The sequence below is a fragment of the Cajanus cajan genome, chromosome 1, assembly GCF_000230855.2.
Source record: "Cajanus cajan strain Asha chromosome 1, NIPB_CcT2T_4, whole genome shotgun sequence".
Classification (NCBI taxonomy): domain Eukaryota; kingdom Viridiplantae; phylum Streptophyta; class Magnoliopsida; order Fabales; family Fabaceae; genus Cajanus; species Cajanus cajan.
Window position 1 is genome coordinate 83269213 of NC_138517.1, and position 72089 is coordinate 83341301.

The following is a 72089-nucleotide window of genomic DNA, read 5'->3' on the forward strand; positions in this document are numbered from 1 at the left end:
CAGGCACGTGGAGCCTGTTTGAGGCCATACAGTGATTTGTGTAATTTGCAGACATGATGAGGAAGGTGTGGATGAACAAAACCAGAGGGTTGAGACATATATAGGTCCTCCAAAATGGTGTCGTGTAAGAAGGCATTATTAACGTCCATCTGCTGTAAAGCCCAGCCACGAGATAAGGCGATGCACAACACTAATTTAATGGTTTGAGGCTTTACCACTGGACTGAAGGTGTCAGTGTAATTAAGGCCAGGGCGTTGATGGAACCCTTTTGCAACCAGGCGATCTTTGTAACGGGCAACAGAGCCATCAGTTTTTTGTTTGATGCGAAAGACCCATTTATTGCCAATCACATTGAAATGAGACTCACGAGGAACCAATGACCATGTTCCATTAGCAATTAGAGCATTGAATTCCTCAGACATGGCAGATTTCCACTCCTGGTGTTTAAGAGCCTGAGTATAACATGAAGGCTCAATCGGGTCTGGAAGAGGAAACTTGGTGGCAAGATGAACCTGTTTGGGTTTGAATATACCATTTTTGGGACGAGTGATCATCGGATGAGATGAAATTGGAACGGGATCAGGGACCACCGGTGAAGGTTCTGCTGCAACAGACGGAATTGATGAATCCGTGTACAAGTCATGGGAGGGGGTAGCAGATGCGGTGGTGGTGGAGGAATCCGGGAGTGGTGAGGTTGGAGTAGAGGGTGCAGGAGCGGTGGAGGAATTCGGTGTGGTGGGATTCACGGGCTCAGGGGAGTTATGGGTGAGAGAAAGTGGTAAGATTGGGCTTGGATAAGGAGGAGTGGAGGAAGAGTAAGACGAGGATTGGACAGGGTTAGGGAAAATATTTTCTACAAATTGCACATGGAGAGAAGTGTAAAATTTTTTAGTGGAGGAGTTATAACAAATATAAGCACTTTGGGTTGGGCTATAGCCTAAAAAGATGCATGGTTGAGACTTAGGGAGAAGTTTGCTATTGGTGTAAGGGACAAGCCATGGAAAGCAAAGACAACCAAAGGTTCGGAGTTTACTGTAATTAGGCAAGCAATTAAAAAGAGTTTGAAGTGGGGTTTTCATATGGAGGCTAAGGGTGGGCATGCGGTTTATAAGATAGGCCGCGGTTTGGAAGGCATGACACCAGAATGAGAGGGGTAGGGAGGCATGATGGAGAAGACATTTGGTTGTTTCAGTTAAATGGCGGTGCTTGCATTCAGCAAGACCATTATGTTCTGGGGTGTGGGGAGGGGTAGTCAGATGAGATATACCATTGGCTTGAAGAAAGTGGCGTAACTTAAGAAATTCACCACCATTGTCTGAGTAGAGAGTTTTAATTTTGGTATTTAATTTATTTTCAACGAGTGACTTAAAAATGGGAAATATAGTAGAGACATCGGATTTGTGTTTCATAGGATAAAGCCACACGTATTTAGAAAATAAATCAATAAAAATTACATAATATGAAAATCCATTTATTGATGACTCAGACGCAGGACCCCAGACATCAGAGTAAATTATTTCAAGAGGAACAGAACTAGATAAACTAGACCTATGAAAGGGTAACTTATGACTCTTATTTTGGAGACAGTCTAAGCACAGTGATGAAGAAGACGGAGAGTGTTGTAGTTTGTTGGCCTTGAGAGTGTGATGAAGTGTGCGGGAGGCTAGATGACCTAGACGATGGTGCCAGAGTTGGATGGAAGGTTGGGAGTAAGCGTGATGACTTTGTGGTGGTGGGAGGGATGGCCTTAACTTGTACACGTTTCCTTCATTCCGTCCGCGTAGCAGAATCGCACCTGTTTGAAGATCCTTGACCTCAAAGTGCCAAGGGAAAAATGCAATGGACACATCATTAGTTTGACATAATTGGGAAACAGAGATGAGATTATGGGAAACAGTGGGTACATGCAAGACGTTTGTGAGTTGAAGAGATTGGGAAGGAGTGGAAATATTGGTAGAACCAAGATGTTTAATCGGGAGACCCTTACCATTTGCTACCATTAGTTGATCATGGCCCGTGTAGTCATTTGTGATTGAGAGTTGGGCGAGATCATTAGTGACGTGGTGAGATGCACCGGAGTCTAAAAGCCAGCCAGGATCAGTTTGTTTAGTGGTAGTGACGACATTTGCTGTTGAGTGTCCAGGAAAACCATGCAACCGATAGCAGGTCTTGGCCGTATGACCACGGCGATCGCAGTACTGACAAATAGGGACCGAGGCGGAGAACGAGCGATGGGAAGTGGGAGGAGATGTAGTGCGGCGGGTAGAAGAGGAGGAGTTGGTGTGGGGAGGAGCTTTGGTCCCGGAGGAGGAGTCACGAGCATACCGTTTGCCACGGTGAGGATTAGAAGAGGAACGGTGAGCATGATTTGCAGTAACAGGAAGTGCTTGATGATGACGCTCTTCACGATGGAGAAAGGTTTCGAAGTCCACGAGCTTCTCATACAACTCGTCGAAGGACAACGGTGTGTCACGGGCACGCATTGAAGCGTTAAACTCACAGAAGGATGGGCCGAGACCATTCAAAGTAGCAATCACTAAGTCAAGATCATCCACGGGGTGATCAATTAATGCAAGTTCATCCGCAATGAACCTGATGGAGCGGAGATAGTCACTCACAGCGGAGGTTCCTTTCGAGATAGAAGCCAACCTCTCTTTTAGAGACATAACACGAGTGCGTGAACGATTTGCATAAGCTTTAGTAAGCCTTGCCCACGCATCAGCAGAGGATTTTGCAGAGGACATGATAACTTGAGCCTCGGGGCCACAAGAGCCCAAGAGAGCGAGAAAGACATAATGGTCCTAACGGACCCAGTGAGAGTATGCCGGGTTGGCGGTGACAGTGTCGCCGGTGCCAATGGTGGCATGAGGGCAGGGAGTCGCACCTGTGATGTAGCCAATAGTGTCATTAGCAAAAAAGAGGTGATGCACTTGTTTGAACCAAGTCGGATAGTTCGAGGTCGTGAGTTTGATGGGGAGGGTAGAAGCTGTGGGGAATTCAACAAGAGATGGGGAAGTAGTGGTGAGGGCCATTGGAATTTGGGAGGATCGGATGCAGTTTAAGCAATAGGCAAGTCTGATACCATATAAGAAAAGGGAAAATTGTATAGTATTATTTTAACGTGATACTTTTCTATTCATGCTGTGAGCTTTTATATACATTTGTATCAACGATACATTTGAATTGATAATAACTGAAGCCTAAATAAAAGGAAGAGATAACAACAGATATGATAACAACTTTGTTGGATCGAGCGCTTACCACTAGGCCAAAAGCTATAGCTGATAGTCAGGGCGCAACTCTTTTTACTTAAGAGCGCAGCAGCCCAAGCGCCATGATTCGATAGTGACTTGGCCCACCTAGCCTCCGCCACGGGACAATTGATGCAACTCGCAACAATCTCCCCCTCAGCAATTGCCCCACTGGGTATCGAACTCATGACCTTGGCTCTGATACCAATTGTTGGATCGAGCGTTACCACTAGGCCAAAAGTTATAGCTGATAGTCAGGGCGCAACTCTTTTTACTTAAGAGCGCAGCAGTCCAAGCGCCATGATTCGACAGTGTCTTGGCCCACCTAGCCTCCGCCACGGGACAATTGATGCAACCCACAACAAACTTCAACAAGGATAACAACACATGGATAGGAATGCTGAACGGCAATTGACTTGGTCTTCAAGAGGGTTAACACGTGAGTACTCCTACATATACGATGTTGTTGATCTTTATATATATTGACTAAATGTGATGTATATAAATGATGTATGGTGAGGCTTGGATGCTGAAAATACGATATGACATTAAGGCATGTTGGTTAACTTAAGATTTTTGGAGAGAAAATTATTTTTGGAAAATTGAAGATCCCACATTCGGGAATCTTGGAGTGGTGCTCGAGTAGGTAACATTAGAAAATCCTCATTGAATAGGTGTGTCTCTTAGAGTGAGTTTTGAGGTATGTTGATGTCTCTTCTAGGTTCTAAGTTAGTAATTGAGTAAGATATGAGCTTGAAAGCTATAATTCTTAACTAAGTATCTGAAAAGACTCGGTGCATGATCTCTTGAAGATGACTAATGGGCTAACTTTACATGTGACTTGATAATATATGTCACGATACGCCTATACTCTTTTATTTCCCTTGAGTTTTGAGTTAGCTCCAATATTAGAGAATGAAGGGGGATGAAAATTACATGGCTGATCATTAAAATAATATCAAATTCCCTTAATGGCGTTTCGTTTCTTTGTTTAACAAAAGTTACACATTTTTTTAAGATAAAACCACACTTTCTGACTGAATTTTTCCAACGCAATTTTTTTTTCCAGTTACCAAATTAAATTTCGTTGGTTTTCAATGCACGTCCTAACCAAATACTATGATTTTTGTCGGCCATTTTGAGAAATTAAACAAGAATATTTGAATTTGAAGAATATCTGTTTTGATGCGCAGAGAATGATGAAGAATATCAATTTGTTTATTTGATCAACCTATTTAAAATACATGTGCTCAAATACATGTGCTCTGTTGTATATATACAGCACTTGAGAAAAGGAAAGCTACCAAACTCTTATCGAAAAGATACTGATGCTAACTAACTAACAAAAAGTAATTGATAATAATTGAAAATATATCATAAGAGAAAAATAAAAAAATTCTAACTCTAATATATCTGTTTTGATTTTGACCAGCCATTGATTGAACATGGTTGAAGCACAACAACTTTTATTTTTCTTCTTGTCTTTGTGAAAAATCCACCATCAACTACGTAATTTAAGATTACAATCCCTTTTCTGAGATTTTGTTTTGCTTTTTTTAATTTGCATAACTGGATCTGACTTCATTCATGGTGGCTTCATAATAATCACGTCAATTGTATTTTATCCCTTTAATTTAATTTTATTTTAATTAGCTAGTTTTATTTTAATGTCGTGATATGACTACATACTCCTTTGTATTTGTTGTTTATCCTTCATTGTTGTCGTCGTCGTGTGTGTTTTAAGAATCGGATTAAAGCAGTTGGTCAAACCAAAATACTAGTGAATTGGTCACTTGACCGTTCAAATAAACCCACAAAAAGTCCTAACAAAAAATTGGTGGAAAACCAGTAAAATATCGGTTCACTTTGAGTCAAGAATTTTTTAATACATTATTGCTTTAATTTTTCTTAAAAAAAAATTAAATCAACTTATAGTATTTGTCTTTTTTTTAAAAAAAATTCTAATTATAAATTTGCTATTAATTAATAATAAATATTGATGTGTTTTGTTAAAACTTAAACTTAACTAATACTAGCTATATAAATGTAGTTCATGATAGTATATAATTAATAAATCTTTTATTTAGTCTACTACATTAAACTTTTTTTTGACACTTATAAGTGTTTTATTTTGATGAATTGGTTGAGATTTATTTTAGTAGACTATTTTGGTATTAATTCTAAATTCTAATTATTTTTTTTTATAATTTTTGTCTACTTTAACATACTATTTTTTGTAGGCCATATCTTAAGCTTTCAAACTTGAAATTTAGTGTTCTTGGTGACTCTGGAAAGATAAGAGTTCTATAACTTCTATGTTGGGAGTTTCACCCAATTTAGATGTCTTAGAGTCCAAAAATGTGTTGCAAGTTTATGCCTATGCATCTTATTTTGAGTTTGTTTTAGGAACTTATTGTACAAAAAGTTTAACCTTGTTAATAGTTGACTAGATGATTAGGTCTTGTAAATATTATCATTAGGCTCACTAATTTAGTCTTTAAATAGATATTTTGACATTATGTACACTTTTAATCCTTTTTTCAAATTTCAAAGATGTTTCGTTTGTATACAAGTTTCTCTAATTATTTCTATCTCTCGGATTTCTCTCTCTACATTTTCTAAATGAATGAGTTGCAACAACTCGATGAAGATGTTTGGCTAGCTCATTCAATTGATTCAATATTTCATGAATTAATTGCGATAAAATTTGAGTTCTTAATCTATTTTTACTGTACAAATTCTTTTTTGTCTTTTTTCTCATTCTAGATCTATTTTTCATTTTTATGATTATAAATTTTATTTTAAATATTAATATTTGAGATTGAAGTTTATTTTTGGATCTAAATATAGATTTAGATCTATATCTAAAATAGCCTAAATCAATTGTTATCATTCTTGAATTTCTTGAAAATTGTGAGATCGTGATTGCGTTTTGCGTTTTTATGAAATTCAATGAATCTAGATTTATGTCTATGTTTTAATTACGTTTATGTTGATTTAAGGTTGATTGAATTCATATTGTATGATGAACCGTGACAATTTCATAGCAAGAATTGAAATCTTAAATCGATACATATTATTATTGGAATTTTCAATTAATTCTCTGTTTTACATTCTTAATATTCAATTATTGATTCACTATCCAAAAACCTCCCTTCCTAAAAATTGCGTAATAAATTTGGATTTAATCAACTTGTGTCTTTGATAAGAATAACTTAAGTTGTTTCTTATATTAAAAATCTTAAGAGAAATCTACTAATATTTTTATTTGGTAATGTTATCAAAATGACATTATTGTTGGGGACACAAGTCATTGTGTCTTGATTTTAACATGCCTATTAATTATTTTTTAAATCACTTTTGTATGTACTAACATGGATTTTAACAATTTTTGTTAAGTTTTGTGATTTGTGTACTATTTACTCACAACAGATACTTTTGAGAATTTTCGCTTTAGGCTGAAATTTTTTCTTCAAAATTGAAATGTCATTTTGAGGAAACTTACACCTTGATGGAGGAGGCCCATGGGCCAAGGTCCCAACTACTAGGGCTATGGCCAAGAGGATACATGAAGAATGGGCCCATGCTCAAGAGAAGCCCATATAGTACTCTTCAGTTGGGCTTTGACTCAAGCCCAAGTAGTTTAGGTTGTAGAATAGGTTTGGGCCTTTGGGCCTTGTATTTCGGCCATCTAGATTAGGAGTTTTTCATTTCATGGCAATGTGAATTTAGGGTTAATCTAGGTTAGTATGTGCATGTTCATTTGCATGTAATTAGTATGGCATTTATTATGCATTTCGGCCATGTGCACACATGCACATGGTGTGTCCGAATGATACTCAAATGGATACCAAATTACATCCAAATGAGAGTGCACATGGGTGGTGACCGGTTGGCACCAAAATTTGAATTTAAACATTCAAATTTTGGCACCTATATCATGGTTTAACTTAACCTTGAGTCAAGCCAAACGTGCTCATCACACTATTCACCCTATATATTCACTTTGGCCGGCCATTGTACACACTTTTGGATCATATATGAGAATTTCTCCTTTGTGCAAAATTCTCCCTTCGAAAGTCTCCTTAGAATCCTTTTCTCTACCCTACTTGAGCTCCTCTCTTTATAGAGTTAGGATTCCTCACCTTCTAACCGGAATTGGTAGGTAAACCTAGGCTACTCTTGCTTCTTCTCCTTGCTTCAAGTCCTTGCCTCCATTCCAAGGATCCGAGAAGAAGTTCTTGTGAAGCATCCATGAAGTTTTCTCCAATGAAGACTTCATCACACCCCTTAGGTGTAATTTAGACATAAATTTGTCAAATCCCATTGTTCATACCACTTTTTCAATTTATTTCATTATTTTTTTAAAAAAATCATCAAAAAATTCAAAAAATGGGAAGTTTGATATGAAATGATGTTTTGGTAGTCTTGTATTTTTTTTAAAGTCATTTGGTATTGATCAACTAGAGTTAAAATGTCCATGTGTATCTACCTTGAGGAGTGACATTCCTGATATTGACTGTACTGGTACTGATTCATCTATGTGTAAGGTTACTGACCTTGTATCTGAACATGAATTTGAAATTTCTTACATTAAAACTAAGCTTTCCATTATTGACTTTGGTTGTACTTGTGATGATTTTATTATGTGTGTTTTATGTGCAGAGACTAGTATTGTTATTGCAGGTACAACAAATGTTGTAGTATTAGATACTCTATAATCATATGTAATTACAACAATAGATGTTCGATCAATAGTAGAGCCTCCATTACCATTCATTTTGAAACCTTTATCCTTAGAGGTTAACCTTGAATCTTTATTTGATATATGTTTAGAGAGTTTGCATAGGGTGTTAGATAGGTGCATTAAACCTAAGCTTCTATTAAATTTTGAAAATGTACATTTTATGGTTGTAGAAGGTATATTTTTAAAATACTTAGTATCTACTATATACATGGAGGTTGTTAGGGATGATATTCATATTTTTGTTTCTCTACTTTACCTCGTATCTATGCAAGAAAAGTGTTATTGTGTTGGACGTACAGGTTTCTACAAGAAGAAGATTATACTAGATTTTTTATAAATTAATCTTATCATTGTTCAAACATCTAAAGTAGAGGATGTTCCTTTAGTTAAATCATGAGAAATAGTGCAAATTATCCCTTTTAAATTTATTTTGCACTTGTCTTTTTTGTAGCATTAAATGCTTTCTATGAAACATTTTATGCTTGCATTGAATTGATAATATGCAAATTTTAAGTGTGGAGGGAGATGCGAAAGATTTCTCCTTGGTCAAACCACTAAGAGAGATTTGCCCTCTTTTGATTCTAATGTACATTATCTTTATTGTTGAATTTATTCTTATATTGAGGACAATGTAAATTTTAAGTATGGGAAAAATTTGTTGTTTTTAATAAAAAAAATTATATTTTTGTATTTTGTATGTTTCTATTTTTGTATTTTATATATGTATCTATTTTTTTTGTTTTTGTTTACTATTTACTATTTATGTTCTATTTCTGTATTATGTATTTTTTATTTTTTATTTTTATTGTTTTTGCGTTAAAAAAAATATTTCATACTTTTCTTTTAATTTATGAATGTATGAATTGCAAAAGTTGCATCATTTTTTGTTGAGGTTGCATAACTTAATACGAGTCATTTTTACATTTTTAGTATAATGAGTTAACTTAAAAAATAATTAAAGATGATTCATTAGTGATAGAATAATTGCCTAGTGAGATTTTAAGCCTTATTTGATGGATGGATTTCATCATATCATGTAATTTGCTTCTTTTTTTGTATGATTGCACTTATGATGTTAGTTACCCTAGGTTTTGCTTTGACTTTTTTTTATGTCTCTTGTCATGTGTTATTCATATGATTTTGGACATTTTTATTTATAAGCTACTAGCCAAAATGTCCTAGCTTACATTTTTTCCCTTGTTACCTATTTGAGCCTATATAACTTCTTTGATTTTGAAACTCATTACAAGCTATAAAGTGAAAATTTATGAACATCCTAGGGATTAAACGAATTTTGAACTTGTTTTAATAATAGGTTCTAAATAAGTGTGAGGTGTAGTCCCAAGGATTTTTTGTTGTTGAATTGTTTGACATTAACTTGAGGAAAAAATAGAGAGAAACAAAAAAAAAAAAGAATAAATAAATTAATTAAAAAGAAAAAGAAATGCAATAAAAAAAAGAGAAGAAAAAAAATGTAGTTGAAATAAAGTGGAAGCAAAAGGAAAGAAAAAGGATCATTCTAGGATAACTTTCATGCTTATTAAATTCATTCTCCACTACTCTTTTCTTTTTTATTTATAGCTTAAGATCCTTCTCATATCACTTCTTTATTTTGACCACATTATAAACTAAATAGAGTCTTTTAATCTTTAATTACATATATTTCAAGTTGTTGAAATTAAAGACTTGTCAAAATACTATAACTATTATTAATTTAAAAGGACTTTTCACATATAATAATGATCAAACATAAATTTTTTTACTAAATAAATTATTCTTTCGACATATGAATGCATGATATCTAACCTTTCCAATAATTCGTCTAAATTTATCAGCAGCCAATTTAATTTGAGTCTGTTAAACTGATTTAAAATAATATAATATAATACTAGTGTAATATTTATATTATATTGTATTATGTAAAGAATATTTTGAAGTTTGAACTTGAAAAAGTGAAGACCCGCCAATTTTCAGTTTTTTTGAACACGATGACAGAAAAGTCTGCAGACATATCGGTCCATATTGCTCATAATCTAAATGGCACATATTGGACATAGGGTAACAGTTGGGAGCACAGTAAATTCAAACAGCAAGTTTCTGAGCACCGAGTGCTTCTGGATAAAGATTACCTTTCAATCTTCAAAGTAAACATTTGACAGTAGTGATACCCATGGGATTGCTTGGCATATGACAAAAAATATATGTCAAGGCGAATATCATTGGCAAGTTATATAACAATTAATGCAAAAAATACAATTTTACAAGGAACGTTTCTACTCCTTACATTTGTTATCCTAAATTATTTCACAGACTTAATTTTTTTTTGGAAATAAATGAAAAAGAATAGAGAATTTATAAAATTAACTTAATAATTAATCTTCTTTATTATAAATAATATAATTACTTTTTACTTAATAATATTAAGAATATAAATAAAAAAGAGATGGTTAATACTATATTAAAAACTCAATCTTAACCCTAAACTTATTATGGTACGTGGAGATAGAGGATAATATAAAAGTTTTGAATACACTCTCAAATAATTTAACATATCTAATTCCAACATATATTTTGCAAAAGTAAATGTGTTAGAATTATCCCATCTCCCTAAGAATGTCTGTCATGCTTATTCTTCAGCTCAAAACTACGCCGGCCGGGGGCAACAATAAAATTTAGGTTAAATTATTTGGTCTCTTTATTTAATTTTTTATTCCAATTTAGTTTCACTATTATCAAGTGAGTTAATTTAATTAGTTTCAGTTTTATTTAATTATTATTGATGTTTGATTTCTCATTCAGAAGAGGTATCGACGAACGACGATGCTTATACCTAACGCCCGATTCCTCGGCGGCACGAAGCAAAGAATCGTAATACTCGGAAGCTGCGAGTCATCGCCGAAATCACAACGACAATTATATCAAACTTTGTTAGTATAGTTATAATGTTTGTTGAACTTAGGCTATTGAAAGCATCAACTAAGTATCACTAAGAATGTTTGTTTTATTTTGGCATAACTGCATTCTTCATAATTTTTTTCATTTGAATTATGGGTAATTTTAATTTTTAATTCTTAATTAAGTTTTATTACTTAAGTTTCTATTTTTAAAATAAAAAATTTTGATTTTATTATTTTTCATGCTTAAAATTTTCAAACTTTCATTTTTAATTTTTTTTCTCTCACAAATGGAAATGATTAATTTGTTTTTATACTCCTACATGTCATTATTTTAAGTATAAATGAACTCAAATCCTTTAAGTAAGTCTTGATTTTAAATTTTGTAGATGAAAAAATAAAGTATTAAGAAGGGAAACTCCACTAAAGAAAATTATTCAAATTTCTTATTAATTTGAAATTAGTTATTGACTAAGTTAATAAATACTTTATATCAATAATATTGTGGAAAAAACTTATTTTAATACATTATTCTACTCAAAACTCACCAATCAAATGTATCAAGTATCAAGAAAAAAATCTGCTCTTCAAATCCTAACATTTTATCCTATCCAATCTTTTAATTTTTTTTTTATCAAATTTTAAATAAATTTCTTACTCCTAAAATATTTTAAAATTTTTTGTTATCTTAAATTGGCATAAACCCTTAAATATTTAAATACTAAATAACTCAGAAAAAAGAGTGATATGATATCCTTTTCCCCCTACATAATCGCATACTCATACCCACCCCATTATATTCTAGGCTAGCATGCTCCATGCACAAATTCTTCTAAACCCAATTTTTTTGAATTTCCTTATTAACATATTAAAAAAAACCAAAATTTAATTATTTACATTATTTAACATAATAAACAAGAATGATTACAATAATTGTAATGGAACTTTACTTCATTCGGTCTCTACAAAATCATTATCATCTTGCCAATTGAGAGATTTTTTTCTTTACTAAACACATTAAATCAACTGGACACAAATCATGTAAACAATTTCAAAGTAATCATATTGTATAAAGCTTCTCCGACAAGATAAAGGATATTATCTTTAATGATATGCCAATATTATTTAAAGAAAATCACATGGTTTAGGAACTTTAAAAGGCTTCATAAAGTTCAACACTTTTGAAACTTCCTCCTTAGTAATTGGGCTAAGAAGACTATTTGTCGCATCAACACAGAGAGAGGGGAGAAGATGGTTTCATCCTAAAGCACCTATTGATTCATGAACCAAAAGCCCGTCAGGAATATGGAGACCATCAATCTTTTTTTGACAATGCCTACTTTTGAAAATGAAAGTATTATGTATTTTATCCTAGGCTTGACCCAACACTCTTTAGTTATTTTTATACAGATGCATTGTATTCTTCCCGACCCAATATTAAATTATATTCTCTCCTCAAATCTTGATGAAGATTGAGAAGGAACATAGAGTCAACCATATCAAGTGTGTGCTTAATACCTTTGATGTATCCATTTTGTTTTTCCTGATTAAGATTCTCCCAAAAAATATCCAAATTAAATTTAGGGGAGTCATTTCAAACTTGTTCAAAATTAAATTTAGGGGAGCCATTACAAACTTGTTCAAGAGCTATCGTAACATTGTGAGGAGTTCTATGCCAAGCCTGAGACAAAATATTCTCTTAATTAATCAAGATGAATAATCTAATTAGTTTCAAATTAGAAAGGTTTGCCTCCCTTTAATAAAGGTCTTCCACATATTAACAATAGAGTTAATCACTTATACACTGTCAATGTAAAGTTTTTTTACACTGTCAACCAATTATATCTTTTAGTTGTGCTATATCACTATAAATACATTTACTTTTAACGGTGACATGACACAACTAAAAGATATAATTGATTGTCAGTGTAAAAAAATTTTACACTGACAGTGTATAAGTGATTAATTCTTAACAATATATCACTATGATCAAAGTAAAGACTACAAAAAACTCCACATACGAATTAGAAAAAACATTCTTATGATAGCATCTATGATACATAGATTGACCCAAGCATGTGACCAATAAAATTGTTAATTTATTTAAAAATGATCAGTTTTGTATTTTTAAAAGTTTTGTTATTAAAAGATATATAAATATAATTATTTTTTTTCAAGACTCATTTTTAAAATACTTTTATTTTTTTAATCAAAATATATTATTATGAATTTTTTTAAAAAATTCACTTTAAAATTTATTTTAGACTTGATAATATATTGCATCAATTTTGTACTCATACTTGATCTAGCATTGAGAAAAATACCCCCAATTCTGTTTAGAGGGATGAAGTATATCAATCAAGTCGACCATCATCCTCCGAAGAACATTAACGGATGCTTGCCAGCTACTAATATGGTTCCACAAATTACTGCAGACAAAAGAGATCAAACTATCAGATTCCCATACACAACCAATTATGGGGACTATCAGAGTTATTTCTTGGGATTGCTGATCAAATTTAAATCACGCTATTTGTGTTTCAAATCCCAAATACCATTACCACCTAAGTGACCTTGAACTTTTATAATTGCCACATAATGATAGCCCAAATTATGCCAAAGGCCAACAATATTAAAGAAGTGACATAATTTCCGAGATAAAAAGATGCAGACAGGACTGCTTACAAAATCTCCAAAGGTGCCTCTTGCACACCTTATTTGTTATATCTCAAACATTTCATGATAAAATAACAATGTTTTTTTTAATAAACAATTTATGAGAAAATAAGGTGGAAGGGGAAAGAAAAAGCACGTGACCATTGAGATGTTGAGTGTTCAACCTAAACTAAAAATTGAAATTAGCAACCTGGCTTCCACTGATGGTGAATAGCATTAGTTTCCTGGGCCTTCAATTGATCACCAGTCTCTACACGACCCAAATCAGATGGGTCCATGATCACCTTGTGGCTAGGAGTTGTAGTGGCCACTCCACTTCCATTGGCATATTGTTTGCATTCCTCACCAAAGTAATCTCCCTAGTGTTTAGGCATGACAACGGGGCGGGGCGGGGGCGAGTTTTACGTTCCCCGCCCCCGCCCCCGTAAATTTAAACCGCTTCCGCCTCCGTCCCCGATATCTGTCGGGGGGCGGGGTAAAATCTAAGTCTTCATCTCCGTCTCCGACGGAGTTCGGGTTTCCCCGCCCTGCCCCCACTCCCGCCCCTGCTCCTATTTTTTTTTTTTTTTTTTTTTAAATAAATATGAATAATTTAAAAAAAATAAAAGAAAAGAAAAATATATAAAATTTTACATATAAATATTTCTAATTTTGATTTATATATATATAAATAATTTTTTAATTATATTATTAAGCGGGGCGGAGGCGGGGTAGGTATTAACATCCTCGTCCCCGTCCCCGCCCCGATTTTATCAATCGGGAAAAACCCGAACCCGCACCCGAACCCGATAAACACAAATTTTCCCCATCCAAATCAGGGCAGGTTCGAGTGGGTACCCACGGAGACAGGTTAAATTGCCATACCTACCAGTGTTATGTCCAACATAATTAATGTTGATTTTTGTAACGTTCTCCTTTGTTATTGTTTTTGTGGTGTGGGACCACCTTAGTTTTTTATTTGCATTTTCAATCAACTTGTTGATTGGTGTAGTTTACTTCTACTATTCAATACTTGGTGAACATTTTTTTACTTGGTTCACACTTTTTGATTCTGAGGAAAAAAGAAATTCTTCCAAATTTACATTAGCACCATCAGATTCTATAGTCTTAGAATCTGGAGCATTAAAATGCCAAATATTAAAATTTATTTGCATGCACCGCCTAGTCCTTTTGGTTGTCCATTTTCTGCTTAATTGCACTACGATTTGGTCACTGTGTCACGCAACAACCATCTAATCTATGTAAATCTTTTTGACATTATGAGGCAAAATCTTCGGTAATAACTCTAACAGTTCTTATAATTTTAATAGAATAATTTAAGTTTGAGAAAATTTAAATACTTTAGGATGAATTTTTTTATTTAGATATACAATTAAAAAAAATTAAAATTTAAACATTTGTAAAAATAATTTAAAATTGTAGAATTTTAAACTCTCCTAAAAATGTAAGAATATGAAAATTTTCTTTCTCTTTCGTCTCTTATATCCATTTTCTCTCTTACAAAGTCAACATAAAAAATATTAATAGTTTTTTTAATCATTAAATATTTTAAAAAATAATTAATTATTAAATATGAATTTTTAAAATTATCAAATATTTAAAAATTAGGTAATATTTAGTTATATAAAATTTAATCTTAAAATTGTTCTCTTTCTTTCTTTCTATATATAGTAGTCACATCATGAAGAAATGATATGGAATCTCTCTCTCTTTATATATATATATATATATATATATATATATATATATATATAGTTTAAAATCAATTTTATCAATGGTAGAATTCAAATTACCTTATACAAATTAAGAATTTAAAATTTTAAAAATTTGAATTGGTTTATCTAAATAAAATATCTAAAGAATAATAAAAATTAAAATTAAAATAATTCAAATTTTAAGAATTTTAAATTCATTAAATTTTTAAAATTTTTAATCCAAATACACTATCAGAGTTCTGTCTATAATAATCGCATCATGAGAAAATGATATAGAATCTCTCATAAAATTAGCTTATACCTAATATTTTTAAAATCAAACCAATTATTGAATCAGTCAAGACATTAATTCGAGGTTTAATGATTTAATTATGATTTAAAGATATTAATAAAATAGTATTTAAATAATACATAAAAATAATATTATATAATCATAGTATAATAATTTTATAAAATTAAAATAAAAATAAAACATCATCTTATACATTTTTATTTTTTTAAAGTGCATGTAAAAGTTTAAATATAATATTTAATTTTAAATTTTAATGAAATATTACAAAATATATTAAAAGTTTTATATTTAGGATAGAAAATTTTTAAATTAATATAATATAATATAAAATATAAAATATCATGATATAAAAATTATAAATTAATATAAATGACTAAATTATATTTTTATAAGAAAATTATTTAAAAAAACAACATTTTTTTTTTTATTTTATAATTTTTATTAAATATATTTATTTATTATTATAAAAATATTTTCAAAAAAATTAAAATAAAAAATATTTTTTTAATAAAATATCAGTTCGATCCAATTTTTTAGATCAATTTTGAGTTAAATAATCAAATTTTGATCGATTCTTTACACCCTAGTTTTGTGGTTCTTCCAAATTAGTACATAGATTAACCAATTACCAATTCGATCAATCAAGTCGGTAAATCCAATCAAATTCTGACAATATAACTTATAACAATTCCCATCAACTTGGACTTTTTCAACTACTAACAGTATGCTTGGGTATGCGTTTTTGTAAACGTAACCATATTTTTTCACTTTCCAATTCAAGAATTGAGAAGCCACAAAATTGTTGCTTTGAGTTGAACTCACGTTTACACGATTTAAACGTCAAATCAAACACACTCTAACTTGTTAAGATTAATTTCAACACAAACTCATGTGAATTTCCCTTAAATGTTTTCACAGTTTTGGCATCCACTTAACTTCAAAAGAAAGATAAATTGAGGTTTATAGAGTGCCAAAAGCTAAGTAATGATAAAAAAAAAATTTAATTCATGATGGTTCCCCTTTTTTTCTATCCTATTTTTGAGTTAAATTTAACCATAAAATATATTTTGTCAATATCCATCTATTCAAATCCCAATTGAATCTTCCACAATCTTGTAATGCAATTCTTCAATGTGGCGAGTTTCCTAACTTTTCAAAAGTTAGGCAATAAGAAAATTTTGCCATGTAGTACATAAATATTAAAACAAAAAGGATTTACCCTTCCTTTCAAAAAGAAGGAATTTCAAACCTCAAAATCAACATAAATAAGATTTTGTGCAAAAGGATAACTTTTTGATCATAGATGCAAAACAATTTGTTAGCCAAGAACATTTTCTTAGAATGATATCAATATACTTAGTTTCTTAGAACTTCACATCATTTATTAATGATGTAGTCACTATACACATTTTAAATTAAAACTTTGTTATCATCATTATAATTTTTATTGATTAAAAAAATTCAACAACTTTTTCAAGCATGACAATAATTTAAAACTCTTAATTTTCATAACCCAACAAAATAGACAAAATATTATTACACCATATTTTATACAAACAATATTATTAAACTTGATTAAAATTAAATTTTTAGAGATATAATTGTTTATGAGGTTATTTTCTACAACTACTTTCAATATCTTTCTTGGTATATCTCTCCCCTTCAAACACAATTATTTTTATAATTATAGTTAATTTTAAGTTACCATATAAATTCATTCAAATTTTTAATTTGCACATTATGTGTGATTTTTCTTCATCTTCAAATATGCTATACATTACAATAACATTAACTATGTTAGAATTTAAGATTTGGTGTATATTATCTAAAGTCAACCTATAGTTTGAAAATAAGAATTTAATGTAATGAGTAACATTTTAACATGTACATTATATTTATATTAATTTTACATGAAATATATAAATTATATTATAATTAAAATTTGTATTATATAAATATTTTCAATATATAAATTATACCTTATATTTATAATAAATATTTCATACTATGATATAAAAATAAATATAGCCATTAATATCTTTTTTTAATAAATTATAATTTAATTTTAAAAAATTAAAAATAATAAATTAAGATATAAGACATAAAAAAAACCTCTAAAAATATCCTTATTAGAAAAAGAATTCTTAAAAATGTTATAGTTTTTTTTATACCTAAAAATGTTATAGTTAAAAAATAAAATTGTTCAAAGGACTTTGGTTTCATATAATCATTATAATTGTTATATAGAGATTATAACATAATCTATGCAATTAATTTCTAGATGAACTTAATGGGAAGAATTTAATGATTTTAATTAGGAACAATTTTGGTAACTGAAAGGATTTGAAGTTCGAAAGCATCAAAATCGGAGCCCTAAAACGAGAGTGCAACAGCACGTTCCGACCCGAATCGAAACAAAACCTGATACCATGTAATAATAGCGAAACCGATCGAGATCCAGAGGAGAGAATCGGAACCTGGCGCGCGATGGCGGTGATGACGAGGAAACGACGGCGCATGATGGCGGAGGCGGCGGCGGCGGTGACGGCGCTCCTGCCGGAGGACCTGATGATCGAAATCCTGGCTAGGGTTAGGGTTAGCAACCCGCTGCAATTGAGGTGCGTGTGCAAGCGGTGGAAATCCCTAGTGGTGGATCCCCAATTCGTGAAGAAGCACCTCCACAAATCGTTCTCGGACATAACGGATCTCGCTTCCAAGGCCATGGATGACATGAACGCCTTTCAATTGCAGCTTAATTACGCCCCCGCCTTGGCGGAACTCCAAGAAGAGGAGGAAGAAGAAGAAGAAGAAGATGAAGAAGAAGAAGAAGAGGAAGAAGAAGAAGAAGAAGAAGAGGCAGGTTCATTGGTGAACGAGTTGGCTCAGTTGGATACGATGTTGGTGATGGTTCGGTCGCTGAAAGGGTGCTTGGAAACGATTAAGGTGGACGTGCAAGCCATCAGGGAGAGAGTCAAGTGTCTCCAGAGTTTTCTTCAAATTTACCTCAAGACACTTTCTTCCTCTTCTAACTGATTCGCTTTTTCCTTCTTTTTCCTTTTCTTTAATTTTGCAACTGTTGATTTATAAATAATCTCACATGGTTGCTTCTTTTTTTTTTTTTTTTTTGAAAAAAAAATATTTCAAGTCACGATGAAGTTGTGTTGGAGTAAGATATTGGGGGGTTTTCATGCCATTGTTCGTGTTCAGAGTTGGAATCAGTTTTTTTTTTTTTTTTTTAATTTAGTTGAATGCAAACAACGTAACAAGTTTGCGTCGTAACCCGATAGCTTTGTCTTCTTCTAGGTGGAACGAACAACTCTGACGCAGCCATTTTTATTATTTCTTGCTCTAGGTTTATGTGAAATTGTAAACTATTATGTTTCTGTCCCAATTCTGAAGGTAGTGAGCTCTATATATGCTAGATATATATATTTTTACAAATGTTATTTAATGATTTGAATGGCTGGTGTGATAAATCATGCCCAAGAGTTTCTCATTGTTGCTACGTGCATGGTGGAATTTTAATCTTCCATGTCACATGTCAAAATATTTCCTTAGGTTCTTTTGTTTTTTGTTATGACCCATTTTTATTATCCGGTGAGAGCTTAGACAGCGACAAGCATTCATCTTTATGCACATACTCAACTTCTACTTGGTGTAGAATACGGAGTATATTTTGATTTTAAAAATGTTGATTATATACTAAATAATGTAAGATAAACAGTTAATAATATATAAATTGTAATGTGAATTGTTACAGGAGTGGTGCGTTTCTTTTGATTTTGACCAATAAAAAACATATCGGCTCTGGTAAGTTTGCCCTCATCTGTTAACACTTAAAAAAAAAACCATAAATTTTACACCTTTATCTTTAAAGATGGAATTGTCCCTTCTCCATTGTCCATAAAGTTTTTAACATTTAATAAAATGGGACGCTTTTTTTATGATTTAGTCCTAAGGTATATCACAGGCAAAGATTTGTATAATAGTTAATTATGAATTAGCTTAATGTAAAGTGAGGAATATATATAATTTTTATGGATAAAAAAAATGAGAAATGTATAAAGTAAGAGAGAAAACTATATGCATCTTTGAAGTAGTTAACACAAGTTCTTTATTAAGAAAAAGCATATTTGATTATTTATATAGATAAATTTATCTTTATTTTTCATGTTTATATAAAATTTATTTTAAGTTAGAGTTGTCTAACTGTGCCAATTCAATCCCCTTAATTGGATCACTACGGTATAATGTTTTAAATAGGTTGACTTAACTTAGCTTATTTTTTGGTAGATCAAAAAAAAGTTCCAGCTCAAATCAATTTATCACATGTTGGTGGATTGATTCATTATATTTTTTTAAAAGAAAATAAAAACAAAAAAATTAATTAAGTGTTTTATATTTTTAATAAATAAAATAAAGATTTACAATTTTTCTATTAAAAAACCAAGTCAATCATTTATTTCAAATGCAAATACAAATGTAAATACCAATCAAAATTTTAAATGACAACTACGTAAAATATATATAATTTTATTTTTAAAATTTTTTTTAATTGTAGTGAGTAACAAGCCAACTTGACTCACCTTGGTTCATAACTATTTGACTCATAAGTTAAGTTAGTCAAGTTAGAATTTAACGAAAATTAAAACTCAAATTTATTTTCTAATTCATCCCAAACCAAACTTTTGATAAATCAGGTTGACTCACCAGGTTGGAATTTATTTTGACACCTGTACTCTAAAAAGTTTCAAATTTTCACATTGTGGATCCACATTTTGTTGGTTCTAACATTGAACCAAATACACAATAAATTAGTTATGTTTTGTGTGTTTATTTTTACATGGATTTTTAGTTAAATAGTGGGTGTTTTGGTTGCACATTTACAAAGGATAAACACACATACTTGATGTAAAAATTGGAAGTTGTTTGAAGTACATTTAATCATAAATGTGAGTATTTGATGCCAATTTTGCATGATGCAACGAGATTTCAAAACACACATGGTACAAGTAAAAAAAAAAATAAATAAAAGGAGGACATGAGTTTGATTTTCACTACTGATGTGAAAACCTTATTGGTGGATAATTTGTAAGAATCTCTTTTAGTGTAACATTCTAAGTATACCAGAATAAAAATTTAGAGGTTGTACAAATGTGAGACTGTGTCGATGATGATTTAAAAGAATTAATTAATATTACATATGCAAACAAGATACACCTATTTTTTGATAGTTTATCACTTAAAAACTTTACAGTTAAGTGTGTTTGACTTGGAATGATTTAAGGATGGGTAACCTTTTGAGAAATTTCTTATAATATATGTAAGTAAAGACAAAACTCATTGAAAAGTCTTGTATCAACCTGTGGGGACAATCGTTGATCTAGAAGGCAACCAAGAATCTCAGAAAGGGCTTCCTCTAAAAGATTCTATCTGGTGAAAAATTCTAACCAATAAAGAATTGTATGAAATGTCACCATGTGAAGTATTATGGAGTGCAGTCGCTAAGTTGTCAAATTTGAAATATATTACACTAAGCATTTAGAGCATTGAGTGTGCCCTAATCTTGATTAGCCTCTAAGATGTAACTCACCTAAACTTTCAAACACTAAAACAAATACAAATCAGAACACACCAAATGTAAAAGTACTTTAACTAAGATTGATTATAATTATATTTGCATTTTTCAATTGTATAAATTTGTTCACTTTAGAAGAGTCAAACCTAAATATAATGTCACATGCATATGTGAGTCAACTAGTGTAAAGTTATCTTATGTTAGATATTCGGATGAAAAGTTTTGTCTTTTTTAATAGTCATATCTTACTCACTATACTTAAAAGGATAAAATATATTCATAGTTATAAATTTCAAATACATGTATAACAATTTAAAATTAGTTATAATAATATCATGAGTAAATTACACTCGTACCTCTTGTATTTTTTTTTAGATTGTAGTCAATACGCCCCCTCTACTTGGATTTATAGTGAGACCCCTTAAAAGTTGAAAAATGTTACAATCGCACCCCTTGAGTCCTCTTTCCTTTAGTGAAATCCCTTAAAAGTTGAAAAGATGTTATACTTGCACTTTTGGGCTCTTCTTCCTTCACGGAGTCTTCCTCAAGCTCCACCACCACCTCATCCTCCTTCTTTTCCTCTCCCTCTAGCACCTTGCTCATATACACCAATTTCCCCCTAAGCCTTGACCATGTTTGCCCACAGCCTAAAAAGCTCAAGAAAAAAACCTCCTTTGATAATACCCTCACCGTTGCATCGTGATGCTATAACCATTACTTACAATTGTTACTTGCAAACAACAACATAATAAGGTGTCATGGCTTACTAGCATGAACATCTACTTAGAAGTTTGGGAGTATCCATGTTAATTATTATATCTCTCACATAAACTAGTTCAACTTCTCCTTGTTATTTCTATATGTTGTAATGGTTGTAGTGTTGTAGTGTAAAGGTGGGGAGCACTCTTGGAGGAGGTTTTTTTTCTTGGTCTTGGGCTGAGAGTAAACATAATTGAGACTTTGGGGGGAGTTGGTGTATATGAACAAGGTGCTAAAGGGGGAGGAAAAGGAGGAGGAGGAGATGGTGGTGGAATTCGATGAAGAATCCATGGAGGAAGCAGAATCCAAGGGCATGATAATAACATCTTTTTAACTTTTAAGAGGTCTCGTTGAAGGAAGAGGAACCTAGAGGTACGAATGTAATATCTTTTTAACTTTTAAAGAATCTCACTATAGGTCCAAATAACATAAAGATATTGACTATATCTATAAAAAAAAAACACAAAATATACAAGTATAATTTACTTTAATATCAATTGTTGATATTTTAAATAATGGTTATTAGTTTTATTTATACATTAAAACACACTCTTGCTTTTAAAAAAGGCAAGTCGACTAAAATATAACATTGTTGTAGGTTTCTATCCACTTTTCTTTTTATATGTGGAGGGTAAAAGCAATTCATTAAAAAAATTGTGTATAGATATGATTAGTTTTTTTTTATTCATGGAAATCGGACACGGTAGAGATTACACTCAGTTTATTATTCACCTGAGCTAGATCCTATGATTGACTTTTTATTTTTCAATTTCAAGAGAAACCACCAAACGTTGTTAACGTATGGCTTGTTTATTTTATATTTGCATAATCACGATCACCGAATTTTGATTTCCGAACAAATTTTTTTTCATCAAACTTTTAAGGTTTGAAACTTTTCACCAGCTAATGCACAAATTTATTCCCATTCATGTTTCGATAAATTTCCTATAATTAGAAAAGAAATAGAAAGAGAGAAGAAATAAATATAAAATAAAATAAGTGATGAATAGAGATAAAGAAAAAAATATATAAAAATACATTGCAATAATGAAATGACTCGTATACCATTAAACAGACGGTCATGTGGGGCTTGATATAGTCTTTATTTAGAATTAGAATGTAGGTAAGAAAAACGGCCAGGCCACGAAGTCCGAGACCATGTAATACTGGCAATCGTGAAACGAGGTTAACACCGATGCCAAATGAAAATTTTAAACCATATCTTAGCTTAGATGAACGTTGTAGATACAAAATTTTCCATTCTAATACGTGCTATATTTCAAACAAAACTGTCAATTGAAAATGCTGCACAACTTTATGAACATGAAAGTTAACTAATGTACAAGTCATCCTAAAAGGAAAAGGTGCCCTCAAAATAGAGAAAATATGTTCATATTTCAGTGTCAATTATGAGCTCAGCTGCAGCACCCATTGTACCTACCCCACCAACACCCAACAAAGCAAGAGCAAGTTCCTCCTCGTTCAACTGCCTCAACCCATTGCTCAGTCTCTTCAACACGTGCACATCTACTTCCAGCACCCAGTTAGGTGTGCAACCTACCATCAAGCTCACAAAACCTGACACATAGGCACGCCAAGTAGCTGAATCACAGCCTAGAGATATCTTACCATCAAGTGCACTTGCCAGAAACTCCATGTGGATACCCAAAACCTTAGGTCGTCGCTTTGAAGCTGATGATGATGAATCAACTCCCCAAGCAAAAGCACCACAAAGAACTGCGAAGTAAGCAAGTGCATATCCACCAAGCATTGCAACCATTCCACCTGACTTCTCTTCCTGGTCTAATCTGTGAACAGATATGAACCAGGATGGCAAAGTTTCTTTTATTAATAATTGAACCAGCATCAACCCTCCTGATATCCATACTAAAGAGGCCCCAAGGGCTGCAGCAAGCTTCACCCGAGTCATTGATGCAGCCAGTGAAACCTGTCCATATTTTATACCATCTTTGGTTGCTTTCAACTTTTCTAATCGCTCCCTTGGCAGCCCATTACGTACTATTTCCCTCACAGAGTGCATCAAGATGGAAACAATTTCTTCTGTCAAGAAAACAATATCCCTGATTGAACGATAAGCGCGTAAATAGAGAATTCCTGGAGCAACTGGGCAAATCCCTCCACATAAATGGGACTTAAATCCATGTCCTAGGAGGGCTCCAACACCACCACTGCATGAGATGGGAGAGGTGTTCATGCCAAGGGTAGCTGTGAAGCAGCTTTTTAGAAGTTGAACTACTGCATCACTGTTGTGGAGGAAGACAGTTCTAGATGCTGAGAAGATAAGGAAGTCACTCCAACGTTTTGCCTTTAGGGTCCACAAGGAAGCCACAATTGGCATGCAAGGCCATGGACAACCTGCAGCGAGGCTCTCCAATGTTTGGCCAGCCAAATTAAGAAAACGCTCTGATGCCTTATCAACTTTGTAGGTTATGGTAAGGCTTGTGAAGGCAGCCAAGGGCAATGGAAGTGTGGCAGGAGAGCTGTCACCTGTGAAAATGATGACCATTGTCACAATACTAAATAACAACTTACGAATAAAGTTGGAAGATGGAGGAAGACATTTTCTAAACGGCAATTGGTATTAATACTCGTTCAAGCAGTGTAAAAGAAAATTAAATAGAAAAAATTGTAACGAAACACGAATTGTATGTGTAAATCATCTCTCCTGAAAATGCATTTATTATAAGTCGGGACTTAAAAGAATATAGAATTTAGGGTAATAACGAGAAAACCTGAAGCAAGGCTAGGCACATCAACACCAGTTGCAGCTAAAATCTTCCTGATCTGTCCCTCAACGTTCAGTAGATTTGCAGCGGGGCTAGGCCAATCTGTTCCGTTCATAAATACAGGTTTCCAAACTCCGCGAGTTACTTCAGCAGAGAAGTAACTTATTATGGTTGCCAGAGACGCAGGAAGAAAATCAGCTAAATCTTTAAGCCCTGATATTGAGAAAAGCATTTTGGTATATCATGATACTGCTATTTACATCAAGGGAAGTCTACATGAACATGAATTTGGTTACTCTTGCTCTATTTAGTGGTAAAATACATCCGCAAAATTTTTGAAACTGAATAAGACACTTCCCAAGGTTTGCTTTCATCCAGTTAGATTGTCTTCAGTAATTTAGAAATTATGAGTTCTACAAGCTATTTGGCGTTTTCCACTGATCAAAACACACATACCTGTTGCCAACTCACGTGGAGACAGTCTTCCATGAGCACAGGCTGTAAGAGCAGCATCAACTACAAAGGGAATGGCTTCAAGAATATCCCAAGCAGGCAACTTTGGCCCTATAGAGGCATCTTCATTTGCAGGTCCAGATGAGCTACTGCTTCCAGATGTAATAGTAGTTTGGCTTCCTCTATTAATCTTTCTGAACATCATGTTAAGAAGCCCCTCTACAATTTGATGAAAAGGAGTTCCATGAACAAGACCAGAGAGTGTTGAAGCTATACATGCTTGATGCTGCCGATACCACACTTTTAATTTTGGAAAGGAGTCAACAAATACAGAATTTGGCGATGATAAACTTGCTATTTCTGAGAGTCTCCTTCTGTTTCGAACTTTGTGGATGTTACCAGCTGACATTAAGTGGGAATTACGTACTAATAGTAAGTACTCAGGAGTCAATTGAGAACCAACAGTAGGTACATCTCCAATTCCATATTCAAGAGGAGGACGATTAAATCTCCATAATTTTAAAAGAAGAATAAATGCATTTGAAAACACAGCATGGGCAGATATTTCTTCCCCTGATGTTAGACTCCATGAGATATTCGGCACACAAGACCCAAAAACTTCACAGATTGGCATCAACGAACATGCAAGCTGTGGAACCTGGTTGGTGAATTGGGAAATGCATTAAATCAAATTATAATAATAAGCCTAGCTTGTGTATACATACAAGGTTCCTATACAAGGAAAACATCAATACAAGGCGTAAACAATAAATTTGTCTACTGAATATTTCCTAATTGGCTTCCTTTTAACCTAGTTTATAGCAGGAAAAGGAGAGTTAAGACTACTGAGCTGTTAGGGAATAGGTCAAACACAGTTGGAGGCGAAGATTAAGGAGTAACCGTGTATAGAGCTGGCATGAGACTAAAGGGATTAAATATTTGGGTGTGAACGGAAGGGAGGGAGATGGGAATTAGAAAAGGAGGAAAATGAAGGGAAAATGAAGGGAAGACGAAAAAAATTCAAGCAATTGGTGTAAAGGTTGAGAGTGGTACTAGGGTCTGATCTTCATCGTGTATTCACATAAATTCCATGTTCTATCAATAACACTTTAAATTAGGGATTGAATTAAACTTACCAAGCCATGTAGCGAAAATATTTGAACACAATCAACAGATGCAATTCCAACAAAGAGTACATTAAGTATTGGAGCATAATTTATCAAATAGCTGTTTCCTTCAGTGTTTTCTGCAGGAACTGGTGGAGATAACAACCTAAGAATGAAATGTACAGTGTGTTCCTGCATAAAATAGAAATCCAAATTTTATTAGGATTGGAAGGTGGTTAGAAAGAAGAATCAGCTCAACAGTTTACATTACTGAGCAAATGATTGGAGTTTTTATTTGCTCTACTGTCTAATTCTTCACTACCTGGATATTCCAGCCGCGAATTAGGGATGCTCCGCAAAGAATGGCAGCAGCAGATATCTTTTCATCTTCTGATCCTCCAATTGCAATTTCAAAAATTTTCTCCAGCTCTGCTAAGCTTCCATCAAATCCAGGAGCGTAAATTCAGTTGCTTTACCTTTTTGGTAAATTTACAAAAAAGAGCATCTGACATACCTGGCTTCAGGAAAAAAAAAAAAAAAAGAAAGAAAAACTGAAGACCAGGCAATGAAAATTTTAGAAGTAATTTAAATCCTACCGACTCATAATCACCCTTATGTTATAAAATCAGTTTAAGGTGAAGTTTTGTTGTATTTAGCAAATTATCTCATGTTTCATTATGCTAATTTGCCCATACAGTGACAGATGCATTAAACGTGAGAATGAAAAGAAAACTTCACATCACCCACATGATAGATATCCCTGAAACAAATTCGCATAGAGGTAGGCCACGATAAAAAAAACTAGTAATTTTCAACCGCCAGGCTTCTTCTGTGGCCTGTGTAGGACTGAGTTTAAAATATAAAAACTTCCTTAAAATAGTTTCATAAAGGTCATAGCATTATGGCTATGGGCCTACAAAGCGGGAACACAATAAATACTATACAAGAACACCTTTGCCAAAAATTAGAATGTTGCAGAATCTCAAATATATATGCACCGATTTACTGAATAAGACAAAATTAGATCATACCTTGTTGCAGGACTTGAAACCAAAGCATTAACCATCACTGAAGTAAGTGGGGCTCCCTTCATAAATGATGACCAGCCAGGTACTTGGGTTGGCATACACTGAGGTATTTGATTGATACGTCCATTTACATAACCTGGCCATAAGTATGCAGATGTGTCGAGTAGATTGCGCGCAATACAAGCCTCAACTATCAGATGACGCATGTTTCCAGCTGAAAAAGAAGAAATAGATTAATTAATTTAATTAAAAATGTATGGAAAATCACAAACAATAAATTCTTGGTAAACTGGTTACAAACAATGTTTCCTATTTGAAACAATTTTACCACAAAAGGAAAATTCATAATTAGCTGAAAAGATACAATGGAAATACACTGATACGTATCCTCACTAGTGTCTTTAAAGGTACATAATTTGCAAAGGATGATATAGGCTATTTTCTGTGCTCAAGGAGGCATCTTCACCATTTTTTTTAACAGGTATTCCGAGTATATTATATTAGTCCAATTGGCAATGTTCACTTTTGTAGAGTTTTCCTTTTCCCAGATTCAAATTACGCAATCTATTTGTCTTTACAAGAGGGTGATCAAGTTAATCAGACCACACTTCATAATAGACAATCACCACCTTTAAAAGACTTTGAAAGAAAACCTCTGTCAACTTTACGCAATTTGAACATAATCAGAAATGCAAATTGCGGGCTTGGCATTAAATTATGTGCCTATTGCATGACTTCCTGCTGCGTTATAATCAGTATAATTTTGAAGTGCATATTTACTTAACTAGACAACATAGATTACTTTTGCAGCAATAAGAAACACTATCATACACATCTTAGGTTGTTAAACTTCATCTCAGCATGTGAAACATGCGGCATATATTTTCTTTTTTCAAATTTGGAAGGAAATCAGAGAGATTCCGAAAATGCAAAACATCCTCAATAATGCACTGCTAAAATTTCGAGAACTTGTTCCAGCTGTTGAATATCTATATATAATTTTTAATTGACACTGAAAGTAATACATCACTTACAACAGTCAACTGGCATCTCCGTCATGCTGAGGCAGTCAAAATATGCACTACCTATTGTGATGCCAGAAACAAATAGCATTGCTTTTGCAGCAGCTTGATTTGCAGCAGCGCCAACAGATTGAGGTGGAGTGAGCAAGCTCTGATAATCACCCAGCACCTGGAGACTTGAGACTAAATCATGGCGACATTTTCCTGAAATCTTTTTCTCTATCCAGCAATCTGTAGGACCATTGTCTTTTTCATCAACTGGTGTCCCTTCCTCCTCCTCAATAAGATCGCCAACAACAAGAGGTATTATACACAAGAGCATGCATAAGCGAGTATCAAGATGAGGCATTGGGCCCTCAATGGGATCTCTTTCCTATAAATGAATCAATAATTAAATTGACGGACTAAACCACTTATGCAAATTCCTTAATTGCAAATTAAGTGTATGGTAAGGGAATAGCAGAAGTAATTGATGGACAAGATATATTTAAAACCACAACTTCACAGGATAACAGATTGAGTTGCAGAGTAAGAGTTCTACCCTCTGAACAAGACGAAGAGTTGCTAACCAAAGGCCTAGAAAAGTGTCGTGCCAAGAGGTGCCATTTATTGCTCGGAGGGTCTTTATCAAACCTACACAACACATTTCTTCATGACCCAAGTACCTAAATTAAGGTTGAAAAGACTATATCTACTATTTCAGTCAGATTCCAATAACTATTCTCAGCCTTACCACTAATTGTTTCGATGGCACTTGTTGCACTAACTTGATAACCGTCCATGGCATCCTCCAGCACCAGATCAAGAGGAATCCAGAGAGCGGAATGACTTGCACCATGACACAGTGATGCAGAAGAAGAAAGATATTCAAAAGACATAACTGTTTGGAACTTTTGCTGTGAATTTGTTTTGCATTCTCGAGACAAGACCATACAAGAATCTGAAGTCAATTGCAGAAGTGCCTCAGGACTTAGTGTTCTTGATTTTCTCAATGCTAATGAATTTGCTCCCAGAAGCTGCAGCCGCTGGTTAAAACTAAGCCAATGTACAGGCCTGATAAAACAGAAGAAAGATGCTGAGCAAATACCAACAACAATAACCGAGCCGTATCCCACTAAGTGTGACAGGCTGACATTATCATTAAAAAAAATACCACATGAAATTGCTACCATAAGAATTGTTTGTGGAATATAAGATTCCATGAATACTTTGAAATCGTTTTATTAACTCGAAAATTGAAATGAAAATGTAAAATTAGGAAGGATATGCCAAATCAAATTTATAGGAAATTTTGGAATAAACAGATATATTCTGTTTGACCATGTTAAAATTAAAATTCAACAGCAGATACTGCGAACAAATATAAAGAACTTACAAGTTTTGGCGAGCCAAGCAAAGAATCCTTGAAGATATTTTATCCTGCAAAAACTGCCCAATCATCTCAACAGCCATAAGTGTATTTGCATTTTGCAATTTCTCATGTTGTTCAGTCTTTTTATCACTATAATTATCATGCCTATCCAGTTCCATATCTTGGTATAGTATTGCCCATCTAGACTTTTTATCAGGAGTAAATTCCAGCAAACCTTCATCATCCAATGAAGCATCAAGCAACTGCCAGACAATTGAAAAAATAAATTCAACCACCAGAATGCCAGGCTCACTTTGTGACATGCCAAATATGTTGGAAAGATGAAGAACAGCATCTATAGATTTCATGACCCTGTCCATAGTATAAGCAGAAGAATTAACAAATAACCAAAGTGCACCACTAGACACAATAACCTATTAACACTAATAGTTCATAACTATCTCAAGTTCTCAACCATTCATCTTTATTCTACAGTAAAGAAATTAGGGAAGTATGCATGCACCAACTACTAGAAAAAAAATTGTCAGATGAACTATCATCTGCAATATATTTTCAAAAAACAAAACCATGTCACAACATACTGACATAAAAAGTATTGAACATACAAAAAAAAAAAATTTTTCCAAAAAAAAAAAATGAAGAGAGCCGCAAGACTTATTTACAGCCTAACACATAACCTAACTTCTGCTGAGTATAAAGACAAAACAAATGCCAGTGAAGTCAAAACATTTTTTTTATGGTACCATGGTATTGGTAGGAGATAGGATAGGAGTATCCTCCGGCTTTGCCGAAAACTAGTCTCTCTCGAGACCTTAACTACATTAAGATTATCCCTTCCAACGATGTCTTTTTATCAAACCCAAGACTCAAACTCAAAACTTTGAGATTTGAGGACCAACTGCAACACTAATTGGACCAACGAACTTTGGTGAAGTCAAAACATTTATTAAAAGAACGTACTGTACTGCACATAAAATTAAGTGTTTATCTACAAAAGGATTGAGTGCTGGCATGGTTAATTGCTTAGGAAATATTTTATGTATAAGACACATGAATATTCATATATGTAAACAATGTTGCTAAATGGTAGCTGTGGCAGATTTTTTTTCCAATCTGCCATAGGCAATTTGTGAAGGGAGGCCCACTCGGGCAACACCAAAGGCTGCAGTGGCGTGTTTATATGGCAGAATTTTGACCATCCGACATTGTTAACACCGTATGTAAATCAAATTAGAGTTGTCAAACTTGGGTTACTGCTGATAGCCTTATAACTTTAATCAAAGTAAACTCGGGATGATACAATTAAGTAGCATACTCAACTACTGAACATTTCAATTATCAATCATTGATGTAGTAGATAAAATCACATTAAATGTCAAAGAACAGAATATGATAGAGACGTTAAAACCTCACAGTATATGTAACTTGAAAGGTATAAACAAGATGAAGCAAAAATTTATTTATTTTTTTCAAAAAAAGAAAGTATTATATCAACTAAAGCTTACTTTTGATAATCTGGCCTGTTTATCTGAGATTTAAGCTCAAAAGCATGTCTTTTGACTAGTTCCAAATATAGCCTGTATGCTGCAGGTTGGACATGTCTACATGGAATAACCCTGCCAAAAGGAATAAAGATACAACACGATATATTAACACACCAAAACAGCAGTACATCAGGGAACACGGGCATATATATTTTGTTCCAAACTGAGCAGATAAACATTCCTCTATCCAGCACCAAACTATAATAATTAATCAAAAAATAAAACTAAAAAATCATGGCCGAACACGAGACCTAGAATGTAGCATCAATTAAACAACCTAACACTCTGGATCAAAATTGCGGGCAGTGAATGGAAATCACGAGCAAAAGATGAAGGATACAAAAATGAGGATGTTGGAATTGATTAGTGATCATCTCCGAATGGATAAGAGTAAGAATGTGCTTAACAGGGAGAAGGTTGAAGGGGTTTCTAAAAAGAAAAAATTATGGAAAACCGTTTAAGATGGTTTGGTTATGAAAGACGAAGACCCTCACTACATACAAACAATTTCAGATGATGCTTCTGTAAAGAGGAAAAAGGGAGGCAAAACCAGATATGATGGCAAACTATTAAGAAGTATTTAGGTTACATGTGACTTCACAAACCTATGACATGCGACACAGACAATAGTGTGCCAAAATCCATGAAGCCAACCCCACCCACATAGCAGGAGAATGGCTTGTTTGTTTTTGTAAGAGAAATCACAGTGCAAAAATCATTAAAAGTCTGATTGGATACAAACTTTAGGAAGCTTCTCTACTGAAAAATGCTCATTATTTTCAGAAGACAAACTCAGATATGCGCTTGTATTAAAAAAGACTCCAAATAAATGCTAGTTGGTTATGACTCGGATCGGAAGTTATAGTATTGAAAAAAGTGAAAAACATGTAGCAGTAGCTAACAGTAGCTAGATTTCCTTTGTGAGCACGATTAACTTAGAAGAAAAATATCACTAATAAGTAGCTTGAAACAAATCAAAAGCCCCTTCATATGGGAAAAATTGTACCATCCATGATTTTCACGGCATTATTAGAAACCGGAGGTTCATAATTACATCTAATTCAGATCAAAACAAGATCGTATAAATCGGATCCGATACTGCAAGGACAAACGAGCTCTGTATTGTACACAACACACGAGAAAGAAAAAAAAATCACCAGAGCCTCACTCCTCATTCCGCAACACCTTCTCATTAAGCTAAACGATCTGAACTCGCCATATTAAAATCATTATTGTAAAATAAAAAATAAAAATAAAAAAACACTGCTAAGGTAAAATTGAGCTCATAATTCATAAAAGTAACAAAAGAAGGTATGACGATGGAGCGAAACGCTAAAAGAAGAAAGCACTCGACGAGAACGCAGCAAAAGTGTAGCGAAGGAGAAGGGGAAAATGGACCTGACAGAAAGGAGAGCGAGAAGCAGCATAGGAGGAACGATGTGCAGCATCAATGCCTTATCGAGAAACTTCCAGAGAATAGGGACATTGTTGTCCCAACAAATGTAAGAGACCAAAAACTCGGCGAGTTCGAGGGAGGGAAGGGACTCTCCGGCGGAGTTGAGATTGGAATACATCTGTAGAGCCCAAAGCAGAGGATCGCTCCCCTTCTGCTGCGCCACCTTTGTCATCTCCGCCACACCCTCCATGACGACATACACAACAAACACAACACAGTAACCTCTCTTGCTTTCTTACCCAATTCTCCACTTCTGATTCGCCACCCTCACTCCCTGCCACTCCAAACTCTTTCTGAGTGCGTTGCATTGCATAGAATTGGATTGGATTTTTTTCATTTAAGTCAAACCGGTCAGGGGCATTTTCGGAATCTCGCTTCAGGTATCCAGTTCCTCGGGGGTCGTGACAAAAAAGTAAACGCACGCACAAAACAACACCCCTTTTTGCACTGCTATTGCCATTTGCCATGCCGCGTGTGCGTGGTCGTTTTGTTTGTACCTCTCCACCTTCTTTTCTTATTATCAAATAAAATTCATAAAACTTACTAAATAAAGAAAAAATAGCTTAAATTACAATTTTTAAATATTCGTAGATAATAAAAACTTTAAAAAAATTTCAAGCGTGTGGTTCAGCGGTAGGGATTGATCCATGCTTAAACAAGATCAAGGGTTCGAATCCTACCTTGTATATGTACAGATTAGTCACTGCTATCGGTGGATACTCCAGGGACGAACAAAAAAAAAACTTAAAAAAATATTTAAGAATTAAAAGTATGTTAAAATATTTTTAAAAAAAACTCAATTATTTAATAAATATGTTAGATTTTATTGGTAATTATGTTAATAAATAGTCTTAGAAAAAGAATTATTTAGTGATAAAATGAATTATTTTATTTAGTGATATTAATATATGTGCGGTAAAGGCCCTTAATTCACGATAGCTATCTAATATTTTTTGGTTATTGACATTGCATTTTTGTTATTGATGGCTATCTAACCTAACTGTACTTTTGTTGTCTCCAGGTTTGAATTAATGCGTTTTGCAAATTTGTTGATGGACATGAGATTAAGATATCGATAAAGTTAAATATATACGTGACTGTTGATCTATTATGAAACAAGGGTGGTATTACGTTACATTATAATATAAAGTAAAACAATGACATCAGTGTTTGATATTTTAAGTGATAACAATAATGTCTCCAAATTTTGAGTCCTTCAAATGATTGGTTTTTATAATAATTATTTTAAAAACTATATTCAAGATATTTTGTAATTAATTAATAATGTACAATAATTATACCGGCAATGTATCAAAATCAAATAATGAAAAGTATAAAATAAGAGTAAAAATTAAAGTAACTAATATTTTAGGATGTATAATTCACATGGTAAATATTTATTATATATAATTAAAATTTAATATAAATTATATGTTAATAAATATTATATTTAAAATTTACATAAATAGATATTAAAAACAGATAAATTATATGGTAAATTTATGATAAATAATTTATATTATAATATAATATTATTTTTATTTATTAATATTTTATTTAAAAATTATAATTTAATTTATAAATAATTATAATAAAAAATAAACTAAATAAGAAATTAAAAAAATTCTTAAAAATTTTCACGTAAAAAAACTCCTAAAACTATTCTATAAATATCCATGTTTAATATATAAAAGTTAATTTAATAATTAAATAATTATAAAATTTAACTGACATTAGTTTATATTTTTTACAATGATTAATTTATACTTAAATGCTCTTTTATTTTTTTATTAATATTAAGTAATTTAAATAAAATATTAATGAGTTTTTAATGACTACTATTATATATATATATATATATTAATTTGAATTTGATTTTAAATTCAAATATTTATATTTATCTTTATACAAGTAAAAAATAATTGTTGGGGCAATTTTGTTACTCAAAATAATAATATATAACTTATTTTTAACTTATTTTATTTTTAGTTTATTAAAATATATCGTTAAAGTAAAAGGCGAGTATAACAAATATATATTATTGTTAATATGTGTAAAACTAAGGCAGTCTGAAGTAACTGTTCTTGTTTAAAATAAAGATAATTTGGTCATTAAACTATTTAGACAGTTAAATATATTATATTTTTAAATATATATATATATATATATATATATAATAAGAATAAAAATAAGGAAACTTAGTAATTAAAGTAGAATTAAAAAAAACTTTCATTAATTTACATTTGAATGTTTTTATCTTTAATCATATATTAATGGTTACCATTTCGTATTAAGTAAGGCAAATAGAAGGTATTAATTAGTTTTTAATGAGTACTATTTTCTATTTATGTTTAATATTGATTTCAATTTGATTTTTAAATTTAAATATTTATGAAACCACCTGCTTTACTATTTTATTTTTTTTATTTTTTTTGACAGGCACTATTTTTAATCTTGACTTTATTTTACTTTAAAATTATATTTAAAATAATTTTAATTAATTAATAATATAAAATACTTATATTAAAAATATATCAAAATCTAAAGCATAAAAAGTAAACAGTGACTAAAATTTGTCCTTTTAAATAAATCAACCAACTATACTCTAATTAAATTACCAAGTCTTGAAAATTAAATTGAGCAATGTCTTTAACCTAGCTAGTGTAATCCCATGACATTAATTTGCCGATAACTTCCACGAATAAGCATAAGTCTATGCTTACTCAAGTATCAAAAGGAAAATTATTCTTACCGTTAACGTCATCATCTTATTTTTATAAAAAATAAAAATAAAAAGCAAAATAAGATATGATAATATATATAATATAACCATTAGGATTAATCTAGAAATTAAAATAATTAGAAACCATGTGAATTTAGATTTAATTTTTATTACAATCATTTTTATAATTTTTCTTATCTTTATCAAAAAGATAATATATATAGTATTATTTTTCGAAAAATCGAAATTTAAACTTGTTGATTTTACGTAGGGTGAACATTTAGGATCGAATATCCACGATATCTAACAGAAAGAGATGTAAAGGGGTGGATTGTACTTTCAGTGGTTGGAAAATTTGTTTGGGGTGTTGGTAGGTTGGCATGGCATGGCATGGCATTTCAACTGTGCAACATTTTGAAATTGAGATTGTCAGATTGGGTCTTGCATAATTATAGGCTATGGCTATTATGATGTGTCTACGGAGGAACTAGAGCAGTTGAAATCCATGGCTTTTCCTCCATAAATCATTAACGCGGAAATCCCATTACACTATCCTTTTTATTTTCATTTTTATAATTCCCACTACTCTTTTTCAAACAAAATTAATCAACCCATTAATTAAGTATCTTATTATTAAGACTCAGTATGGATACTTTAAGTTTAAGCTCATCTTCTTCTTTTTTTTAATCTTGAAATTATAATGATAAAACCTGTGTTTGAATATAGCATTTTTTTCACATTATTATAACTTTTATTCGATTTTAGTAGTCAATCAATTTTATTTAAAAAAAAATGAAGATAAAATTAGGCCTATAAGTATTCTTTATTATAAAGAATTATATTTGTTTGACACTAGTAACTCGTTAAAAAAAGTGAGTTGGCAGGAGTTTTCAATTTATTCCAATATTAAAAATATATATTTATTTTGTTTAAGGTTTAAGTTTTGGTTGACGGAGCTTTCGAAAGTAAAGTGGTTAGGTTAGGTAGGGATGATGACATGGTGGCTGTATTATCCCCACCACACAAAGTGGGTCCAAAACATCAAGTGGTTGGGTTTGGGTAAAGATGAGTGTGAAAGGACCCTTCTTTTGATTCCCACTCTTCCATTGAGATAAGAAGGCAAAGTTTTTCAATCATTCATGAGAAGAAAATATGCTCTCATTTATTACTCTTTTGTATAGTATTTCATATTTTCATATTTGAGGTTTTGAATGGGACATGTTGGTAGGTAAGGACTAGTGCCTTGATCAGTTAGCAGCTTCATTGGCCATTCAGGGAACGAAATGGGACCACAGTACCATGTGGTTCGACACCTATCCAAACAAACAATAAGCTTCAGCTGATTGGGAGGATAGGAGAAAAGAAAAAAAGATGGTGTCTTCAAGTTTTGGAGAAAGTAGCTTTCTCACATTACAATATTAGGAAATGTGTCAATTTAAGACAAAATTTTCCACTTAAATTTTCTATACTTGGAAGAGTTACAATTTAAATTTAGCTATTTAGTTATGTAATTTGAGTCTATTATCACTCATATCAATTTAAATTAGTAAAGAAAATATTTTTTATATTTGTAAAAATTAAGATTTGAATTCAACTATTTGATTAAGTAATTTAACTCTCTTGTCGCTCCTGTTAATTCAAGTTAATAAAATAATATTTAGAGAAAATTTACAAATAAAATAAAAAAATAAATATATTTTTAGCATTTCTTCTCATAACAACGATGAAACTTAAATTAAAAACAACATTCAAATTATCTAAAAGTTTCAAACCACCCCACCACTAGATCTGTCATGCAATTATAAGTTAGAATCTAAAGCAAAGATTTTAGTCCTTTTACTTATAAAAAAAATTCTAGGAAAACACCCTCTCATTAATTAAATTTAATTAAAACTAGAAAAATAACAAAAAATAAATTATTAAATCAAAACAAAATTCACTATTTTCTTTTCTATTTCTAATACATTTTGAACAATGATATAAAAAATATTTAAAATTGTATTGCTAATATTTTTTATGATAATTGCCTAAAATAGGAGAGTCATGCTACTTCTTGTCATCATTTTTCAATTTCCCATATTTATTTTTATATAATTTATATGTATCATTTATTATAAGTAATTTTGTTTGATTCAGGTAAAATTAAGTGGTAAAATTTTTCTTTTAAATATTTCACACAATTGTATATATATCCAGAATTTGTACTGAGACCACCAGTTAAAATAAAACAATATCATATCGATTGATCTATGTGTTTGTCGGTTCAATATCTCATATATTCTTTTAGAGTTCTTGACATTGAAATAATAATAATAATAATAATATATTATAATATCAATAAATAATAAAATTTAAATTAATTGATAAATTGATGCCTCCTTTATTAAATTTAAAATTATTAAGAATAACTTAATATATTTAAAACTTATTTTTGTCCAAATTAATTATATTTAAAACTAAACACACACACATATATATATATATATATATATATATATATATATATATATAATTTTTATGACTGATTTAAAATTTTTATTGAGGATAAGGATGCCGATAGAGAAATTTCCCAAAACATATTTAAGGATGGGAATTGTATTGTGTGGCCTCTGAAGTAACAAAATCCCCAAAGCATATTTAAGGATGGAGATTATATTGTGTGGTCTCTGAAGTAACAAGATCGTCACCACCTTTCTGTGAGAGTTATTTTAATCCTTTTCTTAATAATCAATTTATTAAGGATGGGGATTGTATTGTGTGGCCTCTGAAGTAACAAAATATCCAAAGCATATTTAAGGATGGAGATTATATTGTGTGGTCTCTGACGTAACAAGATCGTCACCACCTTTCTGTGAGAGTTATCTTAATCCTTTTCTTAATAATCAATATATATATATATATATATATATATATATATATATATGAATGAAAGGAATTCAATTATTTCAATAATAATTTTTTTGATAAATATATTTCATTCAGTTATGTGTGACTTATATTAAATTTTAACGATCTAAGTGTTAAATTAAAACATCAATCATCATCAACATTAATTGATACAAATGAAAATAACTTATATCTCTTAATTAAAGTGTCCAAGGTTTAATTTGAATCTTAATTTTAAGTCTAAAATAAACTATATGTTATCCTTTATACCAATACTATAATTATAAAAATAAAAAAAAAACTAAAATATCATCTTCTTCTTCTCCTAATTTTTATAATAAATTGATTAATAATCTAATTAGTATATTAATTTATTATGTTATGACTTTAAGCATTTATCTATTTATTACTTTTAATCGTTATTACCTTTTTTTACTATATAGTTTTATTCTTTGCATCATGTTGTTTGGTAAAGCATGCGAGAAACTAAATTAAATAAGTTTGTAATATGAGTAATCCGACACTTCTTTGTAAGAGTATATGTTTCATTATTGTTAGTCTTAAGAAAAGTTTATTTAGATTTTTTTAAGATTAAACATCCAATTTGATCTCTAAAAGATAATAAAGGTAATTGATAGATCCTTCAAAAAAAATTGTAGCATCTGAGTTCCTACATTTTAACTTTGTTATGCTAGTTAGTCCTCCCATTATACTCGGTTACTAACTCTAATAGTTTCTTGAATAGTTAGTAGTTAAGTGTTAAGTTGGCACCTGTAACGTGTAACAACCTGAACACATCGGAATGACAGGGATCTAGAGATTTGTAAAAGTGTGAGATTATGCAGTTGAGGGTAATTTAAGGAAATTAATTTGTACTACCTATACCAACGAGATGCATCTACTTTTCGATAGTTCATCACTTAAGAACTTTACAGTTAAGCATGTTTGGCTTGAAGCGATTTAGGAATGGGTGACTTTTTAGGAATTTTCTTAGAAAGTGTACAAGTGAGGACAAAGTACACTGAAAAGTCTTGTATTAATTTGTGGGGACAATCATTAATCTTAAGGAAGCCAGGCATCTTATAAAGGGCTTTCAATGAAGGATTACAACTAATGAAGGATTTTGATCAACAAGGAGTTATGTGAAGTGACACCATGTGAAATGTCGTGAAGTGGAGTCATTAAGATATCAAATTTGATGGGTGTTACAAATGATATCAAATTAAAGAGGTCTTATTTCCTATCATGGTGTGATTTAGGGACGAATTAGATGAAAGCTAGTGGGCTTGTAATAACCTGGTCACATCGAAATGACAGGGATCCAAAGGTTTGTACAGATGTGAGATTGTGTAGTTAATAATGACTTAAAGGAAATAGTTTGTACTACCTACACCAACAAGATGCATCTATTTTTCAGTAATTCATCACTTAAGAACTTCATAGCTAAGCGTGTTTGGCTTGGAACGATTTAGGAATGGTGACCTTTTGGAAAGTTTCCCAAAACATGTGCAAGTGAGGACAAAGCATATTAAAAAGTTTTGTGTTGATTTGTGGAGACATTCATTGATCCGAAAGCAATGGGACATCTAAAAAAAGGCTACTGATAGAAGGTTCTAACCGATGAAAGATTCTGACCAATAAAAAATTGTGCGAAGTGTAGTAGAATGAAACTACTGAGATGTCAAATATGAGAAGTGTTATATAACAACCTGCTAATAGGTCCCTACACTTCACAACTCAGTAACTAGCAATAGAAACATACATTTAACTACTTAAGATTAACATGCAAACAGTATATGGATATACACGCAATAATATATACGTGTAGAAGTTTTTTCAACAACTAAAATAAATAAAACAAAGCCCTCAATGGGACCACAATTATAATTGTACAAACATATATATATATATATATATATATATATATATATATATATATATATATATACACACATATACAATAGTTTAGTACTAAAAGTATAAACTTAGATTGTTAGTTAAGCAACACTACAAATGAAATGTTACACCAAGGGTAGCTCAAAATAGCACTACCATCCATCAATATAGCTCTCAAAAAAATTCCTATTTGGTTTAACCTTACTTGCTCTCATACTACGTATGATCATCACGGTCCAAACACAAAGAAATATATAAAGGTAAGCTAGTATTTTTTTTTAATTCCTGGCCATAACAATTCCATGGGGTTAAACTAAGTTTTCAAGACGAAGTCATTGCAGGTGAAGAATCATACGTGTAAATGAATCTAACAAGATAAAAAGTTTGGTGAGAGGTTCATACAATGCTTAACTGCAACACTATCTCGACGACACAGTTAGTATGATCTGATTTGATGGTGAGACAATTTGGATTAGATAATAGATAGGGGGGGGGGGCATGTACTAGAAACTAATCTTCATGATTCCTAGTCCCAACTTTATTAGGAAGAACATAAAATATTTTATGGCTTGATTCTCATATATCATCAATTCTTTTGAACTCCCATTTTAGATCCACTAGATCTTTCAAAAGATGCTGAATGAGGCTTGATACCAAAGCCAAGACGTCAAAGGCAAGCAAGTATAATTGATCGATGTCGAATATAATATATGTGAAAGTTTCTGTTGTCCTTAAAATTTCTGTGCGTGGAAGCTAGTGGCTTACCTAAAGTAAAAGCTCGAAATATCTTATAAGCAAGGGAGTTGTTAATCAGAGTCTTAAGAACACTAACAAAAAAATCAACATGTAATTTTTTATTTATTAAAATCTAAAATAAAGTTACAGGGAAGAATATATAGATATACTTTTTAATAAACGTTTTCTATTTTTTTTTTCTTCACCAATACACTAAGGAAACTTGTTAGCATTTTCATATAAGTAAACCTTCAAGATTGTGGTGGCCAATATAAAAAAAAAAAAAAAAAAAAAAAAAAAGGGGAGAGAAAAGAGTTGGGTCAACAGCTTTGCTAAAAGGTTGTTGGATGTCTTCGGAACTAATTAACAAGTATAGGTACGACATTAACTATCGTAAAGACTAGGCAAGGAAGATATTGAAATCGATTACTTTCTTCCTTTAATAATAAATGTTGTACTATTTTTTTAATATAAAAATTAAAAAAAAATAGATGCAAAATAATAATAGTTTTACAAAACTAACTTTATTAACAATTCTTTTTATTATAAATAATGCAATACAACTTTCTAAAAAATATAATTAAAAATATAAATAACCAATATCATATTAAAAAGAAAATTCACAATAATATAAATGACATTTATTTTAAGATTTATTTTTCTTTTTACATGACATTTCTTATAAGATTGAGTTTCACAATTAAAAATGAAATTCACTATTTTTGACTTGGTAGCTAGAATTCTAATTTATAATTCAAAGAAGTAAATGAAGAGTTTATAATCCAAAGAAGTAAATGAAGAAAATAAAATATAAAAATAAATAAAATTATTCTCAGATCTAATTAATAAAAACGAAAATATTTAATCAATTGTGTGAATCTTGTGAAACTATGTTGTTTTCACTTTAATTTTGATGGATAAAAATATATACTATAAAGGCTTAAGAGTTAACTTTTAGGTTTTGGAGCATAGAAAAAAGAAATTCTAAGCTTAGCTTTTAGCTTATGTAAATGTCATAAACTTGTGTGAGAGTCGGATTAGTGGAATGGAGGGAGTGAGGGACCACTAAACCAGAATGGAAATCTAAATATGCTAGAGGTGAAAGGAAATGGTCATTGATAAAGATTTGATCGAGTTATATACATGGATAAGGATTAGTTACATGACAATTTAATTGATTAGTTAATTTTTAACATTTAATGCTAGTTTGACTTAATTTTTAAAATTGAATTTACCCAATAATGGGTGAGAAAATTGTTATCCACATTCCGCACGAAATTAGGAAATAGTCTACAAGTTTACCGAACTCAGCTAATTACGCATCAATTATTACTAGGAGTACTAACAAAGAAAATGACATTCAGTAGCTTATGAAAAAAAAAAATTATGGTAGATTTTGCTGTCATTTGAATATGTAAGTGTATTGGCCAACTTTGCCAGACTCAATTGACTTTTCCTTGTTCATTCGCACTAAGTATTTAGTGAGTTTTAAATAGTTAATAAGATATTTTAATAGCATGGATATTTTTATATAATTATCGAAATATATCTTCAAGATATTATATATATAATTTTTGTGTATCTCATAAAATCAGAATCACATAATTAAGGATAATATTTTAGCTAATCAATAAAAATATTTCTTAAAATTATATAACATTATTCTTAAACTTACAAATAAGATCAAATATTTATATATGAGATATTAGCTATCATTCTACAAAATTTCATTCTTAATATAAACTTTTCTCTGACTTGAATGTTAGAATATTTTTATAAATATTCTAACCACCATGAGTATTGGAATGATCGATAATATTAAAGTGACAAAGACATCATTTTATCATTGAAGTACTTATAAATTATAATATAAATAATAAATGATTTTTTAGAATAATACTTTTTACAACTTATCCATTATTAAAGATGAAATAGAAAATAAAATTATATATATAATAAGATAATCTTCATTATCAATATACTGATAAAACAATAAATAATAGCATTGCTAGACTCCAAAATCATCAATTCTTGCAATTTATAATAAGGGCAATTTTTTTAAAAGGACAAAGCTTTGTACGTGCTTATGCAATTCTGAATTTTTTTTTTTTAAAAAAAACAACTAATAAATTTAGCCAATTTATCATGCCTAAACAACCGTGTTATATTAGATACTACCCATTTATATGTATATATAGGATTTTAGTAAAAGGTTCATTGAGAATGGCTCTCTTTTTTTTTTTTTTATGGAAACATTGAGAATGGCTTTGAATCAAATTAAAAAGTTGGTCTTAGAATGACCTTTTTTTATTTTTATCATTGATTGGCTTTCTAATAAAATGTATCATTACTTGTAAATTTTATCAATAATCGCCTGCAAAAAAATCAATAACCAAGGACTTATTTTTCATAAATCTATTTTCTATTTTTAAGAATCAAAAGACACTTATTTGATAGTAGTACTTTTGGAATTTTTTTTAAAAATAATATTTTTTAATTTAAAAAAATCTGAACACTTCTAAATTATTTTGATTTTCAACTTTAATTTTTTTATTACTCACATTATTTTTTGCATTGTGCTAACTTCTTTACTTTTACCATCTAAAAATTTAATTTTAAAATTTTTTATAAATATCTCTCTCCAATTTGTTTTTATAAGATTTATTTTTCCAATTCTTTTATAACTATATATAAAGACAATTCTTTATTTTAGTGTTCACAATATTTTTGACAAGTTTAATTCTTAAAATAAAAATAAAAAATTACAAAATAATAATTAATAAAAGTCATAATAATCTTTTAATCTTAAATTTTTTTACCAAATAATAATAATAATCACACATTATCCTACTACGGTTTGTATTTAAATAAAATTGGTTAAGTTAATTAGTAATATTAAATTAGTTATAAATTTATATATATATTTTTTTTCTTTTCAAAACTACTCCTTATGTTAATGAAATCTTTACTCCGCCAATTACTAATTTTTGATTAATACTCCACTGATTACAAATTGAATTAAGAGAAATAATTTTAATAAAAAACGTTTCTTGAAGAAAGTCATTAATGTAAGAAATATTTTAGATTAAATCTATAAAAAGAACAAAACGATGTTTTTATTTTTGTAAAGATAGAAAAAATTACAAAGATGGTCGCAATGAGAATTGAACATAGGTCCTCATGCTTCTAATTACTCAAATCATTCCTCACCCAACCACTAAGCTAACTCTAGTGGTCAAATGATATTTTTATTTAATTCTTATGAAAAGGAACAGAGTTATAATTCTAACTAGAAATACTCTCATGATATGAGTAAGAACCTCTGGCTAGAAATACTCTCATAATTTTACTATCGATTGAGTGGAAAGAATGATATCAACTTAATTTTTAAAATTCTAAATTCAAATTAATTTTTTAATAATAAATAAAATTTAATCGAACAAGTTAAATCAAAAAGAAGGAAAAATAATAATTTAGTCACGAATATACACCCAGATACAATTCATTTTATGGACATAAACATTCTATTACAATAGTACCATATCCTAATTTTTAAACCTACATCATCATCTATCTACCATATATATGTTGATGATTGCAATTCCTGCAAAACTCTTGCCAAGGAATCTTGTGCAGCAGCCATTTGCATGTGCGCTAGTGGCACATTTGTCCTTGTGCTCTCGCATGCCTTTCAAGTTTTTAATTTAAAATTTCTATTTTTCATAATTATAATAATAAAAACCTATTATTATTCGCTTAAGATCTATTATAGCGTGACAAGGAATATAAGAGGATCTTAATCTATTTTGAAACAGACAGCGTTGCTTCAGTACATTCATGTGCATCTTTTGGCCGAGATAGGGAAGGAACTCAGAAGCGTGATTAAAGAAATATTATATATACATGAAGGATGATGTTTGTATTCATATTCTTGCAATGTATGTTGGTGGTTCCTGTTTTTCGGGTGAGGGTGGGCCAATTCGAGCACTGCATTATGCAGAACTTACTATTGGGTCAGACACGCCTTCAAGGCGTCAAACACGATTCAGTCAGGAGCATTTTGTCTTGCCCACGTTGAGTCTTGAATTGGTGGCATCAAGCGTAAAAAGAGAGAATTGTCTTGTTGAATTGGCATTGAACGTGGGTTAAATGACATTAAGCATGAGGTCAGAGAATTACTTTTGCTTGGATTGATGTTGGACCCTAAAGAATGTGAAGAGAGAGAATTGGGACTCTGCCACACTAGACACGAGGGCCTAGGGGGTCTCCACCTAATCCGTGTCTAGTGTGGACGAGAGCACCTTGCCTCAATGGTCAGGCACAAGTTGGATAGTGTCGGATATAAATTATCTTATTTGAATGTGTTCCTTATATGATTGTTCGCTGAACATGCATATGATAGGTGAGTCTATTGCATGTTGTAGGTTGATTGATGATGTAGTTCTATGTATATTGATCTAAGATGATATATATATATATATATATATATATATAGAGAGAGAGAGAGAGAGAGAGAGAGATGGTTGTATGGTTGAAATTGTAGAGATGTATAGGTATGCTATAAATTTATGAATGTTGTTAGATTTATATCCATTAACTTGGAGTAATGAATATAAATGAATGTTGTTGAGGTGATTGTTGAAAATGCTTTAAGTATTTAAGTATGGTGTGTTGACCTATTGAGGTGTTGATGTTGAGAATGCTATAAGCATTAGAGCATGTTGACTATTTAGGATTACAGGAAAGGATGTTTTTGAAAGTTGAATATCCTATTGTGTGATATTGGTATGATGTTCTAGGAGGCTAGTTGTTGAAAACCTTCATCGAGTAGATGATAACTCTTGGAATGGATTATATAGTCTCCAATAGGTCCTTATTCAATATTGGAATAAGGTATGAAATCGATGACTATCATTCTTAATTGATTAATGGAGAGGTGTGTAGTATTGCAAGGATAATGAGTGAATTAATCCCACAAGTGACTTGGTTAATCTATGTCAACGTTGTGGTAAACCCACATTGTAACACCTTCTATCCTTCATGCATAATAATATAAAAAATAATCTTTTTGAAAAGAAATACTTTATTATATATAGGGATTCGTTTATTCCATAAGTAAGTCTATCTAGACTTATTCCGTTCAATAACTTATGTTCTACATCAAATTTTAACGATCCAACCATTGAATTTAAAGTTCTTGATGCATAGATTAAGTCTGCAAAATTTTGAAAATCATTTGATACTTCATTTCATTAATTCAAATTGATGAATAATCATAAAACCATTTTATATATTGATTTGAATTAATGAAACAAAGTATAAAATGATTTTAAATTTTTTTAAAAAATTTACAAATTTGATCTATGCATTAAGAACTTTAAATTCAACGGTTGGATTGTTGAAATTTGATGTAGAACATGAGTTATTGAACGAAGTAAATATAGGTAGACTTACTCTTAGAGTAAACGGATCTCTCATATATATCTATATGAGGAGGGTTCAAACGACACCAGTGTAACTTTTACAAAGTGTTACACCGCTAAATAAATTTATATTAAATGTGAATTTTGAAAATCCAACCGTTAGATTGAAAGTTCATATCTCTTAGATCATATATATCAAATTTTATATTAATCTAAGATGATTTGATACTTCATTCTCATAAAACAAAATTGATGTAATATATACACTTCAAAATATACTAAAATATGAACACTTTGATTACCTTCAAGTTGTTGTTCAATTTTAACAAAATTTGATATATATGATCTAAGAGATATGAACTTTCAATCTAACGGTTGGATGTACAAAATTCACGTTTAATATAAAGTTATTGAGCGGTGTAACACTTAATAAAAGTTACACCGGTGTTGTTTAAACTCTCTCTCTCTCTCCTCTCTCTCTCTCTCTATATATATATATATATATTATATATATATATATACACTATGAATCTAAGGACTATTTGTACGAAAATTTTAAGTAATGATAGTTATTCCACTATTAATAAGTAATTCTGTTAAATATGGGAACTGAGCTAGGTTATTACATTTGTGATTAAAAAATGTTTACTATAACCATGAGAAATATCTTGAATTAGCAACAAATTTGTTAATACTATTACATTTTGGTGAAATTTTCTTTCTCTGTGATTTGTTTTTCGAAAGGATTTTTTTTCATGCTCTATACTTTCACAATCACATATACATTCTTTTTCCATATTAGAAGCTCTGAAACCAGAAATCACTATGACATAATTTAAGAGAAGTCATGCAATCCAGAAGTGAGAATTTATTTGGGAATTTGTTTCTTCTGCTTATAATTTATCTTAATAAAAATATAAATTTCTTTGTAAAATAATTGTGGATGAAGTTTCAAAAACTATAACAGAGTATAGTAAGAAACATAGCTATTTTCTCACTTTTTGAGCAATAATTTTTTCTTTTCTTCTTAGGACAATCGGATACAAGAATGATGAATAGGCCCATCAAGAAATGTCCAATTGGGTTTACCTGCCATGTTGGATGAAGTTCATTATTGTAGTCCAGATGTCCAATAGTATGAAAAGAGCCCGTCCAACAAACTTAAAACAGTTCTGTTATTCAAAGTGTTCTTTGTTTTAAATAGGGGTGGCAAAACGGGCCAGCCCGCCCCGTTTTAGTCCGCCCCGCCAATGGCCCGCCAAAAATAGGCCGGGTCGGGCTGGCCCGCCAATGAAAAACGGGCTGAAAATGCTGGCCCGCCCCGCCTAAGGATGGGTTGGCGGGCTGGCGGGCCGGCCCGTTTACCCAAAAAATATTTTGAAAAAAAAAAAAATATATATATATATATATATATATATATATATATTTTGTTTAAATAAAAAAATGAAAAAAAAATTATAAAAATACAGAATGCCAACTTTAATCAAATATTCCAATAAACGTACGAAACTGTGAAACTAATCCCTTGATCCAGAATAGTGATTAAACAAAGCGCCTAAGTGGTGACCAATATTTAAGTCCATTATCCATAATAAGTTGATCTTTTCAAATTATACAGACACGTGACATTACTAGTATAACATTAATTAATAGTTTATGTTGTGTCCATATCCAAATTTACACGGTAGTGGAAGCCAGAACAGGTGGTCTACGCATCATTGAAAAAATTAGAAAAAAAATTAAAGATGGTATGCACGAAAGGAATCACCTGTTTTACTTTTACACGCACGCGCAATACACAGAAATGACGGAATCACTTGTTCTGGTTCTGGACGAAGCAGAAAGCACGCGAAGCGAAATGGTATGCTCTTCGCCCTTCGGTGGCTGCGGCTGGAATGAAATTCATTTACGTTCTCTGTTGGCTTTGGCTGAAATTGATTTAGGTTTTGCTCTTTGGTGGCTGGAAATGGGCTTTGTTGGGCCTGTTTTTTATTTATTTATATTAAGCCTATTACTTATGCGGGCTTGGCGGGTTGGGACGGGCCAGCCCGCTATTTGGCCCGCCGGGTTGGCGGGTTTGGCGGGGCGGGCTTGGCGGGTTGGCGGGCTGAAATGATGGCGGGTCCACGGCCCATTTTGCCACCCCTAGTTTTAAAGTTAAATAGAATTCACTTATAAAATTAATTTAAAATATTAAATGTAATTAAATATTTGTTCAAATTAATTTCAATCAAGCAATAAGTTGGTCCGACTGAACTCGAATTTCAATCATTAATATTATAACATATTTTTATGTAAAAAGATGAGAATCAATTTTCTATTCTAAATGAAATGGTGTTAGATTCCTTTCAATAAAGGTGTCAATGGGGCGGATTTATTTGACTCATTTACTTTTTAATAGAATCATTTATTTGAATATAAATCTAACTTAATTAAGACTTGACATACAAGAAAAAAATTAGATTAACTTTATGTTTCTATATATATCATTTAAAAAATATTCATATTATCAATACTGATGTAAAAGAAAAACTTTATATCTCTATATATTTTATTTAAAAATAAAAAATAAAAGATAAAAGTAATTGAAGTTAAATATAAGTAAATGATTAATAGTTGAAAAGCTTGAGTGATTTTAAATAATTGTAGAAGTAAAATAGTTATTTATTAATAGTTTGGAAAATAAAAATTACAAACTAAAAAATAAGGACAAATCTATAAATATAGAAGTTAACATTAAGAAAAATTATGAAAATTGATATTACTTTTATTAATAGTATAAATATAAATTAAACATTGTTAATTTTTAATCTGAAATAACTCATTAGCAAAATAAATAAAGTTGAATATCTTAAACATAAACTCATAGGGTAATTTCACATGCAAGTGAGTTATAAGGACAACACGAGTACACGACTATCAACTTTACAATTTCATGATTTTCATTTGTGTGTCTTTTTATTTTTTTTTTTCCCCCATTTTTTCTTAGGGTATGGGAGCTGATCTCGTGACACCTGCATTAAAAGAATTTCAAATGAAAAATAAATTGTTAGTTCCAATTATAAAATAAGCTGGTTACAACGACCTTTTTTATTTTTATTTTTATAATTATTGTGGAGTTGTGTTTTAATCAATCTCTATATTAAACACAAATGTGTGAAAACATTTTTAGAGACATTTCTTTAATGAGAATATTTATAAGAATTATTTTAACTTTTTATATAATTTAATTTTTATTAATCATATTTATATGTGAATTAAATTTTAATATTTTAAAGATAAATTTGATGAGAAATTTTCTAGAATTATTTTGAACTTATTAATTTAACTTTTATTTATCACATTTATTTATAAATTAAATTTTAAAATAAATTATCAATAATTAAAAATAATTTTTGTCACAATATAAATTATTTATTATAAATTTATAATATAATTTATATGTTTAAAAATATTTATTTATACAAATTTCAAATATAATTTATAAATTTAAATATTATATTTATTTATATATATAATTTATTATAATAAATATTTAACCTGTATATTATACAGACTAAAATATTAATATAAAATAATATATATAAAAAAATTGTTTCAATATTGTGGCGTTCATTTAAAAAATTTTAATGATTTTTTTTATTGAAGTAAAACAATAATTGTTATTATAATAAGAATGACCATATAATCTTGTCCAAAAAAAAAAAAGAATAACCAGATAATATTATAGAAAAATGTGAAATATTTTTAAAAATTAGTAGAGAAACTCCTTTAAATTTATCACTGAAGATACTGTTAATTTTTCATGTGCTGTCATTACTGATAATTTGAAGTCTCATATTTAAATCACCGAATCAAAATGAGTATATTTCTACACATGAACAGCTAGATTAAAATGATTTCAAAATCAATTTCTACTGTACAGCTTTTCAAAAGGAAATCATAAATAAAATCCATTTGCAAGTTTCGGAATATAATTTATACTGTTCCAGTATTCCTAAAGTTTGAATAGTATGAAATTATTTGTCACTTTATTTTGGAATTAGATAATGATTAATCTCTCTCTCTCTGACGTATTCAATGACGCTCTTATACTGTTGTTTACTCCATTTTGGGTCAACTCTTTTCATGCGTTCGTTAAGCATTTTCAGTGTCCTTTTCTTCTCTGTTACTCAGGAACAACGGTCATACAAGTCTAGTATCTAGAATTCCCTCGTTGTAGCCATCAATAGTACTTTAGCCATGTCAAGTCCTCAGTGTTTTGAGAACCCACCTAACCTGAACTCGGGCATCCATGGTGAAGGAACTGTCCAAGAACTTGGAGGACTTAATTCCTATGTCACTGGATCTCCTGATTCCAAATTGGCACTCATCCTAGTCTCTGATGTATTTGGTAACAAACCCATCTCCAATTTCTTATCTTTCAACATTTTTACAATATTCTTATATTAATATGTCATTTATATTGTTCAACTACATGTTTCAAATCACTAGATTTGATTTAATGATAGATAGGTAGCATATACATGATTTTATGTTCGAATTATGACGTTACCAATGTAATTTCTACTGATAAAAAAAATGCATACTCTCAAATCCAACAACTTGCAACATTAAACTAATTGTAAGTTGTTTTGAAATTATTTCAGGGTATGAAGCACCAAATCTGAGGTAAATAAACTTTTCACTACCATGGCTTATTTGCAAGTCATATAACTATTGAATCCCTTGTTCTGATGATCGCCTCATTGAACAAGTGTGCTTGCACAATAGATTACAAGGTTAACATGAAGTTGAAACTACTCATTATTTTAATGCAAGGAATGACCAAGTTTTATGAGACAACTATATATCAGGCCTCTCAAGTTATCCATTGTTAGGCTTCAATGCTTCATTGCTGCATCTGATTTACTGCTTCTGAAATCATTTGCCATCATGAGCTTTGATATTCTCTCACTGTGAAGGAAACTTGCGGACAAAGTAGCAGCAGCTGGATTCTTGGTTGTTGTTCCTGATCTTCTATTTGGTGATTATGTTGACCTTGATAATCCTCAATTTGATCGAGATTCGTGGCGAAAGGTTCATGGAACGGTTTGTGTTTTTTCTTTCCTATATCTACTTTTGTAATTCATATCAGACCATTCTGCTTGATCACTGGTTGGATTATAAGTCATAAGATTTTCTTTAAAGAATATTTTCTTTATAACATGATGTTTACGCAAATATGCTGAATATTTTCTTTATAGGATAAGGGGTGTGAAGACACCAAACCTCTAGTTGCTGCTTTAAAGAGTAAAGGTGTTAAGTCCATAGGGGCTGCTGGTTTTTGCTGGGGAGGTAACTCAATTTTTTGCTCGGTCAACTTCTTCATATCATTTAACAAGATTAGAGACAAATCCCTGTAATAAGATATGTGGAATGGTTTAACTTAATAGCTTTGATCCAGGGGTTGTGGTTGTGAAGTTGGCAATTTCCAGTGACATTCAGGCTGCAGTTATTCTGCATCCTGGTCCAATCTCAGATAATGAAATTAATGGTAAACTTTTTGTTTTATGTTTTTCTACTTAAATAAATGATTATTGAGATTGTTGACAAACTTAAGTTAGTTTTTCTTCAGAGGTCAGGATTCCTATTGCTATTCTGGGAGCTGAAATTGACAATATTTTCCCACCAGAAAAGTTGAAGCAAGTTGAGGAAATGTTATCTGCAAAGGCTGAGGTGAGAAATTCTGGGGCAATCCTACTTTGTTGCAATTTCTTAACCTGTGAACAAAATTTCCAACTTTTGATGAGGCTGGTACAATGACATCATGTGGCATTTATATTTATTAATTAGAAAATTGTCCTGCTGAAATGAATTACAGTGTTCTCAATATTTGAGTACAATATTCTTTGATCAAGAGCAAATAAATTACATCTTACCCTAGTCAAAATACCAATAGGTACACTATTGACTCCAAATATTTTATGCTTTTCTATCAGCTTGAGAGCTTTGTGAAAGTATACCCTGGTGTTTCTCATGGATGGACAACGCGGTACAATGTTGATGATGAAGCAGCTGTTAAGAGTGCAAATGAGGCGCATCAAGACATGTTGAATTGGTTTATCAAGCATGTCAAGTGAAGGTTGTTTTCACCACCAGAAGATGCCTGTGATTGAAATTGTGAAAGAGTATTTGATTGTTATTGTCTTTGATTAATGAAAGAATACAATGTGAAAGAGTAGTGGATTGAATGGCATTTGTATTGTCCGTGACTTTTCTAAAGATTGGTGGATCTATGATAGGTTAAAGAATAATAAGTGGGATTAGCTTTTCAACTCTACATCCCAAGAATATTCAGTACCCATGTCCTGTTTTTCAGCATTGTCTGCATCGATACATGAAAAGGTTAAACTTTTTCCTTTGGATTTCCAATCTACCTAAATCTAGCGTTTATGTCAAACTATTTTTTGATTTTAACTATTCTTGTTAATCACTTGTGTTGATTTCTAATCACGAGTTTGACGATGATTTTCTCGTTCGCGTGATAAGAGCATGTGGCAAATTTAATCAAAATTTACAGACATTAACCAGGATGACAAGTTTTTGCGTATAGAAAAGGTTTCAAGGATTATTTGCATTTTTTTTTTTTGAATTTCAGAATTAGATTAGATGCCATGTTTAAATACTGGAGGATGAACTTTTGTCAACGTGTTTAACTATATATGACTTAGAAGAAATATACTGTTGATATACATACATGTCTTTGTCAACGTTGAAGTGTCCTACGAGGCTCGGCGGATCTAGGATATTGACTCAAACAGTTTGTTTAAATAAAAAATAATTTTATATATAACACTATAATAAAATGTTTTTTTAGTAATATTAAAAAAATATTTCTAAATTATGAGTAAATATTATTAATATTTTACTATATTTTATCAAATGTAAGATAAAATTTATATTATTAAAGACTTTTAATAATATTTTAAATATTAATGAATATTTTTGAAAATGTTATTAAAATGATATTTTTTTTAACATTTTAATAATGTTGTTAAGTTTTTGTAAATTTTATAAAATAATTATTATTATTAATATAAATTTTACTATTTTTTTAATAAGAGAATATATCTTAAGTTAGATCGTCTATCAAAGTTTATTTATCTTAAATTTTAATATATGGTTACATATTTTTTTTGTATGTTATTATTTTATTTGATGTGAAATTTTAATTTTAAAAAATAATTAGAGATTGAAAAAGTATACTTTTTATATATTATTTTTAACTTGACGCGAGACTTAATTTTGAAAGATAATTATGAATAATAATATCAAGATTATTTTTTTTTTCTGAATTGAACAATATTGAGATAAAAAAAATGTTGATGTATTTATAGTAACATTTTCTTAAAAAATGTTGCAATAACCTATTAACTTAATCTATAATAACATTTTAATAAATATAAGTAGACAAGTTTTACTAAAGATGTTAAATTTAGTAGTGTAATAACATAAATATTAATGTAAAAGGGGAAATAACCATTAGAAATGAAAAGCGAGCTTAAAGATACAAAAAATATAAGAAAGAAATTAACTAGCTAGTAAAAGAAAAAAAAAACAGTAACTCAAGATACATATATGTAGAGGTGTTGACAATGTTTTTGCCATAAAAGTAATCTAAACCAAACAAAAAAAATTAAGTATGGGTCGATTTGGTTTAGTTTGAATGAATTATGAAATTCAAATCAAATTAATCTTTTGTAGTTTGGTTTGTTTTGATTTTTACAGTTTAATTTTTTTTATTTAAAAATCAACTAAAAAAATGTAATAGTATTTTATTTGTTTAAGACCTTACATAAAAAATAAAAAAAATGTAAATATTAAATATTTTGATCACTTAATGTATTTAACACTAATTCTTATCTTATTATTTTAGTAAAAATATTTATTTAATTCAATTTTAGTTAATATATTAAATATTTTTATTCTCATATATATAGTTTGTTACTTAAAAACAATTATTTTCAAATGTTATAAATAAATAATAATTTTTCATTCTAATATTCAATTTAGTATGTTAAAATTTTATAAAATACCTTTTAAATATTATAACGTATATTTGGAGACAAAAACATCTTTTATTAGCTTACAATTTATAAAAACACCTTTTATGTTATGTATCAATTTTGTATACATGCATTATACATTTGGAAAAAAAATATATTTACAAATAAATGTGATTGGTTTGATTTAAAGCGATTTTAAATTTCAATCCAAAAATTGAACCAAACCACATGATTTTAGAAAGTTAAAACCCTAACCAAACTAATTTGCAATTTTCTATTGATTTTCAATTTTTTTTAATCAATTATTTGCGTTTTTTTGTTTGTGTTGTTTGGATTTTGAACACCTCTACATATATGTATTTTCCTTAAAGTCAAAGATGTAAATGTTGTAATGATTCAACAAATTATTACAATTAATATAGGACAATTACTACGTTGTGGAAAATATAATGAATTAGCTACACTAAGATTCTCATGCAATAGTTACTTGAGCATTCATGCTACATATATATATATATATATATATATATATATATATATATATATATATATATATATATATATATATAGGATACATAAAACCTAAAATAGTTACTACTTATAAGACTAGAAAATACAAAGTCCCTTGTGAGATTACGTTTAAATCATGTATATATATACAATATATATATATATATATATATATATATATATATCAAAATATACAAATTACTAAAAACATAAACCATGTGATCAATCAAGCATCTATAGACAACCATACTACATAAGAGTAGTGTATACGAAACCGATCATTTCTGGTGTGACCATCCACTACAAGCCATCTATCTAAGTTAATCCTGTTTTGTTCTCATATTAAGTATGATTATTGCAGTCCAACTACAAGAAAACTTGCAAAAGAATCAACATAACAACAAGTAAAGAAAATATACTACACAAGATAGACAACTTTAACAACAGTAAGCTCATAGCATGATATCACCTTACTATCATCATTTACAACTTTCAATCATCAAATACAACTTACAACATGAACAACATTCTCAACATAAAACAATTTTAATCACAGCATAAACAAATTTAAACAACTAATGCATCATTACACATATCAACTTATGGAGATTTCCTACAACAGAGGTGAGAATAGTTTGACCCTATCGCAACTAGATCAAGTATCAACAACTTAAGGTCTCTTTGAGCACCTAGTAAAAAAATCAAAATGTTGTCTAAGGTTTCGTCACTTAAATTAAGAAAGTTTAGTGCTTGTCAGGGTAGAACAACTTGGGTTGAGTCTACCATGACCTTAGCATGCATATCTAAGCCTTATGTGAAATTAGTCCACCGACTATCCTCCAAATACAATGCATCTTTCCAACAATCAATTAAGGATTATATCCCTCAACTTCATACGTTACTCAGTTGGTCACTTCATACATTTATGGTTCGACCTGCCCCCCATATGGTTCTACATTGGCTGCTTTATAATCAATATTACTCAACCTGGCCTTCATATTGTTTCCACATAAAACCTAAAGGATAGAACTTAAAAATAACTTCCTATTCAGAAGCCACTTATTGAAGGGTTTTTAACTTTGGACTCTCGGAACACCATAACTTATATCTACAAAATGGAATATTTTAATTTTTAAAAATAATTTTATTCTCTTCTAGTTTTTATGTATCTCAACTTAAACATGTATTTCATCATCTCATGTTTATACAACTTAACATCTTAATCAACTAACAACTTACAACTTCATCAACTCTCTTTTATACATCATCCTAGATGAATACATAATGAACTATAATTATACAACACCATAAATCATGTGTGTAATCAATATATTAAACTCATTCTCAACACTTAGTCAAATAACAACAAGTTTTTCATTTAGCAACCCACGCCCGATGCAATTCTCCCAACATCGGCATCATTGAGGCAAAGAGCCTTTGTCTTGGTCATGCTTGATGCCACTCATCTTGGGTCCAAAGTCACCAAGTCAAAGAGCTCCTCAAGTAAGCACTCCTAACACCTCATATTTCTTACTCAATGTGACCAAGTTAGAGAGTTCCTCGTTGACCCGCGCTAGCTAGACGCTACCAATCCCGTGCTTGGTGTCATCAAGGTAGAAAGGCCTTAACTTGAGTCATGCTCGACACTATGAAAGCGCACCCAACTTGACAAAGGATTCCACACTTGGTTGAATCTTATTTTGGCTTAATACCTACGAATAACTAAGAGAAACCAGCATGAAATCCAACTTTCAACATGTACATAATCTATTTAGCACATTTTCAGTATAATAAACTACTTGCAACCATCAAACACCAAAATAACCAAACCTTCCAAAGGCACCTTTAAAAACAACACTTTCAACAACATCATCATCTCATGATTTCAAACAATCTCAACTACAATTTCTAATTTCAGGCAGCAAACAACAATTATAATTCAACAACTTTCAATTAACAAACTTTTCATACCTCGAATCGTCTAAAAATGAGAAGAGGAGAAGGAGAAGGAAGAAGAACTCGAACTCTTCACATGACTCTCAACCTCAAATTCTTGGCTTCCAAGATTTGAATCTAACAATATATTGTCGCTACCCAGTTGAGGGGAGGGTCTTACAAGGTTTCAAAAGAATTAGAAGAAGCAAGGTTTTTTCTAGCTTTAAAGTTTATCTTTCTAACTTCTCTCTATTTTTTTCAAGATAAATTTATGATGTTCACAAAGATCTTAAGTACTCTTTCTTAAACTTTGTCAATTTGACCCTAACTAAAATTACCTCAACAACAAATTGATTCTCGAAGACCAAAAAGTAACATTTTATTTAATCAATGTTATTATCTTTAAGCTCAATGATTCAGAGCATTATAAACTACAAATAATGTTACTTAAGATTTCTATGAAACTTATTATATATATTTTTTATTTATAAGAATTATAATGATAGTCAAAAAATCGAACTTATTAAACTTATTAAGATGTGTATTAGTTAATCCTATTACTCACATTTTTAAGAAACTCCACTCCAATGTCTTCCTAATTAAATGAAATCTATGTAGAAGTTAGAGTTAATTTCTTAAACTTACATAGTCATTTGGAACAGATTTAACATGAAGTTAAGAGGATTTAACTAGCTACATAGATGTTTATATCTTTAGGTAATGTTTTCATTGCAATGGCATCCTTATTTTCTCTTCTTATTCCCTTACTCTTAAAGTTTATTTAGAGTAATATACTTCAAATGTATTTTAAATTTTAAATATTTAAAAATATGTTTAAAAGTGTGATAAAAATATATTATTACTATATTTAAAATAATTTCATATTAATTATTATAACATGAACTCGTGCATCGATAGATAATACAACTAATTATTTATAAATCCGTACAATGTGCAAATCAAAATCGATTTGATGTAAAAGCTAGTTTCTTTTGCTTCAACAAGATGCGTGTCAATCTTCTTTGATGTACAACCAGACCGCCGACAGTGTAGCATAGTGTTGCCTTCTGTTCATTTCATGCAATAAATTAAAATCATTTTAAACGAATAAAAAATTAAATAATATTTAGTTACGAGGATACTATGAGATCGAACAAGAGCACTATTGCATCCAACGAATCAAAAAAGAAGAAGATAAAAACTGAATTCAGATCAAAGATCTTCGATCATATGTTCACTCTATAAGATTATAACCATTAAAATTAAAATATTTTATTTAATTTATTAAGATCTTCGATCATATGTTCACTCTATATTTTATTTAATAGTTTTGTTTATTAGAGTTTAAACTTTGAGAGTTGAGAGAGATATTCACGTTGAGAGTATATTGCAGAGTCTGTTAGTATATTCCCTATAAAAAAAACAGATAACAAATAACAGCGTGCGCGGGAGAAAGGTATATATCTTTGTTCATATCAGCTTCATCAAATTGCATATGGTGGTAACAACTTAGGTTTGTTGCAAAGCAATTATAAGAAAAGAAAACAGGTTAATCATATCTTTTATTCTTCTTAATTTTATCCAACTAACTATTTTCCTATCTCACTCATTTTTCAGCCAAGAAATGAAGAACCCCAAGGATGAAGGAAAGAAGAACTACAAAGATAAGGATGATTTTCTCAGTCTCAGGCCACCGAATAATCGTGGAAAGAGAGCAAGAAAATCTCCCTTAAAAAACCCTCTTCAGAAAAAGCAAGTTCCACTCACCATTCGCATGTTGGCACCGTACACAGCGTCCAACAACCCCAACATGCATGATGCTGCTCATGAGGTGCATGTAAACACTATTCCTCCACCCTTTCCTTGGGCGAGGGATCGGCGAGCCACCGTGCACACGCGCGAATACCTAATGGAAAATGGCATCGTTACCATCACGGGGAGCGTGGAGTGCAAGAGGTGCAAGGTCAAGTTCGAGATGGGGCTTGATCTTGAGAAAAAGTTTGATGAAGTGTGGAAATTCATTCAGAAGAACAAACACGATATGTCTGATAGGGCACCGGATAACTGGGCGATTCCGGTGCTGCCAAAATGCGAGCATTGCGGAGGAGAAAACAGCGTCCAACCCTACCTTGCTGGCACTAAGAAAAAACACATTAATTGGTTGTTCTTGTTCCTCGGCCAAACCCTCGGATGCTGCACGATTAAGCAACTCAAATATTTCCTCAAGCACGCCAGCATCCATCGCACCGGTGCCAAAGATCGGGTCCTTTATTCTACCTACATGACCCTATGCAAACAGCTTGTTCCTGACTGGTTCGATTCTTTGTGAAATACCACAAACAATCGATACCACGTACGAGAAATTATTATGTCCACATGACGTCTATTTTGATTGAGACCAAAGACTATGTGGTTTTTGAACTATCTAATATTTTTTTTCTTGGCTACCTACCTAGTGCTTACTTTTGTCATCTCAGTAGTTGTCGAATTTGTTTCTGAATTCAATGAAGTTGTTTCTACCAATACACAGTATCGTCATTGTTAATGTGATATTAAGCAAAAAGACTAATAATTTTTAATTATTTTGGAATTTACACGTTTATTTACTGTTAATTTGTTTATTTTTGCTTTCATGTAACAATATGGTATTACTATCATTTCAAAATTTGTCAAACTTTTATTATGTATTGCATCAAAACTCCTCCAACGACTCTACTATTCACTACAAGGAAAGTGATATATGATGAGTGTAGGTAAAACCAAAAACTTCATTTACTTATAAATAATTAGTGTAGATAAAACATAGATGCTTATACTTATAATTATATGTTGTAGGTAGAATCTATAAAGTCGGTACTATATAACTTATATAATAAGCGAATACATTGTTTGTAAGTAAATGTAAAATAGACATTTATCAACAAAATTTTGACTTTTAGTTATAGTTTATGTTCATCACTACAAGTCATTTTTTTAGGGTCTGTTAAACTTTTTTTTTTTTTTTTTTTTTTTTGTATTTGAATATTCCTATAGTAAATCGTCGGATTTTGTTATGTCTAGGTGGATGGTTAGTCTGTTGCCCCATTAATTATGCGGTTAGTTAAAATCTTCATCTACAAGAAATAATAAACTTTCAAGTACAAAATCCAAATGATGCGTAAATAACAACAAACTCATTTTATTTTGAATGACGAGACAAGTAATATAACAATGGAATTAAAATTTTCCTTTCATATTTAATTTAAAGTACTTAATAAAATTAGTGGTCAGAGCTAGCTAATATACATTCTTCTGCATTTCATATGATATTTATATGGTTCATTTCATTCGGCATACAAGATTCTGATGGGTTATGCTAAGGTGGGAGCGTCTAATGTAGAAATATATTGAATAAAAGTGTGTAATAAGATAGTTCCCTTGAAAGTTACAGTATTTTCATGAAGATTGTAACAAAATATATTAGCTATGAAAGTCAATTCATGATGGAGGGGTATTTTAACTGGGGAGGACATGTGGTGTGTGTGATGCAAGAATGAAGTGAAATCAACTAATCACGTGTTGTATGAGTGCTTATGGTTTTCACCGGTTTGATTACCTTATTTAGATTGGGTGGGTTGGAATTTTTTTTTTTAAGGAGACTAAAGCTCAATTTCATCCTTATACAAGTTTGGTAAGTGGAAAAGGTATAGATTGAAAGGATGAAAGGAAATTTGGTTTGTTGTGGTATGCGTTTTGTGGGATGCTCGAAATGCCAAGATGTTCCATCAAAACTAATTGACTTGACTGTTATAACAGAATCAACAAAGGCGAAATCTTAGAGTTTGTTGAGGACTAGGATTTTACTTATACTTATCACTAAGCTCTTGGGTGTTGAATTTAACGATATGTTTAGGGGTGTTTGTTGATCAAGTGAAATGTTCTTGAAGATGATTGTGAAGATAATATTTGATAATTATGTAGTATGAATTCAGACACGATACAAGAACACGATACAAACACACAATACTACAAAATCAAAAAATATAAGATACATAGACACGACGTATATATAAAATATAATACAAATAATTAACATGAAAAAAAAAATATTAATATGAAAATAACTTACTAAGTCTCAAAAATAAATTATTAAGAGACATTATATTCTACAATAAATTTTGTTTTTTTTAAATCTTGAATCTTTCTTTCATTGTTTATATTTTTATTAAGATTTTTTCTTTTATATATTAATGAAGGTTAAATAAGGAAAGACTTTCCTTGTTTTTGTTTTTATCAAATTTTTTTCTTTAAAAAAAAAACTCAAATCCTCCCTTCTTTAGTTCTATTTTTATTTTTTTTTTAAAAACCCTCAAATTCTCCTCTCTATCTCTTTTTTTTCTTTTATGTTTTTATTGGGGTTTATTCTTTTCCTTTTAAAAAAAACTTAAATTCTCCCTTCTTTATTCTTATTTTTATCGAGATTTATTCTTTTTTTATTAAATAAAATCTTGAATCTACATATCGGATAGTGTATCAAAATAGAGATATGTTAATTTACAGGTGTCTGTGATGAAGACATGTCAATTTTGTAAATATCCATAATTAATGGAGATATGTCTAATTTGTGTGGATACAGTTTATTGAAGTGTCCAAGACACGTCGTCTATGACATGTCCACTCTAAAAGAATGTTAGGGGCACCTGATGCCATGTCCGTGCAATATAGTTTAATAAGGTGGTCATAATGGTTAAAAAATCTTTTAGGTTTGTGCAATAAATGAAAACAACACACATATAAGGATATTTGTATAATGTGCATGCATGCACAATATACATGTTAAGGATGTTATTACATTAATTAATTAATTATTTTTATTAATATGTCTTAATTATGAAAACTAACTTTATAGCTTTTAATTTCTAAAATAAAACTCCTCAAACTATCTCTCTCCATTATCTTCTATTTAAAAAAAAAAAAACTCATTTTATAACTTTCATTATCTATTCTCCTTAGAGTGACTGATATAAGGGATTGAAAGGAAAGAGAATGGGTATGGAATTGGGGCTGAAGGAGGAACCTGTTTTAGTGGGAATGGGAGTTGTTGCTAAAACTAGAGAATGAGATTGATCAAATACAACAATGGATATGGAAGGCCGATGTATCTACCCGATATACAGTAAAAATTTACAAGGTTCTCATGTCAAATAATAGATGCCTTAGGGGAGTTTTTTTTTTCCTTCAATATATATATATATATATATATATATATATATATATATATATATATATATAGATGGGTCAAATGGGTGATTCGAATGTGCAATTTTGAGTGGTTAAAATGGTGGGGCATCAGCTCTGCATTACACATAATGATGCTCAAATCCATTTCCTACAATTTATTTAGGGTTGCTAAATTGTAATGCAGTTCAAAGTAAATTTAAATGGCAATAAGTTGTTTGGTTGGTTAGGAATGCTTTGTTTTTTCATGATATATACAGGTGGGGCATTGATAAAATTGTAGAAATGCTTAAATTACAATCTTCGCAATATATCTCATAGACTCATAGTTAGGTTTTGCATATGCAGTATTTGTTTTCATGTTGGATATATACTAAATCCAAAAGCATGTATGTGAAGAAAATAAGTATCTGGGGAAAATAATTTGGAGTCTAAGGGCGAGGGTATTTTGTGGAGGAAAATCTAGAGGAGCTCAGTTAAAGGGGTAAATCAGATGTTATGATAGGTGTAAAGGATTAATAAATTTTATACCAATAACTTCATTCCTAAATGGTGTTGTGCTAATTACAGATTTGGGTTACTTTGTAAATCACTATATATATTACTATGATTGTCTTTTATGTATGAAATGTGTTGGAATATTTTATTTTTAATTTTAATTTTTTTTATTTAATTAGTCTTCTGTTTAAACTTTTATTTAATATTTTAAAATTAGTTTTAGTTTATCTTTTGAAGTTGGTTACTTTTTATAATTCGTCGACAGGTCTTTTATCATGTGCACGTTGAGCTTTGAATATTGTACTTAGTTTTTAATTGACTTGGTCTGTTCACTTGCCTGATAAATTTTCTTGTTGCTGCATGCATCTTGAAGTTGGGTTTTTTTTTGTATAAAGTAGGTAGTGACTATTATTCTCTATATATATATAAAGAGAGAGTGTGTGTGAGTGTTGTTTATGAGAAAAATATATATAATACGGTGAACAATCATTTCTCTCTTTATACAAAATATTTCTATTACTATTAAAAGAGTTATAAAACGTGGTATTCGTTAGTGGAACACACGATTAATTTGATAAATTAACATATCAAAGAGTTATAAAAATTTAGGGACCGCTCGATTTCACTATTTTTTTGTTTTCATTTTCAAAAAGAAAAAAGAAAATAAGCTTGAAAATGTGTTTAGTTTTAAAATTGAAAATGTTTTTAACAAGAGCTTGATTTTGAAAATAGAAAAACTTTATTTTTTTTTAATTGAAAATGTGGTGATATCACAATAATTATTAGACTCTTTTTTCCCTTAATCACTATGATTAGCTTAGTGGTTGACTGCAGAGAGATTATGATAGCTAGAAACATGAAGACCTAAATTCAATCCTTATTATGACTTCTATCTTGTATGAGAATATTTTAAAGGATTTTTCTTAATTGAAACGGTTTGCAAATTTCTTTTTAACTTCTTATGTAATTTTATTTTTATTTATAAATTAAATACTAATATTTTAAAATAAACTAACTCCTATGTATAATACAATTTATTATAAGTTTTAATTATATATAATAAACATGTATGTGCATTACAAAGATTAAATACTAATATATATATATATATATATATATATATATATATAAATTTTTAATTATATATTAAACACAAATATTTATCTTGTGTGATAATGTTTTTAGAAACTTTTCTTCAAAGAAAGGATTTGTGGAGATTTTTTTAACATCTTATCTAATTCAATTTTTTATTTATCATAATTATTTATTAATTAGATTTCAATATTTTAAAATAATTTATCAATAAATAAAAATAACCCTTTTGTTGCTATACAAATTATTTATTTATAATTATTTATTTGTAAAAGTTAAGATGTAATATTAATTATATTTATATCTATTTATCTATTATATATAAAATAATACAATAATTTAAATAATATTATAAAACTATTATTCAAAATTTGTTTATAAATTTTTTGTTATCGCCATTTTATCAAAATTTGTTAAAAAAATGATTAAATAAAACATGATTTATAAATTTCAAATTTTAAAAATTAAAATTATTTTCTGAAAATAAAAATAAAAATTATTATCTGAAACCAAATGCACTTGTGTCTTTCCGTTATTAAAATATTAAAAAAAAGAGTTAATTACCTATACACTGTTAATGTAAAGTTTTTTTATACTGGCAACCAATTATATCTTTTAATAAAATCATGTCAACTATTTATTTAATAAAATAATAATAAAATAAGTAACTTTAAAATATATGATTGGTTGCACTGACAACTAATTAGATCTTTTGATTGTGTCATGTCATTATAAACACATTTACTTTTAACAGTGATATGACATAATTAAAATATCTAATTGATTGTCAGTGTAAAAAAACTTTATACCGGCGGTATATAGATTATTAACTCAAGTAAGAAACATTTTGATGAAATAGATTTGCGCGAATTTCTTGAAAAAATAAACAATCGGTGGTGTGATATGAAAGAGAGAGAGGAATATGACATGAGGTTTGTGAAAAAATAAAGGTAAGAGTTTTGGAAGGTGAAATAACATTTAATTATAACTATTTACTTTTTAAGTATTTTACACTATAGAAATTTAGAAAGTTAAAAATGGTAGATAATTATAAATGTTTATTTAAATGAATCTATTTTATAATTATAATTGGTTACAAAATAATTAATAATAACTTAGGAAAAGTTAGAAATAAAATATTATAATTGAGTCAATTTTATTATAGTTATTTGAAAAACTATCTTATAATTATTACATATTTATAGTAAAATCGTCCGTTTTATAAACTATTTTATAATTATTATTTATAATTAAGCTAAATCATTTTTTTGAAATGGGATAAGCTGATGCTAGAGTGACACATGAACAGCATTAAAAGCTATGTTGTACTTATATTCAACTAAATAGTAGACGTGCCCTTTACGGATCATGGACTTTTATGTGCCACAACTTACATGCCAACTAATCTTCTCAAAATTTGTTATATATTTTTCTTGTCCAAAACTAATGATATTAATTTAAAGATAGTGTATATAAATTAAAATTATTTGATGATTGTAAAATATTAATTTCTATCTCTAGGAAATTATGATAAAATCATATTATTTTTAAATTATATCTATGTATTTCCTTAATAATTTTTTGTGTGTTTATTTCTAAAAATAAAAACTCCAAATTATACTTTTACGAATGAAAATATTTTTAATATTTTATTAATTTTTTATGTGTCTGTATGATCAATTTATATTATGATATATCTATTTTTAATAATTAATATAAAAAAATAAGTGGATGTTTCTTTTTTAAACAATTATTAGACCTAAAAATACTGATATTACATATTTCTTTATCAAAGGAGAAAAATTATGTTAATATCAAAGACATTTTAATTTAATTTTGACTTAGATGTAATTTTAGTCTTTAATTAATGTAATTATGTGATTTTATTGTTTTAAATTTTAATTGAATAATTTTTATCCTTCAAACATTATAGTGTAAAATTTCTTTACTCCAAATTTCAATCGAACAATTTTATCTTCCAAATATCATAATTGTACAATTTTAATCTCTTATATTAAAAGAATTAATATTTTTCTAAAATTAATTTTAATTATTATATTTCTTATTAACATTCTTCTATAAAATAAATATATATATATATATATATATATATTCTAAAATATTTATATTTTTTAAAAGTGTATTAATATTTACTAATTTACATTAATAAAATTATTTAGTTATTTATAAATATACTAATAATATTATTAATATTAACTTATCAATAATATTATAATATGCAAAGTTTATTTATTTAGTAATAATATATATATATATATATATATATATATATATATATATATATATATATATATCATTTGATACGTTAATAAAACTTCTAATATATATTAACATAAATAGTTGAAGAATTGCATAATTTTAAAACATCATACTATAATATAATTTGAAAAACTAATAGATTTTCAATGGGGAGAGACTAAAATAGCAAAATTTTAATATTTGAAAGACCAAAATTGCACAATTAAATAATTGAAGAATAAAAAGAACCTTTATTTTTTTTAACTTGTTTTTGGGTACATTTTTTTTAAAAACTTTTTAAAACCCACAACTGAAAAGAATTGATTTTGTAAATTTAATTAATAAAAAATTAGAAAACTAATAAAATACTATTAAATATAAAAATAAAAAATGACTTTCATATATATAGTTTTAGGCTAAATTATTAATTAAAAATTATATATATATAAAGAAATATTAATTGATATTAATTGATATATATATATATATATATATATATATATAAAGCAATATTAATTGATATTAATTGTAGTTTAAAATATTTCATCATTAATTTACTATTTAAGAAATTTAATTCGATTAAATTTTCTGTTTCAAAAAAATAATAAACATTATAGTAATTAATATTGATAGTAATATTAATTATAAATCATTATTAAAACAATTCTTTTTCCAAAACCTAATAATTATTATTAATTGACATTTATGTTCATTAACAAGAAAAATAATAAACTTTTTATTAATATTAGTTTTAAACAACAATATAAAAAAATTGGCAAATTTCTCCACAATTAGATTGTAAAAAAGTTACATATTTGAAAATAATGAATATATGTATATTCTTTATTATCAATTTATTAATTTGATAAAATGTTGAAATAGAGTATTTTATAATTTAGTTATAAAATATATTTATCTAGACAATCTTTATAAAAAAAATAATTTAGTTATAAAATATTTGTCACCCTCTTTATTTATTTTTCATTTCACAAGACAATCTTTATAAAAGGTACTACTTTTTCTTCCTTCTTTTTATTCTCAACTCTTTGTATTACATATTTACATTTTATTTAATTTATTTTTTACCCTCTGTATTTTTTTGATTATTCTCAATTTGTCACATATTTTATCTGTAATATTATTTTATTGTCCTTTTATATAGCTTCAAATTATATTAAATTAGTAAATTAGTAATTATATAAATAATCACATTAATTAATAATTAATAGATTGAATTTAATTAAATTGTTCATTATAAAAAAAATACAAAAAATAAAAAACATTTTTTTCATCAAAACTATAATGTGTGATAATTTAAAATTACGTTTAATATGCTCATTAACAAGAAAAATAATAAATTTTTTATTAATATTAATTTTAAACAATAAAAAAGAATTTTGGCAAACCTCTCGATAATTAGATTGTAAAAGAGTTACATATTTAAAAATAATGAATGTATGTATATTCTTTATTATTAATTTATTAATTTGATAAAATGTTGAAATAGACTATTTTATAATTTAGTTATTAAAAATATTTATCTAGATATATTACCTTTAGTTTTGAACTTTTTAAAAAATTATTTACATGAATCTTACATTTTTGAATTTAAATCTAACCAAAAATAAATAAATAAAGGATGAAATATTATATAAATATAAATATCAAAAATATTTATAATAATATTTTTCTTTACAAACCCTATTATAAACAATAATAAATTTATTTATTGTAAAAAATCAATAATAAACTTATATTACATAATTTTAAAAAAATTATATATAAAATTTATATATTAACTAACAAAATAATATTTTTTTTAGTTTAAATAATTTCATTTTTATTTGCGCATCACACGGGTCTATGTCTAGTTTAAGTAAATGTTCAAATTTAATTCAATTTCAAAAAAGTAACAGTTACATATTAAACCAAATGACCATTGGACATAGTGTTTTTAAGACATTTTTTTTATGAGAAGATTTTTATAAATATTTATTTATTTATTTCATTGTTGATCTTAATGTATTTTAGTTTTATTTATTTGTGTTCTTACCGGGGATCTGAGGTGGAGATGATCCGCTGGGTAAGGTCGGTGAGCCTCCTTCACTGGTACGTTGATGCTCCAAGATGAGGGTGGTACCTACAAAAGAGACTCCGATGCTAAAGTTAGTGTTTGTGGGTGTATGAGTCTCGTATAAGTAATGCACGTACCTTTGTGTGTATTAGGGTTTTGTTGGACCTTGGGCCCAAGATCAGTTTATAACCTAATTGGATAGCGAGCCAATGTCGCCTAGCGCGTGTTCGAGGTCACTTCGCACTGTGATGCCGAGCTCGAGTTCGGCATATCCGATAGTACACTAGCCCCCCGAGCTCTGAAGACTGTAGGTCGAGGAGTTAAGACCGAGCTCGACAAGGGGTCGTGACTTTTCGCGTACGCCTATTTGTCATGACGCCATGTGTCATAACTGTCACCTCGTTCCCATAACGCGTGGGCGGCGTGGTGACAATATTGTATTTTTATTTGTTTGATGACGTGGCCTCTTTGGGCCGATGTGGCGTGTTCCGATGTCCATGTTTCATGGTCGGGTTGAGGAGCTCGGCAATAATGAGCTTACTTCTTGGTTAGGTTGGAAAACCTTTGACCGAGTCAGCAGATTGGTGAGGGACAAGTCGGCAACTCGGCTGGCCAGTACACTTGCCCCCCCAAGCACCAAGTGATGTAAGAGCAAAGGGGCTTCTGAGGAGTTCCCAAATTTGTTATTTGAAGGTTCAAATTCGACCTTGTTAAGTAGATGTGATCTCAAGGTTCGGACTCGACCTTGGCATATCAAGGTTCGAACTCGACCTTGGTTAAGAAAATGTGATCTCAAGGTTCGGACTCGACCTTGGCATATCAAGGTTCGAACTCGACCTTGGTTAAGAAAATGTGATCTCAAGGTTCGGACTCGACCTTGGCATATCAAGGTTCAAACTCGACCTTGGTTAAGAAAATGTGATCTCAAGGTTCGGACTCGACCTTGGCATATCAAGGTTCGAACTCGACCTTGGTTAAGAAAATGTGATCTCAAGATTCAGACTCGATCTTGGCATATCAATGTTCGAACTCGACCTTGGTTAAGAAAATGTGATCTCAAGGTTCGGACTCGACCTTGGCATATCAAGGTTCGAACTCGACCTTGGTTAAGAAAATGTGATCTCAAGGTTCGAACTTGACCTTGGCGTCAAGGTTCGGATTCGACCTTGGTAACGTAATTTGTATTTGAAGGTTCGAACCCGACTTTAACATCAAGGTTCGAACTCGACCTTGACAAGTCGTCATGGTTAATGTGCCAATACCGAAAATGTATGGGAATGGAGTTGCTTTGTTGATTTATTTCTGAGGTGTGCCTCGTTAAAACCTTCCTTGGCCAAAAACCCTTTTCTTTAGTGGGAAAAAAGGCTGAGGAGGAAAAAGAGTACATCACCTGAATTTACAAGTTAAGAGAAATAGAATTTGAGGTGGGTGGAATTCTAAGTTCCAAATTTTCCTTTGGAGGGGTCTGTTCTTACTTCTCCCCGTAATCGCCAAACAAGGTCGCCAACTTTAAATGTTCGTGGCCTGACCTTGGTCTTGCTTTCCTTGTGGTTTGTCGCGAATTGCCTTGCGGAACTCGACATGCTCCTCCATCTGGATGTACCCAGCAGCGCGAGCTCGGAGCTCGTCCATGCCGGGAGGAGGTCGTCGGCAAAGGCTGTCGACAAAAGGTCATGGCTTCAATGCCATGAGCATGGAGAGCAGTGCGACCTCGGGGTTTAAGTTGCGGATTTTGACGGAGACGCCAGTGAAGCGCTCCATGAATGTCCTTAATGGTTCGTCGTCGCCTTGTCTGTGGCTGGCCAAGGCAGCGGATGTGATGTGATGAGGTCGGCTCGTTGCGTATTGCACTGTGAATCGCCTCACCAGAGTGTCGAAGCTATCGACTGATCCCCTTGGCAATTGGGTATACCAGGCGAGTGCCAATCCCTTGAGCGAGGTTGGAAAAACCCTACACAAAATAGCATCTTCATTAGTGTATAGGTTTACCTGTGTGACGTATAAGTCAATGTGTTCATCTGGATCCGTCGTGCCGTCATAGCGGTCGATGTGGAGGGGCTTCCAGCCGAAAGGCAGAGGTGTCTCCATGATGTCGTCCACAAAGGGATGGCGGCTAATGCTCGTCCGATTTCTAGGAGCTTGAGCCGGAGCTTTGCTGACTTCATGGGCCGACCTGTTCGTTGGCGCGTGAGACCAATGTGTGGCAGGTCGGGGAGTCGGTGCCCTAGGCGCGGTTGGGGGATGAGAGACCGAGTGCCCCTCCTCTTCGTGTTGACTACTCGGTTGAGGGGGCTGATCAGAAAGGCGCCGAGGAAGCTGGTCGCGGATATGCTCGTTCTCGGCGCGCAGCGCCGCTAGGTTAGTTTCGTGCTTGGCACGGATGTTTTGCAGATCGGCAGTGTGTTGTTGCCTCATCTGCTCGACTTGTTCGATTAGCCTTCTCAATGCTGCTTCGTTGTCCATGCTTGTCGTGCGATCTGCGTCGTCTGTTGCGCGTCTACTATGGCTTCGGGTGAATACCATAAGCGTGGCCGATAAGAGATGTCTTGATCGGCCCCACGGTGGGCGCCAAATGTTCTTACCGGGGATCCGAGGTGGAGATGATCCGCTGGGTAAGGTCGGTGAGCCTCCTTCACTGGTACGTTGATGCTCCAAGATGGGGGTGGTACCTGCAAAAGAGACTTCGATGCTAAAGTTAGTGTTTGTGGGTGTATGAGTCTCGTATAAGTAATGCACGTACCTTTGTGTGTATTAGGGTTTTGTTAGGCCTTGGGCCCAAGATCAGTTTATGACCTAATTGGATAGCGAGCCGATGTCGCCTAGCGCGTGTCCGAGGTCACTCCGCGTTGTGATGCCGAGCTCGAGCTTGGCATAGCGGTACGGATAGTACAATTTGTAATGAATTGATCTGATTCATATTTTTAATTTCTAATTTGATAAAAAAAAAACAAGAATATCAATAATAGATCTTTTGAATTTTTAAATTATTTTTTTTAAAATTTAAAAAGTCATCAAGAGATATATTTTTATTATTATTTAAAAAAAACTAAAATAATAATAACCAAATATCAATATATAGGATTGAGAGTATAACTGGAACAATCCCCCAACCTTACTGCCATTGAAAGAGACCCAACCAAGTGGAGGATCCCTCAATTTTAATTGGTAAAAATGCAAAAACTCAGGTAGGGACGCGTCTATCCCTAAGGCTAAGCACAACACTTGGAAGGCTCAGAGGAAGGCCCAACTGTATTGGGGTGGAGTTGACAAAGGGTTACATTGATATGTTTAAGAAAATAACACTTAAAAGAGGAAAAAGGGATGATGACATCGAGGTCTTTGAAAAGGCATCAGTGCATGTAGAAAGAAGGGGATGACGAAGGGCTTGCCATAAAAACCCGCTCGCCAGGTTGGCAGGGCTCGACCACGACAAGTTTGGAAACCCCAGGTTCTTAAATCGCAAGGAACTTCCAGAGTGAGCTCACCTTGGCTTGAGACTAAAACCTACTCTCAAACTCTCCCACATAGCCTCTAACCCATTCATATCCATCCACCGCAATGACGGAGTGGGAATCTTTCCTATTATTCCCACCTCATTTCCTCTTGTGGTCGTTGCCTCTTTAGAAACCACCTCCCTCTCCTTAACAACCTTACCCTTGCCCTTGGGCGGGAAAGCAAAATTTGGAGCCACAAGAGGCCCAAAGTGGGTACGTGAAGGAGAAGACCCCAACTCTTCCACACCCTCCATGACTAATACAACCACAAATACCAGGAAAGGAACAAAACAAGCAAGGAAATGATACCTGGAGACACTAGGACAGAACCACAAACAGAACGATCGGAGAAGAAGGAGGATGACCGGAGAGGAAGCATAGGGAACATGAGAGCATGAAGAGGGCATGAGAACAAAGAGAAAGTGAGAGTGAAGAAGGAAAACGATAAAATTTTAAGGAGTATTACACGACAAGAAATGTCAGGAGGGGAGTCCTCATTTAATAGGCCTCATAATGACAAGACATGACCCGTCATTAATAGTCGTCACTCCTCGTTAAAAATGCCGCCTTTTGTCATAAAAAAGTGTGCTATTTCAAGAAAAGAGAAACGACACTTGAAACGTAGAGGGGTTTGATTTAAAGGATTGAAGAGTCGTGATG

The 72089-nt window shown here is 30.7% G+C and overlaps 3 protein-coding genes across 4 annotated transcripts; 2 read left to right on the forward strand and 1 right to left on the reverse strand.

Annotated features, from left to right (window-relative positions):
* Positions 1-17844: 17844 nt before the first annotated feature.
* On the forward strand, positions 17845-18768 carry LOC109795055 (uncharacterized). The gene has a single exon (XM_020354465.3). The coding sequence runs from the start codon at positions 18063-18065 to the stop codon at positions 18606-18608; it is 546 nt and encodes a 181-aa protein (XP_020210054.1). The 5' UTR covers positions 17845-18062; the 3' UTR covers positions 18609-18768.
* Positions 18769-23115: 4347 nt separating this feature from the next.
* Positions 23116-33008, reverse strand: RFR1 (REF4-related 1). 2 transcript variants are annotated; one of them, XM_020371300.3, is made up of 12 exons: positions 32583-33008; positions 31146-31256; positions 29644-29991; positions 29002-29321; positions 28810-28901; positions 28281-28641; positions 27250-27460; positions 26541-26655; positions 26249-26410; positions 25116-25770; positions 24666-24872; positions 23116-24420 (listed from the first exon to the last, which is right to left on the reverse strand). In XM_020371300.3, the coding sequence occupies exons 1-12, from the start codon at positions 32828-32830 to the stop codon at positions 23303-23305; spliced, it is 3948 nt and encodes a 1315-aa protein (XP_020226889.2). In that variant the 5' UTR covers positions 32831-33008; the 3' UTR covers positions 23116-23302. The 2 variants fall into 2 exon arrangements, with proteins under 2 accessions (XP_020226889.2, XP_029130394.2); XM_029274561.2 differs by lacking the exon at positions 32583-33008 and having other exon boundaries at positions 29644-29882; positions 31146-31262.
* A 17411-nt stretch (positions 33009-50419) lies between these two features.
* On the forward strand, positions 50420-52709 carry LOC109793609 (endo-1,3;1,4-beta-D-glucanase). Its single transcript, XM_020353080.3, has 7 exons — positions 50420-50695; positions 50952-50973; positions 51267-51393; positions 51549-51639; positions 51749-51838; positions 51920-52020; positions 52284-52709. The coding sequence occupies exons 1-7, from the start codon at positions 50545-50547 to the stop codon at positions 52422-52424; spliced, it is 723 nt and encodes a 240-aa protein (XP_020208669.1). The 5' UTR covers positions 50420-50544; the 3' UTR covers positions 52425-52709.
* The last annotated feature ends 19380 nt before the right edge of the window (positions 52710-72089 follow it).

What these genes read in the sequence shown, in the direction of transcription:
- LOC109795055 (XM_020354465.3), top strand. Translation starts at nt 18,063, where the DNA reads ATGGCGGTGATGACGAGGAAACGACGGCGCATGATGGCGGAGGCGGCG.
- RFR1 (XM_020371300.3), bottom strand. Translation starts at nt 32,830, where the DNA reads ATGGAGGGTGTGGCGGAGATGACAAAGGTGGCGCAGCAGAAGGGGAGC. An exon ending in GGAGATGCCAGTTGACTGTT is followed by an intron (nt 27,461 to 28,280) that starts GTAAGTGATGTA and finishes CTTCTTTTTCAG; the next exon opens with CTGGAAACATGCGTCATCTG. An exon ending in GTTTCAAGTCCTGCAACAAG is followed by an intron (nt 26,656 to 27,249) that starts GTATGATCTAAT and finishes ATTTGATGGAAG; the next exon opens with CTTAGCAGAGCTGGAGAAAA.
- LOC109793609 (XM_020353080.3), top strand. Translation starts at nt 50,545, where the DNA reads ATGTCAAGTCCTCAGTGTTTTGAGAACCCACCTAACCTGAACTCGGGC. An exon ending in CCTAGTCTCTGATGTATTTG is followed by an intron (nt 50,696 to 50,951) that starts GTAACAAACCCA and finishes AAATTATTTCAG; the next exon opens with GGTATGAAGCACCAAATCTG. An exon ending in TGTTATCTGCAAAGGCTGAG is followed by an intron (nt 52,021 to 52,283) that starts GTGAGAAATTCT and finishes CTTTTCTATCAG; the next exon opens with CTTGAGAGCTTTGTGAAAGT.